The 72,089-nt window shown below is 37.1% G+C and overlaps 4 protein-coding genes and 1 non-coding gene across 8 annotated transcripts; all 5 read left to right on the top strand.

The window, feature by feature from the left end:
• Nucleotides 1-11,714: 11,714 nt before the first annotated feature.
• LOC131645310 (small nucleolar RNA R71) lies at nt 11,715-11,821 on the top strand. The gene has a single exon (XR_009296940.1). It is a non-coding gene; the product is annotated as a small nucleolar RNA R71 (small nucleolar RNA).
• A 25,784-nt stretch (nt 11,822-37,605) lies between these two features.
• LOC131605414 (F-box/kelch-repeat protein At3g06240-like) lies at nt 37,606-40,014 on the top strand. 3 transcript variants are annotated; one of them, XR_009284675.1, is made up of 3 exons: nt 37,606-38,881; nt 38,964-39,015; nt 39,612-40,014. XR_009284675.1 is itself a non-coding variant. In XM_058877774.1 (2 exons), the coding sequence occupies exon 1, from the start codon at nt 37,805-37,807 to the stop codon at nt 38,861-38,863; it is 1,059 nt and encodes a 352-aa protein (XP_058733757.1). In that variant the 5' UTR covers nt 37,608-37,804; the 3' UTR covers nt 38,864-38,881; nt 39,612-40,014. The 3 variants fall into 3 exon arrangements, 1 of the variants encoding a protein (XP_058733757.1); XR_009284676.1 differs by lacking the exon at nt 39,612-40,014 and adding an exon at nt 39,106-39,587; XM_058877774.1 differs by lacking the exon at nt 38,964-39,015 and having other exon boundaries at nt 37,608-38,881.
• Nucleotides 40,015-42,331: 2,317 nt separating this feature from the next.
• On the top strand, nt 42,332-54,381 carry LOC131627062 (uncharacterized). Its single transcript, XM_058897917.1, has 4 exons — nt 42,332-42,354; nt 42,511-43,059; nt 52,327-53,191; nt 53,287-54,381. Exons 1-4 carry the CDS (start codon nt 42,332-42,334, stop codon nt 54,379-54,381), a joined length of 2,532 nt encoding a protein of 843 aa, XP_058753900.1.
• A 3,214-nt stretch (nt 54,382-57,595) lies between these two features.
• LOC131605404 (F-box/kelch-repeat protein At3g06240-like) lies at nt 57,596-59,989 on the top strand. 2 transcript variants are annotated; one of them, XR_009284674.1, is made up of 2 exons: nt 57,596-58,929; nt 59,574-59,989. XR_009284674.1 is itself a non-coding variant. In XM_058877764.1 (2 exons), the coding sequence occupies exon 1, from the start codon at nt 57,714-57,716 to the stop codon at nt 58,785-58,787; it is 1,074 nt and encodes a 357-aa protein (XP_058733747.1). In that variant the 5' UTR covers nt 57,597-57,713; the 3' UTR covers nt 58,788-58,809; nt 59,574-59,989. The 2 variants fall into 2 exon arrangements, 1 of the variants encoding a protein (XP_058733747.1); XM_058877764.1 differs by having other exon boundaries at nt 57,597-58,809.
• Nucleotides 59,990-63,084: 3,095 nt separating this feature from the next.
• Nucleotides 63,085-70,263, top strand: LOC131626897 (F-box/kelch-repeat protein At3g06240-like). Its single transcript, XM_058897763.1, has 2 exons — nt 63,085-63,187; nt 69,398-70,263. Exons 1-2 carry the CDS (start codon nt 63,085-63,087, stop codon nt 70,261-70,263), a joined length of 969 nt encoding a protein of 322 aa, XP_058753746.1.
• Nucleotides 70,264-72,089: the final 1,826 nt, after the last annotated feature.

Below are 72,089 nucleotides of genomic sequence, written 5' to 3'. Positions count from 1 at the left end.
CCTCCTTGTGAACGAGTATTTGGCATACAATCGTTCAAAAAGAAAGGGAAGAATTGTCCTAGTCTCTACGGTGTAACAGTGAGTTACGATATCGACTTAAATACTCCCCGGCAACGGCGCCAAAAACTTGATCGCGACTTTACGTGTCTATAAATCTGATAACTGCAAGTGCACAGTCGTGTCGTGTAGTTTTAAAAGATATCGAATCCACAGGGACTATGAATCGATCTACCGTTATCTAAGGTTACTATGTAAAGCTAGGAGTACTAAAATTTCGATCGTTCCTAAGGGAAAGTGATTGTGAGAAAATAAAGAATAATAATAAAAGACAGGTATCAGTATGTATTTCGTTTAACTACAGGAAATCCGAAGGTCCATTGGCTTTTGCATAATTAAATTAAAAATCTTTACTAATTCAATTGGTTAAAAATCCTCGTCTCAAACTTTCGCTCTGTTGAGTCAGACTACCATCCTAAATCCTAATCCTAATGTACGCTTTCGCCATCCCATTAGATTTTAGAAGAGCTTTTTGGAAACAACGTAATTAATAAAATGCCTATTTTATGAGGTTGTTATCTATTTAAATCTCCTAATCTCAAACTTTCGCTCTGTTGACTCGGAGCAAGCTAATATCCCTAACGTACGCTTTCGCTGTCCCGCTCGAGTGTAAAAACAATTTTTGAAAATAAATAAGTCCCAATTAGTTTTAATACGCTTTCGCCATCCTTAAAACTAATGTCCTATGTCTACTATCCAGTTAAAGATCTCAAACTTTCGCTCTATTGATCTTAACCTTTGACCGTCCTAACCCCTCAAACTTTCGCTCTATTGGTTTTAAGACTTACTTATTAAATTAGACATATAAACCAAAAACAAGTGATAATTAATAAAACATAATCAAGCCAATTTATTTCGGATCCCTACGATTAACTTACTCTACATACCGACACCTTTAGTATTTTAGCCAGACATATTAATACGGTTAAACATGCATAAATCAGTTTTGTTCATCATAATAAGCATATTAAATGGCATATAATATATCATGCAATAGTAATATAAATAAAGGCGGTAAATAAAAACCTGAATTAAATAAATGGCAAATAAATCTTCAAGTAGCGAACCTCCACCACAGCTTGGCTGGATCGTTCTTCGGAATTTAAATGGCAGAAAATAAAAACAAGGAATTAAAACGATAAATCTAACGTAAGGCTAGATCTACGAAAAGTTCACAACAATTTCCAGTGTAGAAATCGTTGTGAGAAAATAAACGGTTTAATGAAAACAGAATAATGAAAAGCGGTTCGCGGTACAATTTCGGCAGCACTTCGTTGGCAGGAAATCGGACCCTTTGGACTGAAGTGACTGCCTCTATTTATAGGTGAGGCTTTGCAGTTGCTTTGCGTGAAAAACGGAACTTTTTTTTTGCAGACCGGGACTTGGAGACGTGCGTCTCCGATTCTTCAGGGAGACTGGGTGCGTGACTTGAGACGTGCGTCTCAAGTGGAGAATCTTCAGGGAAGTGGAGACGTGCGTCTCCCTTTTGCTGAGGTGGCAGAGACGTGCGTCTCTGCTTACTAGTGTGGCCTGGGCTGCTTTCCTTCGTGGGCTGGATTGCTCTTTTGGGCCTTTTGGGTCCTAATTGCACCCCTCTTTCGTTTCAGCACCCCTTTTCGTCTTTTAAGCATAAATATTGGTCATTTAAGCTCGATTTTCTTTCCTTTTCGCAAATAGTCGTAATTGAAGTGTAAAACCTGAAACAAAGCAAATACACGCGTAATATCATAATAAATTAACATAATGAACGGAAAATGCTATAAATATCTATGGATTTTTAAGCTAAATATACGATATAAATTTGTGTTATCAAATTCCCCCAGACTTGAACCTTTGCTTGTCCTCAAGCAAAATAAGATAAAGATAAATAAAACACACTCCCTCCACGTCGCTCGATCATACTCAGCCACATAGTGTTCTTATTTGAGAATAATGATAATGATCCTAGCAATAGACTTATAGTAGCGACACTAGACAACTCCCAGTATGCATACCAATCCGAATCATGCCATTATAGCTCGACCTTTGACTTGTCATCATGTTTTACCTTTTTCATTCGTGCGCAATCACATTAAGCCCATTATCTCGACACGCAACATAGCAGAGTAGTCGGTTAGTGACTATGATCCTTCTCATGGAGTTCTGGCACAATAAGTGGTATACTCCTTAGCGCTCATTTGAGGATTGCGGGGAATAGGACAATAGTCCTTCCTACCAAGTTCAGTACCAGATGACTTCTGAACCAATCAACAATGAGTTTTTAAATTCTTTGCATTTGAGAATTGCGACCGTTAGGTTAAATGATCTTGTGAGGACCACCTTACTTAGTAGGCACATTTCTTATTATGGTTAAGCACATAATTTTTAATTATGAGGATCATACACTTATATTCATCGACTCTCTGCGTAGTTGGTGTCTAAGACGATGCCGACTGCTAGGATAAACTACTAAAGGTTACTTCAAAAATTAAAGTCGGTGGTTTTGGTATAAAGGGTATTCAAATCGGTTACGCATACTCGGGGGTTTTAAAGTGCAGGGACTATAAGGATATTGACTTGAATCAATTTCTATGCGTTTAGTGTTTGAGTAGCTTCGTATTTCACGAACGTGTGGGGTTTTGTGATTATCGTTTAGGAGCAAAAATTTTGTTATGGCTCAAGAAAATGGAAGAAAGGGTAATAACTACGGAATTATACATATAAGACTTAAATTCCATAAATATTCTTTTATTGAATTAGAAAAAACATTACAAGGAAGGGAAATAAACAAGGAAGGGAAATAAACTAAAGAAAGTAATGCGACTCCCCCAGACTTAAATGATGCAGTGTCCTCAATGCATGAGAACTACTCCTCAATGTTGTGTTGGCGAGAACTGCTTGCGCCTCTTGTACGAACACGACGACGTCTATCAGTAGGGGAGCCAGTCACACGAACGTTAAGATCGTGCAATTGTGTAGCGATTTTAGTGTATTGGCTTTCGTTCCTACTAGCATAGTCACGGTGTTCTTGTTGCATCTCTTGAATGAGCCTCAGTGTTTCATTTTGGTTTGTCTGCATGGCTTGAAAGAGTTGGTCTTGTCGTTGAATTGCAGCATACATGGCATCAAGAGTGATAGGCGGAGGGTTGTTTTGAGGAGGTTGGTTGTCATCAGCTTGGCCTTGGTTGAGTTCTTCATCATTTGCATCCACAGGTTCATTAGGGTGATCAGGTTGGTTATCTTGAGGATTGTCTTCAATAAGCCTCCAACGCTGAACATAACGGATGTTGATTCTTTCAGGGCATGGAAGGATGACATAAGGAATCAGAACTTTGTTGACGACCAAGGTGTATCGGCCATCATGGCGTGGTGAAACCAAGTGGGAGTCACGGCAATAGGTGAGGTCAAGTGATTGAGCAGGCAGCATGAGATGAGATAGTGAAAGGAGCTCATCACCAAGACCTAAAGCACAGGCCAAGGAAGTAATAATTCCGCCAAACAAAAAAGGGTTTGTAGCGGGGGCGTTGACACAGCCTTGGATGTGTTGGAGCATGAACGGTGCGGCATTGATACGGAGATTGTTTAGCGCACAGTAAAGGAAGAATAGTTCATGTTGATTTACCTTGTGGTTGTTGGATCTCGCAAAAATAGTATGCCCCAAAACACGTTGAAAATAACGTATAGCGGGGTTTTGAATGTGAGAAGCATGTAGGGCCCTCCAACCAGTTTGAACTTCGCCAGTGAGGTTAAACCATAGGTCGAAGGCGTGTTGTTCCCATGAACGACCATTGAGTTCTTGAAAGATAGTACGGAGAGCATTCGGTGATGTATTGAAATTCAGGTACGTGGCCACGACGTCTTGATCCAAAGTATATTCACGGTTGAACATCCGAAATTGGATGCTACTGGTTAAGAGTGGTTGATCAGAAGGAGTGTCGTAACTGAAAGAACTCAAGAATTCTAAGACGAGCGGCTCGTAGGTGGGTACGAGTTCGGTACAGAGATGGTGGAGGCTAGATTTAGTGAGCAAACGGGTGACACCATCAATGAGGCCTAGAGTTTCTAGACATTCGGTGTTCACAAATTTTGTGGGAACAACCGAACGTTCATAGAAAGCGAGGTATTTGGTTCTTTGAGCATCATTGTCGTCTTCTCGGAATATAATATTGTCAAGGTTAGGGGGTGGTCTCTCAGGACGCACACTACGGATGATTGAACGTGGAGGCATGATGAGTTATGAAAATGGAAAATAGATATGATAGTAGAATGGTAGAAAAGAAATGGTATGAAGGTTGTGAAGAATAAGAGTGGTGGTGGTGTGGTTTTATAGTGGGGTTTGAGAATGGTGTGGTAAATGGAGAATTAAAATGGATTAATGGTGGTGTTTGAAGTTTGAATAGAATAGAGAAATGGGGAATGAATGGAGTTTAAGAGGTGAATGATGGAGGATGAATGAGGTTTATGGGGATTAAATGGAATAAATAGGGGAAGAATGAAGAAGAGTGAATTTTGAAATTCAAATTCAAAATTCAAGAGGGAGAGGGAAATGGTATGCGTGGTCAAATGCAGACTGCTAGCCTTGGGAGACGTGCGTCTCAGGCAGTCAGTCTGCTGGGGCAGAGCATGGAGACGTGCGTCTCCTGTCCCTTGCATGGCATCTGCTGGTCCCACATAGATGGAGACGGGCGTCTCTTGTTGCAGACAGGTGGGTCACGCATGCCACTGACCAGCCAGTGCTGACAGATACCATAAAGTGTCTGTCAGTTCAGAACAGTGTCGAATTTGAATACTATTAACAGTAAAGAGTGATAGCCAGGCAAATATATAAAGCAGTTAATAGCAGTGTATTATAACACAACAGCAGAATAGTGTAACACAGCAGCAGTAGTGAATAAAATATTGCATTTAAAATTAAACCAGTACTGAGTGTTAACATAAGCAGAATGTAAAAGTGCAGAAAAATGAAAATCTAATCTAGGAAAAGAAATTACTAAAACTAGAAATAAAAATCTAATAATCTAAATGGTAACATCTAGCCACGTCTATTGTTGTTCACATTAGAATAAATGTGTTTGAAAACTTCGTCGAACTGAGCATTGACGGTGTCGATGAAATCGAAGAAATGCATTTGCAAAGTGTGAAGCTCGTCGCGTACATGTTGTACATCTTGTTGCAGTGCAGTGATTGCTTGCTCGTGCGTGTTCAGATTAGGCATCCTTTGATTTACTGATGCGGTGGACGCAGCGGGTTGTTGTGGCTCAAGTACGACATCAGTCATGTCAACAGTGTATTCATCAGCAGAATCTTCAGAAGGTGTCTCAGGCTCGTACTCGGGTATAGGTTCGTCTTCTGATAGAGGTTCATACTCAGGAATCGGTTCGTCTTCTGATAGTGGTTCATAGTCAGGAATCGGTTCATCTTCAGGTAAAGGTTCATAGTATCCAGGCGGTGTTTCAGGTTCAGATTCTGATGCAGGCATTTCCTCATCAAAATGTTCATAAGCTTGAGGAGTTTCAGGTGAGGGTTCTCTCTCAGGAATCTGACCATAGTAAAGCTAGTTGGCAGGGTTGTGCACACTAGTTCTAGGATTTGGTAAGGTGAACTGATACCAAACTTTGTTATCAATGAGCAATTCAAACCGATGAGGTCCAAGATTACCGATGATACCTCGATTAAAGCAGTAATTAATGTCCATAGAGGTATGGGTACCATAAGGTGTCAATCTAAGCAAGGGCACTCTCATTCCTATGGCATTAGCAATCATAGTGACAAATCCGCCGATCCTAATAGGTGAAACTTCGTCTTGCGTGATGCGCTCGAAGTTTGTTAGCATGAATGCAATGGCGTTGACCGGGCGATTCTGAGAGGAGCAGAACATGATGAATAACTCTTCTCTAGTAACTTCAGTGACATTATCAGGCTTTCCAAAAATGTAGTGAGCAAGGATCTTGTGAAAGTAGCGGAAAGCAGGATTGTGGATATTCTCAGAGTGAAATTCATTCTCTTCAGGGTTATCATTTCCAGTGATTTTCCCCCAGCATTTTTCCAATTCCCAGTAAGGAAGATTTTCTTCAGCTACTTTGGCATATGCTTCGGCTCCATGAGGTAATTCTAACATTTTAGCAAAGTCTTCCATGCAAAAATTGAATTCCATTCCAAAGAGTCGGAAAAGGATGACTCCTTTCCTCAGTCCTTGTCCACTGTTTGGAAGATAAGTCAGTGAGCTCAAAAATTCCAAAGTGAGTTTCCGGTAGGTACTAAACTTGCGGAACAAGTGGTAACCGGTCCAACCGATTTGGTTTAGCAGGTGCAAAACACTTTCTTGGATGCCAAGTTGTATCATAGTTGGATGGTCAGGGTAGCAAGTCAAATCTATTTGTCTTTCAGCTAGCTTGTTGAATCTTGCTTCTTGTCCTCTACCACGGAACACAACTTCCATATTATCAACTCCTTCCATCGTAGTTAGTAGTTAATTGAAAAACCTAGAAGTTGAAAATATTAGGATAAGTTAGAATTAGGCTAGTGTTTATTTAAAATAAATTAAAAATTAAAAATAACTAAGGTAACAAGTTATAATAATAGATATAATTATAACGGAAATATTTTCTCAAATCAAGATAGTAATTATAATTATAATAATTATTATAAGATGTAAGAAAAAGTAAAAATGATTAAAATTAAAATTAAAAATAGAATAAAGTTTTTAAAATGAAAATAAAAATAAAAGAGTAGAAAAATTAAAGTTAAAAAAAATTAAAAATAGAAGGATAAATAAATGTGGGTTGTCTCCCACCAAGCGCTTTGTTTTATGTCGTAAGCTCGACGATTTTAAAACAGAAAATCATTTTGAAAGAGCGGGCAGCTCGTCAAGTTTAAAAACTTCGATGTTTTCATCGTGTTCGAGATGATGATAATACTTAAGACGTTGCCCATTTACGACAAAAGGTCTTACGGTTTCTCCTTTGATTTCTATCGCTCCACTCGGATATATGTTAGTTATTTCGAAAGGGCCAGACCATCTGGATCGTAACTTACCAGGAAATAATTTTAGTCTAGAATTAAATAAGAGTACTTTATCGCCTATGCTAAAATTTTTCCTAGATATACGCTTGTCGTGCCATTTTTTCGTTCGTTCTTTATAGATCTTGGCGTTTTCGTAAGCGTCTTGTCTAAGTTCCTCTAATTCGTTTATGTCAAGAAGTCGTTTCTCACCAGCGGCAGTGTAGTTTAGGTTTAAGTTCTTAATGGCCCAATAGGCTTTATGTTCTAACTCTACTGGTAGGTGGCATGATTTTCCATAAACGAGTTTGAAAGGGGTAGTTCCTATTGGAGTTTTGAAAGCTGTTCTATAAGCCCATAAAGCTTCGTTTAGCTTGGTTGACCAATCTTTTCTAGATATAGCAACAGTTTTCTCCAATATCTGTTTTATTTCGCGGTTAGATACTTCTACTTGTCCGCTTGTTTGTGGATGGTAAGGTGTAGCGATTCGATGATTTACTCCATATTTTCGAAGGAGTTTATCGAGTATTCTTGAAATGAAATGAGAACCACCATCACTAATTACCAATCTCGGCACACCGAACCTAGGAAAGATGACGTTTTTAAAGAGTTTAGTGACTACTCGTGTATCGTTTGTAGGAGAGGCGATAGCTTCTATCCATTTTGAAACATAGTCGACGGCTACGAGTATATATTGATTTCCAAACGACGATGGAAATGGACCCATAAAGTCTATCCCCCAGACGTCAAATATTTCTACTTCAAGAATGCCTTTTTGAGGCATTTCATCACGTCTCGAAATATTTCCGGTTCGTTGGCATCTATCACAGTTTATTACAGCAAAGTGAACATCTTTCCACAGGTTAGGCCAGAAAAGTCCAGATTGAAGGATTTTGGCGCAGGTTCTAGATGTGCTATGGTGTCCTCCACATGGTGCAGAATGGCAGTGTGTGATTATGCTTCCTATTTCTTCTTCGGGTACACAACGTCTAAAGATTCCATCGGGGCCTCTTTTGAACAATAGTGGGTCGTCCCAATAATAATGTTTTAGGTCGTGGAAGAATTTCTTCTTCTGTTGATAACTTAAATCAGGAGGAAGCACACCAGCAGCTAGGTAGTTTATGAAATCTGCATACCAAGGTGTGTTAGATCGGGTTACAGCTATTTCAGCTAATATGTTGGTTTCGGTGTTTGGATGGTATGGTTCAAATTCATTTGCTTCAAATTGAGCGATGAGTCTTTCATAAGGGAAGTCGTCGTCAATTGGTACGTCTTCGGGTTTTAGATTTTCCAATCGAGAGAGGTGATCTGCTACGACGTTTTCAGTGCCCTTTTTGTCTTTAATTTCCAGGTCGAACTCTTGTAGTAACAAGATCCATCTCAAAAGTCTTGGTTTGGCGTCCTTTTTGGTTAGGAGGTACCTAATGGCGGCGTGATCGGTGTATATGATTATTTTGGCTCCTACCAGGTAAGAACGGAATTTGTCTAATGCGAATACGATAGCTAATAATTCTTTTTCTGTCGTGGCATAATTCATTTGAGCTTCGTCTAGGGTTCTACTTGCATAGTAAATGACATGTAGTTTCTTATCTTTCCTTTGCCCTAGAACGGCTCCTACAGCATAATCACTCGCGTCGCACATGATTTCGAAAGGTTCATTCCAATCGGGAGGTTGCATAATTGGCGCAGAGATTAATGCTCGTTTAAGTGTATGAAATGCTTCAGTGCATTTATCGGTAAAGATGAATTCGGCGTCTTTCATTAATAGCTCGGTTAACGGTTTTGTAATTTTAGAGAAATCCTTAATGAAACGTCGGTAAAAACCAGCGTGTCCTAGAAAACTTCTTATCTCTCTAACGGTTTTGGGAGGTTGAAGGTTTTCGATAATTTCAATTTTTGCTTTATCAACTTCGATCCCTTTATCAGATACGATGTGTCCTAATACAATTCCTTGTCGAACCATGAAATGGCATTTTTCCCAATTAAGGACTAGGTTTACGCTTATGCATCGTTTAAGTACCAGCTCAAGGTTCGCTAAACATGCTTCAAAACTTCCTCCACAGACAGAGAAGTCATCCATAAAGACCTCCATTATTCCATCTAGGAAGTCGGCAAATATCGCCATCATGCATCTTTGGAAGGTTGTGGGTGCATTGCAAAGCCCAAAAGGCATTCGTCTATAGGCGAATGTACCATAAGGACAGGTAAATGTGGTCTTCTCTTGGTCGTCAGGGTGGATAGGAATTTGGAAAAATCCGGAGTATCCATCCAGATAACAGAAATGCGAGTGTTTAGCTAGGCGTTCGAGCATTTGATCTATGAAAGGTAAAGGGAAATGATCTTTTCGAGTAGCTTTGTTTAACTTCCTATAGTCAATGCACATTCTCCATCCAGTTTGGGTACGTTGTGCTACAGATTCGCCTTTAGCGTTAGTGATTACAGTTACTCCTCCTTTCTTTGGTACGACGTGAACAGGGCTAACCCATTTACTATCGGATATAGGATATATTATTCCGGCCTCTAGTAGTTTATGGATTTCCTTCTTAACCACATCACTCATAATAGGATTTATCCGCCTTTGATGTTCTCTAGATGTTTTACAGTCGTCTTCGAGCATTATGCGGTGCATACAGAGGGAAGGACTTATTCCTTTCAAATCTGATATGTTATATCCTAAAGCGGTTGGGTATTTTCTTAGGACAGTAAGTAGTTTCACAGTTTCGGTTTGTCCTAAGTTGGCGTTCACTATGACGGGTCGGTTTTGTTCTTCGTCAAGGAATTCGTATCTAAGATCGATAGGCAGTGTTTTTAGTTCTATAGCAGGCTTCTTCGGTCCAGGTATAGGATCGGGAGTAAGTGCCAAGCATTCACTCAAGTGGTTATCTTGATATTCCCCTCGCCAGTTGTCATCTTCAAGGATTGGCGGCATAGGAATTTTTATGATCTCGGTTTCCTTATTTGGCTCGGATTGTATTTCATGAACACACTCGTCGATTATGTCAGCAGAGCAGCATGTGTCAATTATAGAAGGTGCTTTTAGGAATTGGGAAAGGATAAGTTCTATTTTCTCTTCTCCTACTTCGAAAGTAAGCTTTCCTCGCTTTACGTCTATAATTGCACCAGCGGTTGCTAAGAATGGTCTTCCTAATATAATCGGGATGTTAGAATCTTCTTGGATATCCATAATGATGAAATCGGTCGGGATGTAGAATTGACCTACACGAACAGGGATATTCTCTAACATTCCTACAGGATATTTTACTGAACGGTCTGCTAGTTGAAGAGACATTCTCGTTGCTTTAAGCTCACCTAGATTTAGTTTCTTACAGGTTGAAAGAGGCATTAAACTAACACTAGCTCCTAAATCGCACAAGGCTTTCTCTATAATGGTTTTACCTATTACGCAGGGTATAGAGAAACTACCAGGGTCTTTCAGTTTTGGAGGCATATTGTTTTGGATGATAGCACTACATTCAGCGGTAAGCGTCACAGTTTCGTTATCCTCTAGTTTCTTTTTGTTCGATAAGATTTCTTTTAGGAATTTAGCGTACGAAGGAATTTCAGTTATGGCTTCTGTGAATGGTATGGTTATGTTTAATTGCTTCAGAAGTTCTACAAATCTCTTAAATTGCGCTTCGGTTTTTGATTTAGCTAATCTTTGAGGATAAGGAATTGGCGGCTTATAAGGTGGTGGTGGAACATAAGGTTTTTCCTTTTCAGATTCCACTTCGTTATGGTTCCCTTTAGTCTTAGTAGTTTGATCATCATTTGATGTCTTTTGGGTTTCCTTTGGCTCTTGTTGTGACATGGGTACGTTTTGAGTTCGAGGATCAACGGGTCCATCGTAATTCGTTCCACTTCGTAGTGTTATTGCGTTCGCATGTCCTTTAGGATTAGGTTGTGGTTGAGCAGGAAACGTGCCAGCAGGGGCAGCGGTAGGTGCTTGTTGTTGAGCTACTTGTGAGATTTGAGTTTCAAGCATTTTGTTATGCGTAGCTAAAGCATCTACTTTGTTCGATAGTTGTTTTAGTTGCTCGCTATTGTGAATATTTTGATTCAGGAAGTCTTTGTTGGTTTGTTGTTGGGAAGCTATAAAGTTTTCCATCATGATTTCTAGATTTGACTTCCTAGGAGTGTTTTGAGCAGCTACAGGCGCTTTTTGGTAGCCAGGCGGTACAGCAGGTGCTTGTCCAGGTGCGTATAACGCATTGTTGTTTTTATAGGAAAAGTTCGGATGGTTCTTCCATCCAGGGTTGTACGTGTTAGAATAAGGGTTTCCTTGAGCATAATTTACTTGATCAGACGGGGTTCCAGTCAAGAGTTGACATTCGGCAACTACATGTCCAGTCAATCCACAGATCTCGCAGTTAGGTATTACAGCAGCAGCGGTGGCTGATGGAGTGACGGTTAGGTTCTCGATCTTTTGAGTTAAAGCGTCTACTTTCGCGTTAACGCGGTCTATACCACTTATTTCGTACATTCCTCCTTTGGTTTGGGTTTTCTCTAGAGCAGCTCGTTCTCCACCCCATTGGTAATGGTTTTGTGCCATGTTCTCTATGAGGTTATATGCTTCATCATGTTGCTTGTCCATCAATGCTCCGCCAGCAGCGGCATCTATAGTCATTTTAGTGTTATACAAGAGACCACCATAGAAAGTATGGATGATCAGCCATGGTTCGAGTCCATGATGAGGGCATAGTCTGAGCATGTCCTTATAACGTTCCCAAGCTTCGAAGAGTGATTCGTTATCTTTCTGGGTAAATCCGTTGATTTGACCTCTGAGCATAGCAGTTTTGCTAGGCGGGAAATATCTCGCCAAGAACACTCTCTTCAATTCGTCCCATGTGGTTATGGAGTTCGAAGGCAGGGATTGAAGCCACGCTCTAGCTCTATCTCTCAAGGAGAAAGGAAAAAGACGTAATCGAATAGCTTCGGAACTAACGTTGTTAGCTTTGACAGTGTCGGCATATTGCACGAACACAGATAAATGGAGGTTAGGGTCGTCTACAGGGCTTCCAGAGAATTGATTCTGTTGAACAGCTTGGACCAGTGAAGGTTTCAGTTCGAAATTGTTCGCCTCAATCGCAGGTGGTGCGATGCTTGAGTGCGGTTCAGCGCGCGAAGGAGCGGCATATTCTCTAAGAGGACGAAGAGCAGCCATCTCTAACTTTGGGGTGAATTGATTTGTTGGATCAGTAAAAATCAATTCCTGATTAATCGGAATTGGGTCTACTTCGGGAAGATTGCGAGCTCGACGTTTGACGTTAATGAAACGTTCGATCTCGTTAATTCGTTGTATTAAATCTCCTCCTTGTGAACGAGTATTTGGCATACAATCGTTCAAAAAGAAAGGGAAGAATTGTCCTAGTCTCTACGGTGTAACAGTGAGTTACGATATCGACTTAAATACTCCCCGGCAACGGCGCCAAAAACTTGATCGCGACTTTACGTGTCTATAAATCTGATAACTGCAAGTGCACAGTCGTGTCGTGTAGTTTTAAAAGATATCGAATCCACAGGGACTATGAATCGATCTACCGTTATCTAAGGTTACTATGTAAAGCTAGGAGTACTAAAATTTCGATCGTTCCTAAGGGAAAGTGATTGTGAGAAAATAAAGAATAATAATAAAAGACAGGTATCAGTATGTATTTCGTTTAACTACAGGAAATCCGAAGGTCCATTGGCTTTTGCATAATTAAATTAAAAATCTTTACTAATTCAATTGGTTAAAAATCCTCGTCTCAAACTTTCGCTCTGTTGAGTCAGACTACCATCCTAAATCCTAATCCTAATGTACGCTTTCGCCATCCCATTAGATTTTAGAAGAGCTTTTTGGAAACAACGTAATTAATAAAATGCCTATTTTATGAGGTTGTTATCTATTTAAATCTCCTAATCTCAAACTTTCGCTCTGTTGACTCGGAGCAAGCTAATATCCCTAACGTACGCTTTCGCTGTCCCGCTCGAGTGTAAAAACAATTTTTGAAAATAAATAAGTCCCAATTAGTTTTAATACGCTTTCGCCATCCTTAAAACTAATGTCCTATGTCTACTATCCAGTTAAAGATCTCAAACTTTCGCTCTATTGATCTTAACCTTTGACCGTCCTAACCCCTCAAACTTTCGCTCTATTGGTTTTAAGACTTACTTATTAAATTAGACATATAAACCAAAAACAAGTGATAATTAATAAAACATAATCAAGCCAATTTATTTCGGATCCCTACGATTAACTTACTCTACATACCGACACCTTTAGTATTTTAGCCAGACATATTAATACGGTTAAACATGCATAAATCAGTTTTGTTCATCATAATAAGCATATTAAATGGCATATAATATATCATGCAATAGTAATATAAATAAAGGCGGTAAATAAAAACCTGAATTAAATAAATGGCAAATAAATCTTCAAGTAGCGAACCTCCACCACAGCTTGGCTGGATCGTTCTTCGGAATTTAAATGGCAGAAAATAAAAACAAGGAATTAAAACGATAAATCTAACGTAAGGCTAGATCTACGAAAAGTTCACAACAATTTCCAGTGTAGAAATCGTTGTGAGAAAATAAACGGTTTAATGAAAACAGAATAATGAAAAGCGGTTCGCGGTACAATTTCGGCAGCACTTCGTTGGCAGGAAATCGGACCCTTTGGACTGAAGTGACTGCCTCTATTTATAGGTGAGGCTTTGCAGTTGCTTTGCGTGAAAAACGGAACTTTTTTTTTGCAGACCGGGACTTGGAGACGTGCGTCTCCGATTCTTCAGGGAGACTGGGTGCGTGACTTGAGACGTGCGTCTCAAGTGGAGAATCTTCAGGGAAGTGGAGACGTGCGTCTCCCTTTTGCTGAGGTGGCAGAGACGTGCGTCTCTGCTTACTAGTGTGGCCTGGGCTGCTTTCCTTCGTGGGCTGGATTGCTCTTTTGGGCCTTTTGGGTCCTAATTGCACCCCTCTTTCGTTTCAGCACCCCTTTTCGTCTTTTAAGCATAAATATTGGTCATTTAAGCTCGATTTTCTTTCCTTTTCGCAAATAGTCGTAATTGAAGTGTAAAACCTGAAACAAAGCAAATACACGCGTAATATCATAATAAATTAACATAATGAACGGAAAATGCTATAAATATCTATGGATTTTTAAGCTAAATATACGATATAAATTCGTGTTATCAACTAACAAAAAACACACTAATCCTAACACACCATAAAACCCTTGTCATGTACATATGCTCCCAAAATTTGAAACAGGAATCAAAGAAGAAGAGTGGGAAGAGATTCAAAGTCGAATCGGCATCGGATCCGGTCAGTCACAACACTCTCGACGTCGCCGCAAAACCATCAACATCCACATTATATTAAACACCATAAATCTGTAAACAGTTTCTATCAAAATAATTTCCAAATACATTCATCACTATTATCATATTGTTGTTGTTTGCTCTTGTTGGTTCTTTTTTTTTTGCAGAAAGAAGGAGAACATAATTGGGACAAATCTGATGCTTACGAACCTCCACGCTCCGACCAAACCGCCCCTAACTCCGACGCCGTGATTCGCACAACAACGACAACAACCGTACTTAGCATCTCCTTCGATGAGCATCCACCCGTACCCTCGCCGGAAACGCGACTCCATCCACCGCGCGGACGCCGCCCTCCCGATCACGCCGCACTCATCGTCGGCAATCTCCTTGTACAATTTTGGTACCGGTAATTTTTTTTCCCACCATTATTACTATGAAATTTCCTTTAAACATGGTGTTTATATGTGAGAATTTGTTTGTGTTGCTTTAATTTTATATTTGTCTGTGAAGAAAAATTCAGATCCGCGAAAGAGATAAAGTGAGATTGTTTGGTTTCTCTGGTTTACTGGATATAAGGGTGATATATTGGTTTTGTTTTTAATTAAATGATAGCCACATGTCTATCTATAAAAGGGGTATTTGTGTTTGAATGAGTCAAAACTTTTTTCTCTCTTTTCTTTTAAAACAAATATTAAGTAAATAATAAACAAATTTTAAGAAAATTGTGGGATAGATGTTGTCACGTTCATGGTTCTCTTTTAGTTATTTATTTATTTATTTATTTGATTTATTTGTTTTTCTAGATAAGCCATTGTAATCTATTTAATCTAGTTAGTTTAATTTGTTAAAAAAAGTAATAATGATAAAATAATAACACAAAAATATTTCGTTTAGTTTTTTATATTAAAAATTCAAAAAATATATTTTAATTAAATGATGATTTTTTTTTTATTTTAGAATTTAATTTAGTCTTTATCTATATTTTCTTTAATTAAATTTTTAATCAATAATTATTCATATCTCTCCCATTGTTCATACATCATTTTAAATATTTGTACTAACATTTTTTTGTTTATTGCGAGGTACATTCGAGCTACTGAACTATTCTTGCGAATATTCGCAAATTCATACTCAATCTCCTACCATCCAGATCTAACGCACACAAAGCTGAAGGTTTACCATGCACCCTCAAAGGCTGTCACAATGAACCAAAACTAACTTTTCAGGGTTATCAACATGGTTCCTTCCGACAACGCGCCCGATCAAGACTCAAAGCTAAGTACCCTATTTATTAAAATTAAAAGTCTATTTTGTTTCCTTTTAAAATCAGGGTTTGTCTTGCCTTCATACTTTTTGCCTTTGCCTTTTTCAGGGGTACCTTCGAGACTTCCCGCCAACCATATCAGATCAAATTCGAAGCTAAGTGCCCATTTGCTTTATTTATTTTAAATTTCTTTATTCTTTATTTTTAGGGTTAATTCTGTTTGCCTCCGAATTGATTATACACTCACCCTATTTTGTTTGCCTTTTCCAGGGTTTGTCAAATTGCCAAAGCTACGAGTATCGGTAACCCTAAACCCTAACCCTGATATTTTCCGTTTTTAACTATTACTTATGCCAAACCCTATTAGGGATCCGCTGGTTTCATTGTCCCCTTCCCCATATTGCTATTGTTGTTGCTTTATATTAAACTGTGTGGTTAGTAATTTAGGGAGTGCAACCTTGAATTGAATTAGCCTCACTAATTATAAGATAATTTAATCGAATTAATCACGTGATTGATGCATCCACGCACACTTTTGGGGTAACCTCTCTGTTGCTTTGTTGCCTGTTCCCTGTTGCCTGTTGCCTTGTGTTATTTTGCAGAATAGCCAGTCCCTCGAATACGAGGATACCTTAGCCAGTTGCCTCGATTAAGATCATGGTCCCTAATGATGCTGCCTTCGATATGCATGATCTCGACCCTCGGAAGTTGCCTACGAAAAAGGCTAAGGTATCCTCTGGCTGCCTACGAAAAAGGCTATTCTGGTCCTTCCCTCAAACTACCTGCCTCTCTATGGCATGGGTCAGTCTTGTGGCGAACGACACTACGACGACCCTTTAACCTCCAAATAAAAGGCTTCCTGCCCTCTTATGGCAAGGATAGACCCTTTCACCCTGAAAGGCTAAAAGAACAGATTCTCAAAATTATAAGGTAAATTGCCCTTAATTGCTTTGCCTTGCTCTAAAATATTTTCAATATTCTTTCTCATAATTCTTCAATATGGCTACGCTCATTTACGAGCTAAAGTCCGTATTTACTTCTTCTACATTTCTGAAACAAAAAGAGCAAAGCAAATTTAGAGCCCATGGAAAACCATGGATGCAAAGGGTGCCTTACACCTTCCCTTTGCATAAATTACCCCCCGAATTCAGTTTTCTTTTAAAAAGGTTTTTCCTGTTCTTTTAGCCTTTTTATTAATTTGGATAAAATAAAAGTCGGTGGCGACTCTTGCTTAACCGGGACATTTCTTTAAAAGTCAGTTCACCGTATTACACACTTAGCGATCGTAGGGGTCGAAATTCTGATCATGGTAAACACCTATTGATCCTAGGAACAAATCTCCTTTGTAGATCCATCGACCTTATTTTACTCCTTAGTTCATGGATTTGTAGTAGTAAGGGTAACCTCGAATTTTCCTTGGGCACGTCAAACTGGTAGGGAATAAGTTGTTAGCGGTGGGTTTTCGTCGTATCGGAACTTCATGAGTTTCCTTTGACTGAACCTCTTTTGCTTTTCCCAAGGATAATATCGCGCCATTTGCAACCTCCAGATTTTGTAGATTGATAAAGGAAATCTATGACCCCTTTTGCCCTTGATGTGGAGTCCACATATGTCGCCTTCTCTCCATCGTAGTTATGCATCTTTGTTTAGGATTTTGCCCCAGTTGGACTAATCCTTGCCCCCAGGTAATCATAGAGCGTCCTTGAAAGTTTGATATGTTCTAAAATGAACCCCTTTATGACTAGATACATCTTGAGTGTATCTATGAGGGAACTCTTTGTTGAACTAATCCTTGCACCATTTAGAAAACCTTTATTGTATGGACGCGAGCGAAGATGCAAATGTAAATGTATGATTGCATGAAAATGCAAATGCATGCGTATGTGAAAGACTCCTTGTATTATAACTCCGTGTATGCAATGCAGACGTGTAACATATGATCCTAGGGATAGCCTTAGAGGCGATGTTAGACCTTCGTGGAATCTTTGCAGGATAAATGTTATGACACGCTAAGGGAAATCCCTTAGATGAGGGAGTGTGCATAAGGTAGTGGCTGGTGACCGTTCAAGACAGTCACCAAGTCTCATGGCCATCGAGAGGCCAATCAACGTGTACCAATGAAGTTGTCCCTCGTAGGAAGGTTCTCTATGCGGAACACAACCTATATAAGGACGATATCGGATGAAAAGAAATCCCTACAGGCTAGGGATGAAAGACGTAAAGATGGGGACTCAAACCCTACAAGTTAAAGGGTGCGCGGAAACAAGCATGGAGTGGCCGTTCATGACAGTCACTAGATCTCATAGCCATCGAGAGGCCAATCAAACGCATGCTAATGAAGTTGTCCTTCGTATGAAGGATGCGATTTTAGAAATATAATCCCTACAGGCTAGGGAACAGGTAGATGTAAGCACATGGTGACAGTTCAAAGTAGTCACTGGATCGCATGGCCATCGAGAGGCCAATCGACGTGCGTTAATAAAGATGTCCTTCGTGGGAAGGACACATAGTTGTAAAATACAAAGATATCAAAGGGAACTCCCCACAGGTTAGGGAGTGCATAGGCGCGGAGTGGCCGTTCATGACAGTCACTAAGTCTCATGGCCATCGTGAGGCCAATCAACGTGCGTAAATGGAGGTGTCCTTCGTGGGAAGGACATGGTTTTAGAAATAGGGTCCCTGCAGGCCAGGGAACGCGTAGATGTACCTGCAAAAATTAGAATGCAAGGCATTCACAGTATATAAATTGCACATATTTAATAAGCACGTAAGCACATAAACCCTAGGTTCATAGGTTCGATGTAACGGCTTAGGGCGCTACCCTTCCCATTGGTATGTTCTAGAAGGTCTCATGGGATCGTTCGCAACCGCCGAGACTTTTTGTCTCTTTGGATTTTAGAACAACTCATTTATCCATGAGGTTCGAGTTTTAGGGGTAGGTTCCCAGAGAGATCAGTCAAATACCAAGTCCAGCCCTCAACAAGGTCGAGCCTCGTATCAGACCTTTCCGGATATTCAACCCACTCTGAGTGGAATTATAATAAGACTCGTAGGCGATGTAATTCCCCTCTGGTCATTATTATAATTCCCACGCTTAGGCTTAACGCAATTTATAATCAACCCAAGAAATGCAGTAAAATAACAAATATTCAGATAAGCAAAATATTTAATTAAATTACTGTAAATAAACGAAATTGCGAATAAATAAATAAATAAAAATTTAAATATTTATAAAAAAACATAAACCCTAAAATGGCGGATAAGCCAAACCTTAAAAATTTCGCCAAAACCTAAACCATTAACCCCAAACCTAAACCCTCTCAAGCCTTAGGAGCATAATAATTCACCTATAGTGTATTCCCCAACAGAGTCGCCAGCTGTAGCAACCTGCCCTAAAAATTAAGATTTAGAGTCGCCACCTATTCTGAAGGGCGAATAGGAAACCCTACACAGTATAAAGATCTGGGTAAGTTATTATAATCAGGTTGAGGGAAGGTGTTAGGCACCCTCAACCCTTTCCTATGGCTTTGAATCTAAGGCAATAGTTTATGGCTAAAATATTTAGGTTTTATAGCTAAGGAAGTGAATAGGGGATGAATAAACCTCAATAGTCATAACCGTAGTCATATTTTCATCACTTAAATTTAAATCCTAAATAAAAACCATAATAGAAACCCTAAATTCAATTCTAAAACTAAAATAGAAAATATAAAACAAATTTATAAAACTAATGAAAAAACCTGGACAATAATCCTGTGTGGCATCCTTTGAGAGTGCAGGGTAAACCTTCGTCTCTGTGTGCATTAGATCTGGAATCTTGTGGCTGATACGTGAGAGTGTATCGCGCTCCTAATGAATCTGCGTGCATGGGATCTGCATATAGAAATGAATTGAAAAAGATGCAAGGGCCAGGGATTGAACCCTGGACCCCTGGGTTACCAAATGCACACAACACCACTTCAACCAGAATCGTTAGCTGTAAACAGAACGCCTTGAATAAAATAACTATGATGCAAGTGGCAGAAGTCAAACCAAATAGGGGTGGGCCCCATTTGTTTCACGTAAGGCCAATCAAATAGAAAGGGAGGGGTTTCGTTGTAGCTGTGTGTTTCATTGTCCCTCAAAATTCCCCTGGGCCTATCAATTTATGACGCTTGGCACAGAGAAACAAATAACAAAACAACACAATCCTAATCCAATGTATATGTGATATCTGCAAAAAGAACATACTGGAAGATCCCATCTCTTTCTCCTCCAATTGATAAATTTCTCCTTCCTCTGCGGGAAAGGGAACGCAGCCGATTTGCTGCTGCTCTGAGCCTGGCAATATGATGACTCGCGGAGCTTCACCCGGTGGTGGTCGCTCGCGGCTGTGCGGAAAGTGACTAGCGGTGAGTTGCGACCGGAGGTATGCACATGGGTCTGGAAAAGGAAAAGGCTTGGTAGACTGGAGATCTGTTGCGCGTTAAAGGAGGCGGCCGTGAATGGATTGGTTTGGGATCGGTGGATCTCGGCGTCGGTGTTGTTGCAACGGCGGTTGTGCAGTGTCTAGCGGTTAATGGCGCGATTCCGGGGATGTGCGGTTTGATTTGCTCGTCACAACCCCAAGCCTTATCGTGCTTCTGTGTGCGGATTCTTGAACACGTTGAAACTGAAGGTTATGCGTCGAAAATTTGCAGGTGTATTTGGATCCAGAACTGATGCATTGCTATCTTGGATCATTGCTGTTATTTGATTAGTGATGTTGCAAGTTGCTTGATCGATTCAGCGTGTTTTCAGTTTTGTATGGTAAAAGGTTATTGCACGGAGACTGTTGTTGGAGATCCAATCCGTGATGCTGATGATGAGTCCTAAAGCATAGGTGAAAGTGTAATACGAGATGGATATTGATGGTGGTTAGTGGTGATAAATTATGAAGGCGAATTTTTGGTGACAAGGCTGGAGATTTGTCGGATATGTGTTTGATCGAAAAAAACAAATTCAACTTTGACTGTATTTTATGTATTGAACAGAAGAAGAAAAAAGGTTATTTGTGTTAGAGAAGTGGAAAATTTATATGGGAAAAATTTTGGTACATGATTCAAAACCATTAGAATTTTTAATGGGGAAATTGGTGTAAAGAACGGTGTATTAGTAAGTAGGTGGAGTTTGGTTTTTGCTTCTGCGTGAGAAAGAATAGGTTTTTTTTCGATGAATGTTAGGAAATATTTACAGGTTATATGATTTTTGTACATGAATAGGATAGGTTGTGAATGGAGTTGGCCTCCCCTAATGTGTACAAAAATGTTCCATTTATATTAGTCAAATTAGGGTTTTCTAATCTAATGGGCCTATTGCCCAACTAATTAATTTAATAAAAATAATAAAAGGATAAAAATCCTAATAATACTAATATTAAAATTAATAGTAATGATTCTAATTATATTAATATTAAATAATAATATTAGTTAGTTAATAGAATTGCAATGGATAATAACAGTTAATAAAATTACCATAATAACCAAAAAACAAAAAGATGTTAGTTAAAGCAATTATATTCAAAAACAATAGAACCCTTGTGGTAATTGAGCCCAATTGTTTAGATCCCAAAACACCTGTTAATTACGCCCTTGTTTTAACTCAACCTGATTTATAAGAGAGCGAGTTTGACAATAGAAATGTCAAACCCTATGGCTCTTAATTCTGAACCTTGATGGGTTAACGGACGTAGATTCGATCGGGCAAATTTTGGGGTATGACAGCTGCCCCTGTTCAATCTTCTTAAACCTGAAGAGTTAGATAGGCACGTCTCCCTATCGTGATCTAAATGGTGGAAGATGATTGAACACTAATATGCCGTGATAAACCCAATTGAGAAACTTTTGTAAACCCCTTTGTTGTAAAATCCTTTGTAAAACCCTGTTTGCTTGGAAAAGCTCCTAGAAGGAATGGAATACGTCTTAAAGAAGACTGCCATTTAGGATTATTTGCTATGCTTATAGCAACTTCACCTGCACCATTTAGGATAATTTGCTATGCTTATAGCAACTTCACCTGCACCATTTAGGATTATTTGCTATGCTTATAGCAACTTCACCTGCACCATTTAGGATTATTTGCTATGCTTATAGCAACTTCACCTGCACCATTTAGGATTATTTGCTATGCTAATAGCAACCTCACCTGCCCCATTTAGGATAATTTGCTATGCTTATAGCAACTTCACATGCACCATTTAGGATAATTTGCTATGCTTATAGCAACTTCACCTGATTTAGGATTATTTGCTATGCTTATAGCAACGTCACCTGCACCATTTAGGATAATTTGCTATGCTTATAGCAACTTCACCTGCACCATCTAGGATTATTTGCCCTGGTTCGGACAAATTTCACCTACACCATTAGGATTACTTGTCATAGCTCTGACAAGCTCACCTGCACCAATAGGATCACTTGCGAGGGTTTTCGCAAACTCACCTGCACCAATGGGATTATTGGGTTTTGCTGTAACAGTCAGACGGAAACTGGCTGCCAAACGAGAATTGGATTTAATTGTACCAGTCGGACGGGAACTGACTACAACACGAGAATTGGATTTTTATGCACCAATCAGACGGGAACTGACTACCAAACGAGAATTGGATTTTTATGCACCAGTCAGACGGGAACTGACTACCAAACGAGAATTGGATTTTCAAATGATTTGGATTGCTAATGAAAATTGGACCTCTGTGATATGTAATGTGTGAATGCCCCAGATGATATGCATATGATAATGTGTATGTATGTATGCTGATGCTGATGTCAATCCTAAGATTTTATCTCCTTATTGAGCTTGTTTAGACCATATTTGCACCTAAACCATGGCTATGCTTATGTCTGCTTGGTAATGTGGATAATGCTTATGCACATGCGTATGCATAGATTGTTTATGGGTGAATGAACAACAAGGTTCCTATCATCGGTAAGGTTACCGGGATACATCAATCAGGTGATCGGGTGAATATCTCCGTGAGGTTGCTATCATCAGTAAGGTTACTGGCATCGGTAAGGTCACCAGAAGCATCAATCAGGTGATTGGAAATAAACCAACAGTAAGGTTATGTCATCGGTAAGGTTACCGGAAAACTCCAAGTTGTACGGTTTAGGGAATGAACAATCAGTGAGATTACTGACAACGGTAAGGTTACCGGGAAGTAGGTCGATGGTATGGTTTAGTACCAGAGCGATGACCTGGATGTTTTGATGTACGGGATAATGCTTATGCTCATGCATATGTTGAGTGGAACGAAGTAATGTCTTCTATAAGACTACCTGGAAAGGTTTCTGGCATGGATATGAACATTGGTCTTGAAGAAGACTACCTGTAAAGGCTTTTATCAAGGATGAGGAATGTCTTAAAGAAAACTACTTGAAAAGATTGAACAATGTCTTAACAGACTACCAAAAAAAGGTTCTTAGAAAGTATAGAAATTTTGTCTTAAAGAAGACCATCTGGAAAGGCTGAAAGATGTCTTAAAAAGGACTACCTAAAAAGGAATGTCTTGAAGAAGACTACCTAAAAAGGTTCCTGGAAAGGACAATGAATGTCTTAGAAAAGACCACCTAGAAGGGTTCGTAGAATGTCTTAAAGAAGACTACCTGAAGAGGTTCCTGAAAAGGATGACAATTTGTCTTAAAGAAGACTACCTAAAAAGGTTCTTGGAAATGATGGTGATCGTCTTAAAGAAGACTACTTGAAAAGGTTGAAAGATGTCTTAAAAGACTACCTAAAGAGGTTTGGTGCAATGCATTAACCAATGTATGTGATGCATGATTTGTATGTATTTTCATGATGCTCCAAATGATAGGTTGTTGATAACCAAAGCGTATATAGTTTGCTGGAGTTGTGGGTTTGTTTGATGGGGTGTGATGCTAGCGCGATTCCCCGATACCTGTTTTTGAAGATCGTAGTTAGGAGAAAGATTTGTAAAGTGTGGGAACACCTTTTTTCTTTTTTTGTGCGCCTTGCCCCAGTTTGATTTTGTGAAATACTCTGCGCCTTAAACCTTTGGAGGTTCTCCACACCTTTAACCTTTGGAGATTCTCCACACCTTATGGGTTTGATACCCAATGCCCCAATGTTTAGTGGAGAAAGGATCCCCATGATCTCCAAGCCATGAAAGGAGTGCCCCGAGGAATAACCTTGTCGTACCAATGTACTCCAGCGTTTAGGTTGAAGGATATGCCCCTGATCCCCAGGATATGGAGGACTATCCATAGTGTTCTATCCTTTTGAATTTGAATTCTTCCTATGTTTGAGATGCCCCTGTTTGTTATTGCTTCGAGATGTGACACATGTCGATTGGTCTTTAGGAAGAATGCCCCTGGTGAACAGGATGTTTGATTGCATGCCCCTGTGATCCATGAATTTTTGCCCGTGTTTAGGGGAACCCCCTAGATGTGATTCCCCTCATTCCAGAGTCTTTATTAGAAAGGATCCCCTTTGATTAACCCATTTCGAGATCTCCTCGATGCTAAGTGTATACTCGCAGATGACGTTGTACCATTTGAGAAGTAACTCCAATGCAATGTGTATGCAAGTTTTGAAATCGAAGTCCGTTATGAATTAGGACGGGATGAATGCTTGAAGAAGCGTAGTGGTTAGAAATAGTTTTAACAAACTTTAGGAGTCAGTATAACAGATCCTGCTTAATATGCTTTCGTAGTTAACCTTGCCTCAATTAGGACTTTTGAATGTTGTATCTTGGCCTGGTTCACGTTTTAAGAAACAATGGATATAAGGCTCAAAATTTTATTTATCCCACCCATTTCTCCTTGATGTTCTCCAGATCCTAAAATTCGCCTAATTCAATGAATGCGCTTTGTTTGTAAGAGAATCAGTTTTGATATTGAACAGAAGCCTTAGTAGAGCTGCAAGCACCGATGAAAATTGTAGAGATTCAAGCATTGACGAGAAGCTTCAATGAGTTAGCAGTCACAAGGTTATCCTTTGCATTTCGCCGTTGTGTTTTTTTTCTATCCCTTATTTTTGCATGAACCAACTCCTTTAAGTTTTATCCATCGGGATGCCTAAGTCATTTTTGTTTTCTTTTATGAGTTTTTCTGTTTTGACTTAGTGGGCGTTTTTCTCCTTTTTCTTTTTTTAATACTCCTTTGAATGTTGTGACTGCCATGTTGACTTTGATTTGTAAGCTTCGACTTTGATACGTCCTCGATCTTGAATGATGTATTGAGGAAAAAGATGCTGTAAATGTTATCTCCATTGCTTCCTCAATCTTGGATGAATGCGAGGAAGAAGATATGCTTGAACCTTTGCTGGATCCTTATGCTTGAACCTTTGCTTCATTGATTGATTCTCTTGACAACCAAAATATACCATTGAATTAATTGAAATCTACCCTTCCCCTGGTTGAAATCAAGGTTTATTTTAAAAGTAGAAACAAAACTCCAACTCCTGGCTCGAGGGGGTGACGACGGATTAACATCCTTATATCTCCACTGTTTGGGAATTGAAGCAATGCTTGTACATCCTCGGCTCGGTCTTACCTCGAAAGCATATGTTTAGCTGAACTTAGTTATTTGTATTCATCATTCTCCCTTAAGTTTGTTAATAATCCTAAAAATAGAAGTGTGCGACTGGAAAGTCGTAGTAGTGAGCGAATGAACTGACTCCAAAACCTGCATAGTCATCCCATTAGAATTGCTAATCCGAAGGTACAACTTTTTGAGTAACACTTAGCGATCGTAGGGGTCGAAATTCTGATCATGGTAAACACCTATTGATCCTAGGGACAAATCTCCTTTGTAGATCCATCGACCTTATTTTACTCCTTAGTTCATGGATTTGTAGTAGTAAGGGTAACCTCGAATTTTCCTTGGGCACGTCAAACTGGTAGGGAATAAGTTGTTAGCGGTGGGTTTTCGTCGTATCAGAACTTCATGAGTTTCCTTTGACTGAACCTCTTTTGCTTTTCCCAAGGATAATATCGCGCCATTTGCAACCTCCAGATTTTGTAGATTGATAAAGGAAATCTATGACCCCTTTTGCCCCTTGATGTGGAGTCCACATATGTCGCCTTCTCTCCATCGTAGTTATGCATCTTTGTTTAGGATTTTGCCCCAGTTGGACTAATCCTTGCCCCCAGGTTATCGTAGAGCGTCCTTGAAAGTTTGATATGTTCTAAGATGAACCCCTTTATGACTAGATACATCTTGAGTGTATCTATGAGGGAACTCTTTGTTGAACTAATCCTTGCTCGATGAAAACCTTTATTGTATTTATAATCCTGTTATGACAAGGCATGGACATGCGGATGGCACGGTGGAAGACGTCCCTTTTTTCTTAGTAAGGCTTATTCCTACTTTCTCCATAGTTTATGATCCTCTTTGGTCTTCTTCGGGAATTTCGGGAAACCGGCTAGCACGGTAAGTATGGACGCGAGCGAAGATGCAAATGTAAATGTATGATTGCATGAAAATGCAAATGCATGCGTATGTGAAAGACTCCTTGTATTATAACTCCGTGTATGCAATGCAGACGTGTAACATATGATCCTAGGGATAGCCTTAGAGGCGATGTTAGACCTTCGTGGAATCTTTGCAGGATAAATGTTATGACACGCTAAGGGAAATCCCTTAGATGAGGGAGTGTGCATAAGGTAGTGACTGGTGACCGTTCAAGACAGTTACCAAGTCTCATGGCCATCGAGAGGCCAATCAACGTGTACCAATGAAGTTGTCCCTCGTAGGAAGGTTCTCTATGCGGAACACAACCTATATAAGGACGATATCGGATGAAAAGAAATCCCTACAGGCTAGGGATGAAAGACGTAAAGATGGGGACTCAAACCCTACAAGTTAAAGGGTGCGCGGAAACAAGCATGGAGTGGCCGTTCATGACAGTCACTAGATCTCATAGCCATCGAGAGGCCAATCAAACGCATGCTAATGAAGTTGTCCTTCGTATGAAGGATGCGATTTTAGAAATATAATCCCTACAGGCTAGGGAACAGGTAGATGTAAGCACATGGTGACAGTTCAAAGTAGTCACTGGATCGCATGGCCATCGAGAGGCCAATCGACGTGCGTTAATAAAGATGTCCTTCGTGGGAAGGACACGTAGTTGTAAAATACAAAGATATCAAAGGGAACTCCCCACAGGTTAGGGAGTGCATAGGCGCGGAGTGACTGTTCATGACAGTCACTAAGTCTCATGGCCATCGTGAGGCCAATCAACGTGCGTAAATGGAGGTGTCCTTCGTGGGAAGGACATGGTTTTAGAAATAGGGTCCCTGCAGGCCAGGGAACGCGTAGATGTACCTGCAAAAATTAGAATGCAAGGCATTCGCAGTATATAAATTGCACATATATAATAAGCACGTAAGCACATAAACCCTAGGTTCATAGGTTCGATGTAACGGCTTAGGGCGCTACCCTTCCCATTGGTATGTTCTAGAAGGTCTCATGGGATCGTTCGCAACCGCCGAGACTTTTTGTCTCTTTGGATTTTAGAACAACTCATTTATCCATGAGGTTCGAGTTTTAGGGGTAGGTTCCCAGAGAGATCAGCCAAATACCAAGTCCAGCCCTCAACAAGGTCGAGCCTCGTATCAGACCTTTCCGGATATTCAACCCACTCTGAGTGGAATTATAATAAGACTCGTAGGCGATGTAATTCCCCTCTAGTCATTATTATAATTCCCACGCTTAGGCTTAACGCAATTTATAATCAACCCAAGAAATGCAGTAAAATAACAAATATTCAGATAAGCAAAATATTTAATTAAATTACTGTAAATAAACGAAATTGCGAATAAATAAATAAATAAATAAAAATTTAAATTTTTATAAAAAAACATAAACCCTAAAATGGCGGATAAGCCAAACCCTAAAAATTTCGCCAAAACCTAAACCATTAACCCCAAACCTAAACTCTCTCAAGCCTTAGGAGCATAATAATACACCTATAGTGTATTCCCCAACAGAGTCGCCAGCTGTAGCAACCTGCCCTAAAAATTAAGATTTAGAGTCGCCACCTATTCTGAAGGGCGAATAGGAAACCCTACACAATATAAAGATCTGGGTAAATTATTATAATCAGGTTGAGGGAAGGTGTTAGGCACCCTCAACCCTTTCCTATGGCTTTGAATCTAAGGCAATAGTTTATGGCTAAAATATTTAGGTTTTATAGCTAAGGAAGTGAATAGGGGAAGAATTGAGATTTTAGGGAAGGGGACTCGCCTTGGTTATCCAAGTGCCTACGTATCTCCTTAGAGAGAATCAGAGTCAACGTAGTTCGGGCACATGATTGTATGCCTTTGAATTAGTGTGAGGTTGTTTGAAGGCTTTTTGAATGGCCTATCGTAGTTTTAGAAGTTGTGATTTGAAAATCGCAATTGAAGGGATGAAAATTCGTAGTATCGTGGTTTAGTGTGTTTTAGAGGTTTGGCATACAACCCTGATTTGATATGGCACCGTTAGATGCGGTGACCAATAGATTTGGTCAGTATAACTAACGGATTAAGGGGCATTGCTGGTTACTCAGATCGATGGATTGTCGTCGCGGGCAGCAAATTAAATGTGTTTTAAATTTTATGTATTTTTTTATCTCTCGTCTAATGCGACTAATAGCTTTAGTCGGGTCGAGAAGAGAATTAAATCATAATTAATTAAATTTATATTAACAAATAAATTGAATTGATCAAAATTATTTCTCGCCTAATGCGACTAATAGGTATAGTCGGTTCGAGGAGAAAATTTAAAATTAATCAAGAATCAATTGAAATTTTTGCCCAAATGGGCAATGGGATTGGGAGGACCCTAATGGACGAATAAACCTCAATAGTCATAACCGTAGTCATATTTCCATCACTTAAATTTAAATCCTAAATAAAAACCATAATAGAAACCCTAAATTCAATTCTAAAACTAAAATAGAAAATATAAAACAAATTTATAAAACTAATAAAAAAACCTGGACAATAATCCTGTGTGGCAGCCTTTGAGAGTGCAGGGTAAACCTTCGTCTCTGTGTGCGTTAGATCTGGAATCTTGTGGCTGATACGTGAGAGTGTATCGCGCTCCTAATGAACCTGCGTGCATGGGATCTGCATATAGAAATGAATTGAAAAAGATGCAAGGGCCAGGGATTGAACCCTGGACCCCTGGGTTACCAAATGCACACAACACCACTTCAACCAGAATCGTTAGCTGTAAACAGAACGCCTTGAATAAAATAACTATGATGCAAGTGGCAGAAGTCAAACCAAATGGGGGTGGGCCCATTTGTTTCACGTAAGGCCAATCAAATAGAAAGGGAGGGGTTTCGTTGTAGCTGTGTGTTTCATTGTCCCTCAAAATTCCCCTGGGCCTATCAATTTATGACGCTTGGCACAGAGAAACAAATAACAAAACAACACAATCCTAATCCAATGTATATGTGATATCTGCAAAAAGAACATACAGGAAGATCCCATCTCTTTCTCCTCCAATTGATAAATTTCTCCTTCCTCTGCAGGAAAGGGAACGCAGCCGATTTGTTGCTGCTCTGAGCCTGGTAATATGATGACTCGCGGAGCTTCACCCGGTGGTGGTCGCTCGCGGCTGTGCGGAAAGTGACTAGCGGTGAGTTGCGACGGGATTGCGACCGGACGTATGCGTATGGGTCTGGAAAAGGAAAAGGCTTGGTAGACTGGAGATCTGTTGCGCGTTAAAGGAGGCGGCCGTGAATGGATTGGTTTGGGATCGGTGGATTTCGGCGTCGGTGCTGTTGCAACGGCGGTTGTGCAGTGTCTAGCGGTTAATGGCGCGATTCCGGGGATGTGCGGTTTGATTTGCTCGTCACAGCCCCAAGCCTTATCGTGCTTCTGTGTGCGGATTCTTGAACACGTTGAAACTGAAGGTTATGCGTCGAAAATTTGCAGGTGTATTTGGATCCAGAACTGATGCATTGCTATCTTGGATCATTGCTGAGTTATTTGATTAGTGATGTTGCAAGTTGCTTGATCGATTCAGCGTGTTTTCGGTTTTGTGTGGTCAAAGGTTATTGCACGGAGACTGTTGTTGGAGCTCCAATCCGTGATGCTGATGATGAGTCCTAAAGCATAGGTGAAAGTGTAATACGAGATGGATATTGATGGTGGTTAGGGGTGATAAATTATGAAGGCGAATTTTTGGTGACAAGGCTGGAGATTTGTCGGATATGTGTTTGATCGAAAAAAACAAATTCAACTTTGACTGTATTTTATGTATTGAACAGAAGAAGAAAAAAGGTTATTTGTGTTAGAGAAGTGGAAAATTTATATGGGAAAAATTTTGGTACATGATTCAAAACTGTTAGAATTTTTAATGGGGAAATTGGTGTAAAGAACAGTGTATTAGTAAGTAGGTGGAGTTTGGTTTTTGCTTCTGCGTGAGAAAGAATAGGTTTTTTTCGATGAATGTTAGGAAATATTTACAGGTTATATGATTTTTGTACATGAATAGGATAGGTTGTGAATGGAGTTGGCCTCCCCTAATGTGTACAAAAATGTTCCATTTATATTAGTCAAATTAGGGTTTTCTAATCTAATGGGCCTATTGCCCAACTAATTAATTTAATAAAAATAATAAAAGGATAAAAATCCTAATAATACTAATATTAAAATTAATAGTAATGATTCCAATTATATTAATATTAAATAATAATATTAGTTAGTAATAGAATTGCAATGGATAATAACAGTTAATAAAATTACCATAATAACCAAAAAACAAAAAGATGTTAGTAAAAACAATTATATTCAAAAACAATAGAACCATTGTGGTAATTGGGCCCAATTGTTTAGATCCCAAAACACCTGTTAATTACGCCCTTGTTTTAACTCAACCTGATTTATAAGAGAGCGAGTTTGACAATAGAAATGTCAAACCCTATGGCTCTTAATTCTGAACCTTGATGGGTTAACGGACGTAGATTCGATCGGGCAAATTTTGGGGTATGACAACAGCCTCATCGAACCCTTCTTCTTCTTTACTAGTAACACAGGCGCATCCCACGGAGAAACACTAGGACGAATGAATTTCATCTCAAGCAATTCTTCTAACTGCTTCTTCAGTTCAGCCAACTCAGACGACGACATACGATACGGTGCCATCGACACTGGACTAGTTCATGGAACCAAATCAATAGCAAATTCTAATTCTCTTTCTGGTGGTAATTCATTCACCTCTTCCGGAAAAACTTCTGGAAATTCACATACCACTGGTAGTTCTCTACTCGCCACTTTCTCTTTCAAATCCATCAATGCAAACAACATAAATACAGTTGCACCGTCTCCAATAGCATCATTCACTTGTCTAGCTGTCATGTTCAGATCATCGGCACTGACAGCTTCAGGAAAAATTACGGTCTTCGCAAAACAGTTAATATGAACACGATTGAATTCCAACCAGTTCATTCCCAGGATTACATCTAGTTGTTTCAACGGAAGGCACACTAAGTCCATCCTAAATTCTCTACCAAAAATGTCAACCAGACAATTCAAACAGGCAGACGAAGTAGTTACTGAACCCGACGCAAGAGTGTCAATAACCATACTTCCATTTATGTCAGATATCTCTAGATTCAACCTCTTAGCACAATCCAAATAAATAATAGAATGAGTTGCTCTAGTATCAATAATCGCAACTAAAGGTGTGTCATGAATGAAACACGTACCTTTAATCAATCTATCCTCTAGAGTAGTCTCTGACCCGGTCAAAGCAAAAAACTTTCCTCCCAATTGGTTCTTCTTTGGCTTAGTACAATTCGGACTAATGTGACCCTCTTCGCCACAGTTGTAACAAGTCACAACCTTCTTCTTACAGTCAGCAGCAATATGGCCCACTTGGTCACACTTGTAACACTTCTTTTAATCAAGCTTACACTCGTTCCTACGATGTCCCATCTCACCACAATTATAACATCTGATACGAGCACTGGAATTTCCCCCACTGGGTTTCTTCTAATCAGCAGACTTACCTCTTCCATATGGCTTACCTCTATCCATAGGCTTCTTACCCTTCCTGTCAACCAACTCGCGAGAGTGAGATGACTTCAGTTTGATGTTATCCTCTTCAAAAATTCTACTACAGTCCACTAAGTCAACAAACCTTTGAATCCTCTGATATCTAATGTCTTGCTTGATCTCATCACAAAGGCCATTCTCAAATTTGACACATTTTGAGAACTCGCTAGCTTCATCATTGTTGTAGTGAACATAGTACTTTGCCAACTCAACAAACTTCGCAATATACTCGCGTACCGTCATATTACCTTGAACCAGCTTCAGAAATTCAATTTCCTTTCTTCCCCTAACATCCTCAGAAAAGTACCTTCTCAAAAATTCTCTTTTGAATATAGCCCAAGTGACTTCTATACCATTAGCATCCAATTCAGCTTTAGTTGCCATCCACCAGTCATCAGCTTCTTCCGACAGCATAAGTGTGCCATACCTCACCTTGAGATTCTCAGCACAATCGATGACTCTGAAAATCCTCTCAATCTCTTTAAGCCATATCTGAGTACCCTCGGGATCATGCGTACCCTTGAACTATGGAGGATTGTTCCTCTGAAAATTCCCCAGTTGTCTATCAGCACCAATCCCTCCTCCTCCGGCATTACCTCCCAGCACACCAGCAATCATGCCCAAAGCCTCTGCGACAGCATCGTCGTTTCTTCCTCCTCTTCCAGCCATTGTTCTGCTTAATCACAAACAATTCAGTCAGAATAAAAGTATCGACAAATAACTCGTATTAGTCGCATACACAGGAAAGACCGACACTAAGACTGTGGTTACAACGACTGACTATGCTCTGATACCACTATTGTAACACCCCTCTAATATCCTACGGCAATTAACCAAAAATAAATCATAGTAACATGCAACAAGGGTGTCACAATTCATAAATAAGAAAGCCACATTCTTCTTATGTCATGCATTCACCAAGAACACCTAAACATAACTCATAATTCAAATTATCATGTTTTACACAGCGGAAATAATCATTAAATCAACATCACATCATTAATGTATAATACTTCAAAAACAAATTAAACAAAACAAAGTTATCATCTAGAACTCAAAACATTGCGTTCCCAATGTTACATCTACCAGAGCATGACACCTGACACGACTACTAAACCGACTTATAAGCTAATCCTCACCAAATCAAGCCGTTATCCTCAATCTGAAAAATGACAACAAGTAAGGGTGAGTCTCTTCACAGTTAACCAATATTATTGCATCATAAACAACAATATATCATAGTTATATCATTCACCCAATCGTTTCATATTCAGACATCTCGCCATACACATCTTCATAAATTATCAAGTCATAACACAAAATACATAATTCATGTTATAATAGTTATGCATATGTATGAAACAGACACTATGCATGTGGTACCAAACATCATCAATGAGAATCACCCACCGACCGATCTATCATCATCCAGATACGACCCTGCTAGCACAGATTCCACACAATGGAAATCTTGCCCTTCACTGAATCCTCTCATCATTAGGATTCAAACCTCATCAAATGATTATGAATGCATGCAAACATATATAAAACATACTTTTATCATCATCATTTAATGAGTAGCATCATCTTTACTCATTTCATCATCATCATTCATCATCATCATAAGCATGTTCACACACACACACACACACACACACACATATATATATATATATATATATATATATATATATATATATATATATTAACATCATTCAATAAAATCATATATTAATTAATCATACAGATTATTTCATTCAGCACATCATAACCCAAACATCATTCCAAACAAATCAGCAGTTTAAAAGTTACTTCGCATTAAACTTCTAAAATTCACAATCAGTAAAATCTGCATTTCACGTTCGCCATACGCGTACCAACAGGGCCACAAATTCACAACACATACACCATACGCATATCATACGCGTATGAGCAGAACAAGTTTTCCACACAAAACACACACATACGCGTACCAGCAATCCGTACGCGTACCAGCCAGTCACGATACGCGTATCATATGCGTATCAGCAGAATGTGCATTCTGTTGCACAATTGGGGAGTGTACCACCCACCCCATATGCGTATCATACGCGTACCATACGTGAATGGGCAAAAGTTTCCAAAACCTGCAACTTACCCATTCGTCTTCCTCGCGAATCCATCTGTTACAGCCTGCGATTTGGATCTAAAACCAGAAATTCCACACTCTAAACAGCCTAGGATTCATCCAACATCAATAGTATATGATCCTATATTCAATTTTACTCATCACAACCTAATTCTACTCAATTATTAGGGATTCACATTCATAGATTTCAAATCCAATGATGAACACAACAGTAAAATCAGAATACATAACCTATTGATCTAAACAATATTCCTAATTAACATCATCATTCACAACACGATAATAGAGATTAAATGGAGAGTCCCCCCTTACCTTAGCCAAGAGTTCTTGATCGGTCTCTCCCTCTTCAGTTCTCTTACAGTTCTTCGTGTTCCAAAAACCTTCAGCCTATCTTTTCACGTTCTCTTCTTTATTTCTTTCCCAATTCCAATTATTTTATGAAAAATAATAATAAAATTAGTAAAGACCTTACTTCACCACACCCCCTCTTTACTAATCTCACACATGGCCCAAATGCCATAAACCATCTTTTCCCATTATTTTCACAAAATCTTTAATAATTCTAATTATTAATTCAATATTCAAATTAAAAATTAAAATTATACGGGTGTTACACTGGACACTTGATAAAATGTGTGGAATTATTTAAAGGAACGATGGGAAGTAAGAGGGGAGGAGTTGTATGGTTAACAACATGTTGGTGTATTTAGAAGCATAGGAACGACATTATCTTTAATGATGCTGAATTGGATGTAGAGGAAGTTTTTCAATCGATTCTAAGAAGTTCATGGTGGTGGCTTACTATAGATTCAAAGGAAAGAATTTCTTGTAACTTCTATGAGTGGTTTCATAATCCCTCACTGTGTTCTTGAGTCTATATTCTCTAGCTTTGTTTAATCGTTTTCTTGTAAGGGTTGGAGTACCCCTAGTACTTATTTTCTTAATACAAGAATTGCCTATTGAAAAAAAAAAGTTTAAAAATCTCCATTCTTTCATAAATAAAGATTGCACTAAGTTATTTAAAAAAATATATGGGGAGGTAAAGCCATCATTTTAAAAAGATAAATTTAATTAATTATATTTTTGTGTCATACAATTAACTCATTTGAAATAATTTTTGTCACAATTAGTTTTTTTAAAATAATTTGTATATAATTAATTAAAGTTTATAATGAGATTTTAAATTTCATTTTATTTTCGACGGTTATTTACAATAACTCTTATAATTTTATTTTAATATAAATTTTAAACTATTTATATATTATAATTAAATATTTAAAAAAGGATAATACTAACATATGTCCTTAGGGCACATGTTAAAAAATGTCTATTTAGAAAGTTTGTCTTAAATAAAATAAAAAATAAAATTAATTATGTATTTTTAATTAATTCAATACACAATTTCCAAGATAAATTTTTTTTATTTGGTTCTTAACATGTGCCCTAAGGGCACATGTTAGCATTACCCTTTAAAAAATTGTCATACAACTAACTTATTTATTAATGAAATCAAATTCGTTATCACTTGTGCTTTAATTTATTATTTTTTTATTAAAAAATAAACTTCTTATCAATCAAATAAATCTGTGTATTAGGGTCAAGACATGTTTTACACCTGCTCCTACATTTTCTAACTATATGCTTAGCTTTCCGTAATTAAAGTAAGAGAAAACACCACTTTCATTTCTTTGAGCCGGTGGATTTTGTCTAGAAATTGGAGCAATTGTGGCACTTAAAAGATTTTCATTCTTAATTTAGTTAATGATGTGATTTTAAATTCTTTAAGATTTTTAGAGTTATCTGCATTGAAATTCTTTTCATTGTTAGAAACAACCAAGACTTTATATTTTTGATTTTGTCTATAAAATTCTTCTTTATTTTGGAGGCAAATGAAACGTTAATTTTTTGTTTGGGGTCCATTTATTTGTTTGCCCCGGATCTCTAAAAAGTCGGAACCGGCCTTGATAAACATACAGACGAGGTTCGTGGTGGCAGCTGTGACACATGAGCAGGGCAGGAATAGGCAAAAACTAGCTAGAGTAACAATGATCTACAGATAGCAGCTGTTATAATTGTCTATCATGGAACATCAACTACCATAATTGCATTGCATTTATCAACACAGGAACATGGGCGCATCCAGCCTAAGACATAGTGTGGCTTTAGCCACACCAAATTTTTTAATGTTTTTCTTCATATATATATATATATATATATATATATATATATATATATATATATATATATATATATATATATATATATAAATTTTTTATTTTTTTCTCTTAATCTTTAAAAATCGGATCATTCATCAAATAGATGAGGGTGAATCATTGTTTTATTAGTCGAACTATATGACTAAACCGAACTAAATTGAATAATTTAATTGAATAAATTGTATATTTTAATTAAATAAATTGAAAAGGGAAACCTCCATTCGCCATCTTTTGAGGACCTTGAAGCTCTGGTACCACTTTGTTGGAATTAAGGTTGTTTTTGTGTGTAGGGCAAGTGTTTAGAAATATTGGAGGCTTGAATAGAAACTTGATAGGTAGGAGAATTTTTTATGGAAGAGAGAACTTTGTATTTTTTCTTGATACAAATGTGTAGGATTACATCTCTATTTATACTACTCTAAGCAGAACTATAGACAAATAATTCTAGAGAGCTCCCAACTCTAGAGATTCAAAGAGTATTCTAGAAAATTTTACAACCATAAGAAATATAAAAACACTCCAAACACTACAAGAATTTTCTAGAAAAATGACCCGTAATTATTTAAGCCCAAAATAACTAAGCCCAAGGAACCAAATAATTAATCTAGGCCCAAATCAAGTTTATATTTCAACACTGTATTCTAAGATTCATCTCCACCAACATCACCAGAACCGGTCTCATCATCGTATTCACCTTCATCAAATTCACGATTTTCATCTACGTCTTCATCATCGTATTCACCTCCTTCAAACTCAGAATCTTCATCACTAACAATATTCAATTCACCGTCAACGTTAACACGACCATTCTTATGTATAATCTCATCGAGTGCTTCCTAAAAAATTATAAATAACTAAATCAATAAATCAACAACAAATAGATTACAACCACAAAGTAAGACTATTCGAAAAATTCACTTACATAGTTAGCTTGCATTACTTCATGCCCATCAACATTACCACCATTCATCTTTGATTCAATATCCATGAAATTACCATCAAATATAACTCATTCATCTTTGATTCAATATCCATGAAATTACCATCAAATATAACTCATTTCAATAGATTTTAACTCAAACTACAATAATTACAAGAGAAATGTTAGGAACATTTTCTTTTCAACACTCTCTTAAACTAAAAAGAGAGTGTTAGTAACCCACCTCATAATTACAATTACTACCCAGAAGAATATGATTGTCAGGTTCATTTTTAATTCAAACTAAAAAGTTTTTTAATTCACTAAAAAGAGTTTCAAATCCAACTAAAAGAAGATGATTGCCAGGCTACCGTGCGGAATAAGTAAAGGTGTTTTTTTAGTCTTATTATATAAAATTTGGGGACAACTTCTCTACCCACCTCAAAAAGTTAGGTAGTGTACATTCCACCAATCACATTGCATCATTTAATTTTATCTTATTTAATTAATTATTAAATAGTTTTTTTTTTGTTGTTTCCAAGACATTTTACATTGAAGGTAATTTTACCCAACTTTTTGAGTTGGGTACATAAGAACTCACCATAAAAATTTTGGAAAAGATGTTTTCTTTTTCTTTCTTCAATTATTCCTTCTTGTTTCTACAAAACCAAACCTAAGTAAAAAGTGAACTAGAAAAAAGTCCAAACGCTACACCACCGTTAGGGAAATTATGATGAATTGCTTTCAAATAGAAATTTTTTTTTTTTTTATAAGCAAAGGATGTATTAATAAAGATGCACAAGGGGGTGCAAACCCATTACAACCAAAACAGAACCATACACAGTGAGCAATTATAACACTGAGCGTGTAAATTGGAATCTTGTAAAATTAGGGTTCCTGGAAGCAGCATGGAGAAGAAGACGACGTATCTACCTCATGAATTGATCATTCTCATCCTGTTGAAGCTGCCGGTGAATTCTATTATACGTTTCAAATTGATTTGTAAGTTATGGTTTTCTCTTATCTCTGATTCCCAATTTGCATCTTCACATTTTGAACATGCGGGCTCACACTCTCGTAAAATTGCATGGATGGAACGATCTTGTAAAATTATATCTATAGATTTTGAAGGATCAATTGGTAATGTTTCACCGACTATTGCTCCATTTCTTTGGCCTGAAATTAAAGGTTCATGTAGAGGGTTTATATATGTGCACACTCGGCGTACAATTTATATATGGAATCCAACCACTGGATCTAACGTAGAAATACCTAGATCTCCTTTTGAATCCAACAATAAATCAAGTACTTCAGATAATCTTTACGGTTTTGGTTATGACCGGTCGAGAGATGATTACTTGGTGGTTGCATGTTGTTATGATCCAGATTTATATAATATTTCATCGCGTTTACAGTTTTTTTCATTTAGAGATCATAAGTGGAAAGAAGTTGAGGGTCCTCATTGCTCTTTTAGGATTGAATCTGAAAATGCGGGGTCGCTCTGTAATGGGGCTATTCATTGGACGGCTTATCGCGATTACGACGAGTTAAAAGTTATTGTTGCTTTTGATTTAATGGAAAGGAAAATGTTAGAGATACCTTTTTCAGATGAATGTGAGCTGGGTTTAATCAGTGATGTGTGGGTATTTGGAGAATTTCTCAGTGTGTGGACTAAAAATAATGACACATTTGAAATTTTTGTGATGAAAGAATACAAAGTGCATTCCTCTTGGACTAAGACTCTTGTTTTTCCTATTATTAATGATGATCTTCTCTGGTTTAAGCCTGTATGCCATACAAAAAGTGGTGATATTATTGGAACAGCTTATCGTAAAATTGTGAAGTTAAATGTTGAAGGAGATGTGTTAGAGATTACCTCTAACGGCGACAGCTTGGACGGACTCCAAACTGTCGTCTATACGGAGTCTCTGCTTTCACTTCCTGGTAGTGACATTCAGCAAGTTTAAGATGACACAAACAAGAAGGTGAAATATTTTCCTTCACTGTTTTCTTGATAGTTATAATTATATTGTATTATTTTGAATTCTTGGGCTGCTGCATTTTCAGGGTAATATGTGTTTGACTGCATGTGTAACATGAGCTAATAGGCCCACATGAGGTGACCCAATATATCATGAAATGTTAATTCGTTAACTATTTTATGGAAATATTGACAGCATTTTTTTTGGTGTGATTAACGGTTTTTTAGATGGATGCTGTTGGAAGCTGTCACTGTTTGACATTGTTTTTCTAGGAGTTTATGAATGCCGATGAGAAAAAGAAGATTTTGTTCTTTAGGTTCAGCTGTCTCTATTGCCATTTCTCAGTTTCAAACCAGAAAAAAAAACTAATTTAAAGTTAATGAGCTACAAATGATTGTATAGGATTTTAGATCAGGAAAAACATCAAAAATATGTTGCCATATTGAAAATAGTGCTACAATTATAATATAAAATGTAACACTTTATTCAATATAAATTGTAACACATCTATATGTCATTTTCTCTACTTATTTTTGCAGAGCTGTATATGAGTAAGAAGTATAGTGTATACATTTATTTTTTCAATTCCTAACTTGTATACATTTATGTTGTGTACTCACCTTAGTTCAATCATTACAGATTCACTATCATCTATTACCTTCTTGCCGCTTACAATAGATCACTAACAATTTTCGCACACCATTATTGATCAGTTTCATTTATAAACATACAGATGAGGTTCGTGGTGGCAGCTGTGACACATGAGCAGGGCAGGAATAGGCAGAAACTAGCTAGAGCAACAATGATCTGCAAATAGCAGTTGTTATAACTGTCTATCATGGAACATCAACTACCATAATTGCATTGCATTTATCCACACAGGAATGAATCATCATCTTTTGACTAGAAGGACTCCCTCAAATAAGTTGGTGAATTTTGTTTAATGCAGTGTTTATTTTGGTTTTTAACTATGATTAGTGCAAAACTGTTGACATATGCCGTAGGAGTTTTTGGGTCCTCATTAAAGTACTGTTGCCATGTATTTTAGAATGGGAAAAGAAAGTTACAACACAAATTTGCAAGATCAAGAAAGGATGGATGATAATGGAACAAGATCTTTCTTTTTAGAACAGAAATTCATCTCCCTTATTTATAATGTTATAATGAGTCCCTTTGTTTATTGTTTCGATAAATGAACCTGAAATTATGCATTCATTTTAGTCAATTATTATTATTTTATTTTTTTACGGATTTTTGTCAATTCTTATCACTAAAATTTATATGCAATAATTATTAATAAATTAGTCAAATAAAAAATTAGCTATTATATTAAATTTTCATTTTTTTTGATTAAAATTGTTATTGAGACACAGATTTTATTTGTTAAAATTCTAGTTTAAATTATTGAATACAACACGAATACATGTTTTTTTTTATAAACACTATGAATATACATGTTCAATTGTGATAAGAGACGGACCAGGAACAAAAGAAAATCAGAAGAGAATTTCTCTGGGCATGCATATAGGGTGATAAATATTTCTGAAAAATTTAAAATAGTCTTCGGATATGTATATCCGAACGCATCATTTTCACATTTTTAAGATATTTCGGATATGTAAATCCGCAAAAACCCTTCTTCAAACGTTTTTTTATTTAAATGTTGGATTTAAAAATTCAGAGGTTTTTTCGGATATGCTTATCCGAAAAAACCCTTCCTATACATTTTTTCCACCTTCACGATTTCATTCATTTTCTTTCACTAAAAAAATCAAAACCCTCTCCAAAACCTCAATCATTTCCAATCCATTTTTCGTCTCCAAACCAAGTTTCAAGTGGTTGATCATAGCAAAGAGAACACAGAAAACTACAATTTTAGATAAAATTTCCTCATTTCATCTCTTATTTGTCTACATTGGTGCTGATTTGTTGGAGAAGAAACATGTGAGGCTGTCACTTCGGATATGCACTTCCGAAATCCACCAAACTTATTTCGGATGTGCATATCCGAAAACATGTCTGTAATAACAAAAAACACTTTTGATAGAATGTATGTTTTACGCACATGTTAGGTATGGTGCACCCCGACAACATTGTCAGAGATGCTGTAGAAGTTCTAGATGTGGTCAACGAAGATGCTAAGCCAAAAGAGGTGAATGACAATGTTAAAACGATTGTCGTAGCAATAGATGTCCGGCAACAATTTACAAATGAAATGACTTTCACTTCTCGTCAATATTTTCTTGAGTGGATCCGAATTGAAGTTAGTAAACTTGGATTTGACGTTGTGATAGCAAGGTCCGACAATGGTACTAGTAGAAGACAAGCATTTGTTGTGATGAAATGCGAGAGGGGTGGGAAATATGTTCCAAAAATTCTGAAGTTAAAATATGATGACACGGGATCGAGAAAATGTGTGTCGGATTGATGTTGATTAAGTCGGATTTAATTGTTTTATATGTTATTAAGTCGGATTGATGTTGATTATGTTTTCATGTTGATTCTGTTTATGCATAATTCAGAAGTTCATATTCGAAATTTTAAAGCATCAAGGCTTATTTCGGAAGTGCATATATGAAATATGCACTGATAGCAAGATAAGATTTCTTGGGTCCATATTACTCCAAAAAGTCTGTAAATATGATCTCTATAGATTTTCATCAACATCTCAAGCCACAATCAGAAATGACTCAAACCTACCCTCACCTTGCTTTTGTCTACTTCAATCGTGGTTACCTGATGCTGCTTCAATTTAGGTTCTCGTACGACACACCGTTCGTCGAGCTGATTCTGGCTCTGAATTCTCTCTTGCAATATCCAGAAAATCATAAGGTAATCAAGCTTCAGTATCGTTCACATTTACTTGACACCGAAGGAAAAGTAAAGTTCATCCCATTTGAGCTCAAGAACGACGACGATTTAGAGGTTATGTGGACAACTTTTCAACAATATTCTTCGAAGGGTCTGATCGAGTTGGATGCGAAACTTCAAACATCATGAGAAGATGTTATCGAAATGTTGCGGCATCCTCAACTATCCATTTATAACAATATGTAACGTTAAATTTATGTTGAACTATTTATGTAATTTCGATTATTTATGACAAAACCAAAAGATGTTACATCTATTTTTTTTCTTTCAAAAACACGTGTAAAATCATAATTTATTTTTAAATATTTATCATTTTATATATTTCTTTAAAAAATAGGTGTAAAATTATAATTTTTAAAATTGAATTGTTTTTAGTTTAGCCATATTTTATAAATTAGAACGGGACCTCCGGATTAATTGGACCGACCCTACATGGATACAATGAAATTGATGATGATGAAGAAATTCATCTTCTCACTTGGATTCAAAGCAATAATTAGTTATGTGCAATTAATTTTTGTAATAGGTTGAAAAGAGAATAGATAAATTATACAGCGATAAATGTGATGATTGTATGACACAATGGCGAGTAATCCTCTGCTAGGGTTTGTCTCCACAAACCAAAAAAATCCAACAGATGAAGAAGATCAATTGGAAAGGAGCACTAAGAAAGTTAAAGAAGGGAATCATACTAAGGTGGTTGTCGGAGATCTTATAGGTAATACTGTAACCTATAAGGATATGGTGACTTGAGTGAACAGTGAGACGGGAAAAGCGGAAGATGATACTGAAGCCGATATGCTGGATCAAATCATTGAAGATATTGACGGGATGACAGTGGAAGAAAGTCTTATGGGAGGGTATGAGTGTCCAAATTTTGTGCTTTCAGATAGAGAAGAGAAACGGATCTACCGGCCATGGAAGAGAGGTGCTATTGTCAAGCTGTTAGGGCGGAAAATAGGCTATAAAGCCTTGGAGAATAGACTGAGACAAATGTGGGTTAAAAAAGGAGTCATTAGTATAATAGATCTAAGTAATGATTATTATTTAGTGGCATTCTCTCATGAAGATGATAAAAGAGTAGCAATGGGGGAAGGACCATGGTTTATCTATGATCACTACCTGACTGTAAAAGATTGGGGCCCAAACTTCCATCCGGAGAAGGACGCTATTGAAGAAGTTGCAGTTTGGATAAGGAATGCCGGACTCCCTATTGAATATTATGACACTAGTGTCTTGACTTTCATTGGAAATAGGTTGGGCAAGGCAGTGAAGGTAGACAAAAATACAGTGAAGCAAGAAAGGGGCAAGTATGCTAGAATGTGTGTGGAAGTGAACCTGACAAAACCATTACTTGTTATGTTTTCCATAAATGGTAGAAGATACAAGATTGAGTATGAAGGTCTTCATTTGCTATGTCTCCATTGTGGGAGATATGGTCACTATAAAGAAGGATGCCCCTTGATAGTGAAAGGAAAAATGGTGGAGAGCAATCGCAATGTGGAGATAGGGGAGAGTTCTACATCGGAGCTGCTTGAAGGATAGAAAAACACTTAGAAAAGGGGGGGGGGTTTGAATAAGTGTAGCTTTAAAAAACTTGACAGATAAAAATAAATTGCACGGTTATTTTTATCCTGGTTCGTTGTTAACTAAACTACTCCAGTCCACCCCCGCAGAGATGATTTACCTCAACTGAGGATTTAATCCACTAATCGCACGGATTACAATGGTTTTCCACTTAGTCAACAACTAAGTCTTCCAGAGTCTTCTGATCACACACTGATCACTCCAGGAACAACTGCTTAGATACCCTCTAAGACTTTTCTAGAGTATACTGATCCACACGATCACTCTAGTTACAACCTGCTTAGATAACCTCTAAGACTTCCTAGAGTATTCTGATCCACACGATCACTCTAGTTCCTTACAACTTAATGTAATCAATTCTAAGAGTATTACAAATGCTTCTTGAAAGCTATAATCACAAACTGTGATATTTCTCTTAATCGTTTAAGCTTAATCTCACTAATATATTACAACAGCAATGTAGTGAGCTTTGATGAAGATGAAGATTCTGAGCTTTGAGTTTGAACAGCGTTTCAGCAAGTTTAATATGAGTTGTTTTGGTGCAGAATCGTTAACCTTGCTTCTCATCAGAACTTCATATTTATAGGCGTTGGAGAAGATGACCGTTGAGTGCATTTAATGCTTTGCGTGTTCCGTACAGCATCGCATTTAATGTTATACGCTTTTGTCAACTACCTCGAGCCTTGTTCACGCTGTGTCTACTGACGTAGCCTTTAGTAGCTTTTAACGTTCCTTTTGTCAGTCAGCGTAGCTTGCCACTTGTACTTCCTTCTGATCTGATGTTTGTGAATACAACGTTTGAATATCATCAGAGTCAAACAGCTTGGTGCAAAGCATCTTCTGATCTTCTGACCTTGAAGTGCTTCTGAGCGTGATACCATCAGAACTTCAGTGCTTCTGTTCTCTTGTTCTTCTGATGCTTCCATAGACCCATGTTCTGATTCTGCTTCGACCATCTTCTGATGTCTTGCCAGACCATGTTCTGATGTTGCATGCTGAACCCTTTGAGACAAAGCTTCTGAGCGCTGAATTATGCGTACTCTTTATATATTTCCTGAAAAGGAAATTGCATTGGATTAGAGTACCATATAATCTTAAGCAAAATTCATATTATTGTTATCATCAAAACTAAGATAATTGATCAGAACAAATCTTGTTCTAACAATCTCCCCCTTTTTGATGATGACAAAAACATATATAAATGATATGAATTTGCGATCAGAAAGAACAGACGGCAAAAGACAAATTACACAGCTATAGCATAAGCATATGAATATGTCTCCCCCGGAGATTAACAATCTCCCCCTGAGATAAATAATCTCCCCCTGAAATAAATACTCGAAGAACTTTAATAAAAGACTTCCCTGATTATTTCGGTAGAGACGATCATATAAGCTTTTGTCTTCAGAGAATTCATAGCTTCTGACTTCTGCTTCCATAGGACAGCTTCAGAACTAGAATTTCTTTAGATCCCTAGAACACTCACAGCTTCTGATTCCTGCTTCCATCTAGGACAGCTTCAGAACTTGAATTTCTTTGATCTTCTGAACATTCACAGCTTCTGATTTCTGCTTCCATTCAGGACAGCTTCAGAACTTGAATTTCTTTGATCTTCAGAACATTCACAGCTTCTGATTTCTGCTTCCATCTAGGACAGCTTCAGAACTTGAGTTTTCTGGATCTTTAGGACATTCGCAGCTTCTGATTTCTGCTTCCCTCGGATAGCTTCAGAGCTTTGAATTTCTACCAACATCACTTCATGCTAGATTTGTATCAGAACATTGTTGAATGTACCAGAGCATCATCAGAGCATCTCTACATCCTGAAATGTTACAGAACAAAAACTAAACGACAAAAGTCAGCATGAACGAGTCAGAACATAAAATGTATATTCGAACACATGATATGTATCAGAGCCATATAGGCTAAAATAATGTATCAGAGCAAATAGAATTTTGTCATAGCAAATAGACAAATATGGATCAAATTCTATTATCAGTGCTTCTGATTCATTCTTCTTTCTTGCTTCTGATCTCTGAAGCTTGACAGCACTCGGCTTGCTTCAGTTTCCATGGTTTTGCTTCTTGTGTTTGCTTTGAAGATTCTCTTCACTGCTTTATACCTGCAAAACACTTAAACCATATAGAACTTGCAGTTCTTGTTAGAGAATGTGTGGGAGCTTTACCCAGCAACTGATAGATTAATCAAATCATTTATCATTTATCTTCTCCCCCTTTTTGTCATAACATCAAAAAGCAAAAAAGATTCAGAGACAAACAAAACGAAACACACGGAGGAAGAAGATGATTGCATTTAAGTTCAAACAGCAGGTACAGAAGTACATGAAGATAAGAAAGATCAGATGCACACAGACAGATGCAACGAAAAGAAAGAAACAACACAAACTCAATCTAAGATGGCCCTAGTCTTGACAAGATCTTGGTCAGCATCTCTTGAACCATATTGTTGTGTCCTTCTTGCCTCACCATGAAAGCACTATACTCAGCATTGAGTGAGCTTTGCTCATCCTGTCTCTTCTGAATTTCTTCTAGAGTCCTTGCAAGACGAGAAGATTCATCAGAAGAAGCTTCACCGCTTTCAACCACAGGAATAGCAACTTGATCTGTAGCTTCCATGGATAGATCATTTGTAGGGATTTCCTCAACAGGATCTGATTCAGCAACATGATCTTCAGCATCTGCTTCTTGCATAGAAGCATCTCCATATTCTGCAGCAGGAATTTCCGAGTCTCCATTCTCAAGTGCCTGAAGAATGGCAGCTAGATTCCTGGGAGCAGAAGGACCTTCAACTACTGGTGGGTCAACAACTTCTGGAATGACCAAGCTTGGGTCTTTCTCAGACGGGTTTTCCCTCAGATAGTCAAAGAGAGTCTTGAAGTCTCCTAGCAGAACAGGATAATCAGGAATAAAGATAACAATATCCCTGCATGGATTTGCTTCCATTTCAGCAGCCAATCTTAATTGTTCCATCTCATCCAAGAAGGGTTTCTCTTCCAACAGATGTCTTCCTTTGAGACTAGCAAACCAGAAGTCTTCATAATTCCTCAGAATTCCACGAGGCCGTGGGGCAGCAGCTACACAGGCTTCCTGAAGTTCTAAAAACAGAGCATCTGATTCTCTGCGAAAGATCCTCCAGAAGTTCCGCATAGCAACATCATTCAATCCAGAACTTTCAGCAATTCTGAGAGTATCAAAGGTACTTCTGAGATTCCTCTTTATGTTTTCAAAAACTACACCAATAGGATATACAGGGCGGAATTTTATTTGGGTTTTTGAAAAGGCAGGGTTGGAAGTGAAGTACGGATGAGGTTCTCTATCCAACCTATAAGAAGATTCTGCTTCAGTGTCAGAATCTAACACTACCACTTCAGCTTCAGGACGAGGCTTGGGAGTGTAGTTGCAATCACGGAGCAGCTGCTCATGTGATGCAGAGGTTGGAAGAGGAGAATCACAAAGATTGTTTTGAGAGGTGGAGGGAGTATGTTCAAGAGTGGCATTGAGAGAAGGTTGAGATGGAAAGAGAGTTTGAAGAGGTGGTATATCCAGAACAGGATTTATGGTAGGTGGAGAGGAAGGAATGGTTAAAGGAGAAGATGGAGGTGTAAGAACATGGACAAAAACAGGTGATTCTGATGTGGCTTTTTCTGGTTCAGGTGTAGGGACAACCTCTATTGGTGCAGCTTCTGAACAAACAGCAGGAACAGAATTAGGTTCAGAAATGCATATACCTTTGGAACCTCTCAGAAAAGCTTTGGCCACATCCTCAGTCTTCTTCTGCTTCTTACTCTTCGGCTCTTCAATAATCTTTGTTTTGCCGCTAGCGATTTCTTTCCTTCTGACATATGCCAGAACTTCTGGTTGATTCTCAGCCTCTTGAGAGATATTTTCTTCATCAGATTCTTGAATAATCATCTTTCTTTTTCTGATTTTCTTCTTCTCAACAACTTCAACAATCTCAGCATCGTTATTTGACTTCTTCTTCTTTTTCTCAGCTTCCTTCTTTTTCTTCTCAAAATCAGCAGAGACAGCCTTAGCAACCTTAGCAATGACTTCTTCTGGGACCACTTCTTTATTGGTGGTAGCAGCAGGATGATCAAACTTTCTTTTGGTCCTTTCTTCCTTCTTATGATTCACTTTAATAGGAGCACCTTTGTCTTGATCTTTAAGACTCTTATCCTCTTTTTGTGACTTCAGATACTTAGTTCTGACTTCAGGTACCTCACTATTGAAGAAGGTTTCAAAGTCAGCTAGTACTGGTTTTCTTCTGATTCTTGTTCCAGCTAGAGGTTGAGGGACTTTGAGGATAGTGTCAATTATTTTCATTTTCTTTAAAGAAAAAGCATTCAGACAGGCTCCAGAGGTGACAGCAAGGTCTTTGATGATACCTTCAGACTCCAGACTCTCAACAATCTTGGAATGCACCAGAAGGTTTGTAATAATTCTACCAAAAGGAATGATTGTTCCACCATTTTCTTTCCTGAAAGCGTTTCTGGAATCCTTTACTGCTTTCCACATATGGTTGAAGATAATGTAAATCGCATCAACCTTCTTCTGAGTGGCAATGCAATAAAGAATATACCTTTGATCATTACTGATGAAATCCGAGGCATGTGTTGCTTTCCTATGGTAGAAACACCCAAGAAGGATCTTTGTCCAGATTCTGTAGACATCTCTCAATTCCTTGACGTATTTTGTTTTCTTGACATTTGGATAAAGAGTGGATAGAACATCTCCCATATCTGCCCTTTGATCAAACTCAAAAACCCCTTCAGGGTTTTTCAGATCAAACATCATTCTTAGGATGTTTTCAGTAATAACGACAAACTTTCCATGAACGAAAGAAAGTATAGATTTTGGAGCAACCACAGCATGTACCCAGAACTCCTTGACAAGATCCGGATAAACTGGACCAACGAACTCAGCGAACAACGAGGTCCATCCTTGAAAGATGATGTCTTCTTTAAGGTGAAATTGGTTTTCTTCAATGTTGTCAAAGTCAACCATGAGTTCACACAGAACTTCCAATTCATCTTTAGGAATGGAGCATGCAACAACAGGGGTGAGTTGCAAAGTTTCTTCTTGGAGATGATGAGGAACATATGACTCAGCATTTTGGGATGAGAAGGCAGCCATAGATGCAGAAAGAACAAAAACGAACAAGAAAAGCGAACTGGGTTTTCGATTAGGGTTTTTAGAAAACGGCTAAGAACTTTTCAAACGAGAGAATGCAAGAAGAGAGAGAGAGAGACAAGGGAGCGAAAAAGATGTAAGATATGATTTGAAAAGGATATATAGAGACGGATTTGAAAAAGAAAATAATAAAGAATATAAACTGAACAGTTCCAGAATCAAAAGAAATCAATTTTATTAAATAATGAGTGACGTAAGGAGAGAGAACGTGGTAAATGAAATGATTTATAACAGTTACCTAGGTCGGCGTCTTTTCAACTGCACGCTTTGTACAAACCGTACAGACACGTGTTCACCATCAGATAATAGATGACAGCTGTAAATTTCAGAATAGACTTTACGCCTTCAGATTCAGATCACTGCTTCTGATCTGATCAAGTTTCTCTTCTGGAAACATTCCTTCTGAAGTGTGCTGATATAAATCTGAATGATCTTCTGATCCATTACTTCTGATATACACAGCTTCTGGAGGTTCACTTCTTTGTTCTGCAGCTTCTGATAAGACAAAACTGTATCAACATAGTTTCTTCAACAGATTTAAGAACCAGAACTTGGAAGACAATCTTTCTTCCCTTCAAGTGTTGAGACCAACTTGAGTCCAGGAGACATGTCATGTTGACTTTTATCTTCTTTGTCGCCAAGAGAATCTGCAAAAGAAATAGTCTTTTTCTTTGGTACCCACATTTTCTTGGGTCCTTTCTTGTTAGATTTTCTCAAGTTCTGATTGAACTTGGGTTTAACATTGTAAGCAATAGGAGGAACAGCATGATAATTTTTAATATGAGTTTCATGATATTTCCTAGGTTGTGTCACATGCTTTTTGGTGTGTGTTATGTGAAAACTTTGAGCATGTGAAGTGTGCCTAATATCATGGGAGTGGCCATACTTGAACTGATCATACAATGGCTTGTATGTGAGTTTCATTTCATCAACAGGTTCAAGTTTGTATGGGGTTTCACCCTCAAAACCAATGCCGACTCTTTTGTTTCCAGACACAGCATATATCATAGAAGCTAGCTGACTTCTGCCAATACTTCTAGATAAGAACTTCCTGAAACTTAAATCATATTCTTTCAGAATATGGTTTAGACTAGGAGTGGATTTTTCTGAATCAGAAGGAGATCCAACATTATTGGATAATTTTAAAAGTTTTTCTTTTAATTCAGAATTCTCCAACTCAAGCTTCTTTGTTTCAAATTCAAATAGCTTTTTCAGCTTTTTGTATTTGAGACTAATCTGAGACTTGAGTTCCAGAAGTTCAGTTATACCGGAAACTAACTCATCTCTAGTAAGTTCAAAAAATACCTCTTCAGAATCTGATTCTGATGTAGATTCTGATCCGTCATCTTTTGTCGCCATCAGCGCACAGTTGGCCTGCTCATCTTCAGAGTCTGAATCATCTTCTGACTCATCCCAGGTTGCCATAAGACCTTTCTTCTTATGAAACTTCTTCTTGGGATTTTCCTTCTGAAGATTTGGACATTCATTCTTGAAGTGTCCAGGCTCATTGCATTCATAGCACATGACCTTCTTCTTGTCAAATCTTCTGTCATCAGAAGATTCTCCACGTTCAAATTTCTTTGAACTTCTGAAGCCTCTGAACTTCCTTTGCTTGGTCTTCCAGAGTTGATTTAGCCTTCTGGAGATCAAGGACAGTTCATCTTCTTCTTCAGATTCTGATTCTTCAGGATCTTCTTCTCTAGCCTGAAAAGCGTTAGTGCATTTCTTGATATTTGATTTTAATGCAATAGACTTACCTTTCTTTTGAGGCTCATTTGCGTCCAGCTCTATTTCATGACTTCTCAAGGCACTGATAAGCTCTTCCAGAGAAACTTCATTCAGATTCTTTGCAATCTTGAATGCAGTCACCATAGGACCCCATCTTCTGGGTAAGCTTCTGATGATCTTCTTTACGTGATCAGCCTTGGTGTATCCCTTGTCAAGAACTCTCAATCCAGCAGTAAGAGTTTGAAATCTTGAAAACATCTTTTCAATGTCTTCATCATCCTCCATCTTGAAGGCTTCATACTTCTGGATTAAAGCTAGAGCTTTAGTCTCCTTGACTTGAGCATTTCCTTCATGAGTCATTTTCAAGGACTCATATATGTCATAGGCCGTTTCCCTGTTAGATATCTTCTCATACTCAGCATGAGAGATAGCATTCAGCAAAACAGTTCTGCATTTATGATGATTCCTGAAAAGCTTTTTCTGATCATCATTCATTTCTTGCCTTGTCAGCTTTACGCCTCTGGCATTCACTGGATGTTTGTAACCATCCATCAGAAGATCCCATAGATCACCATCTAGACCAAGAAAGTAACTTTCCAGTTTATCTTTCCAGTATTCAAAGTTTTCACCATCAAATACCGGCGGTCTAGTATAACCATTGTTACCGTTGTATTGCTCAGCAGAGCCAGATGTAGATGCAGGTGTAGACTTTTCACTTTCATCAACCAACTTTTACTGAAGCGTTTTTCTCTTCCTGAATCTTTTCTAAACACGGTTAAGTGCTTGCACCTTAGAACCGGCGCTCTGATGCCAATTGAAGGATAGAAAAACACTTAGAAAGGGGGGGGGGTTTGAATAAGTGTAGCTTTAAAAAACTTGACAGATAAAAATAAATTGCACGGTTATTTTTATCCTGGTTCGTTGTTAACTAAACTACTCTAGTCCACCCCCGCAGAGATGATTTACCTCAACTGAGGATTTAATCCACTAATCGCACGGATTACAATGGTTTTCCACTTAGTCAGCAACTAAGTCTTCCAGAGTCTTCTGATCACACACTGATCACTCCAGGAACAACTGCTTAGATACCCTCTAAGACTTTTCTAGAGTATACTGATCCACACGATCACTCTAGTTACAACCTGCTTAGATAACCTCTAAGACTTCCTAGAGTATTCTGATCCACACGATCACTCTAGTTCCTTACAACTTAATGTAATCAATTCTAAGAGTATTACAAATGCTTCTTGAAAGCTATAATCACAAACTGTGATATTTCTCTTAATCGTTTAAGCTTAATCTCACTAATATATTACAACAGCAATGTAGTGAGCTTTGATGAAGATGAAGATTCTGAGCTTTGAGTTTGAACAGCGTTTCAGCAAGTTTAATATGAGTTGTTTTGGTGCAGAATCGTTAACCTTGCTTCTCATCAGAACTTCATATTTATAGGCGTTGGAGAAGATGACCGTTGAGTGCATTTAATGCTTTGCGTGTTCCGTACAGCATCGCATTTAATGTTATACGCTTTTGTCAACTACCTCGAGCCTTGTTCACGCTGTGTCTACTGACGTAGCCTTTAGTAGCTTTTAACGTTCCTTTTGTCAGTCAGCGTAGCTTGCCACTTGTACTTCCTTCTGATCTGATGTTTGTGAATACAACGTTTGAATATCATCAGAGTCAAACAGCTTGGTGCAAAGCATCTTCTGATCTTCTGACCTTGAAGTGCTTCTGAGCGTGATACCATCAGAACTTCAGTGCTTCTGTTCTCTTGTTCTTCTGATGCTTCCATAGACCCATGTTCTGATTCTGCTTCGACCATCTTCTGATGTCTTGCCAGACCATGTTCTGATGTTGCATGCTGAACCCTTTGAGACAAAGCTTCTGAGCGCTGAATTATGCGTACTCTTTATATATTTCCTGAAAAGGAAATTGCATTGGATTAGAGTACCATATAATCTTAAGCAAAATTCATATTATTGTTATCATCAAAACTAAGATAATTGATCAGAACAAATCTTGTTCTAACACTGCTTACTTTGAAAGAATCAGATGCTGTGGATGGCCCGTGGACGGTTGTGCAGAAGCAACGGCGAGGAAACAGGTTGCCGGAAAAAAAAACAGTGGTCCGGCGAAAATTAATGCTGGTAATAAGTTGAATGGATCTCGATTCATTTCCTTGTCTGGAAAGGATCAGGAGATTAATGATAGTCTAAAGAGCATTGATGGTGGAATGATTGAGATTGATGGGGCAATGATTGGTGGTATACCCAAAAAGGCAAGTGTGGAATATGAGAAGAATAAAAAAAAGAAAGAAGTTGTGGCTGACATAAATAAGGAGAGAGAGGAGGAAATATTAAATAAGGAAGTGATGGATTCGTTGCATGGCATGGGAATTAATGAGGCAATCATTGGTGGAGAAAAGGAAACTAGACACGTGGGGAGACAAGAAAATAATAGACAGAAAACCAAGAGCATTAATGCTAAAAAGGTGATGAAATTAAAACTGGCAACACGTGTTACAGCAGCTTTCAAAGGAAAAGGAGTGAGTGGGACCAAGCATGCAGTAGAAGGAGGATTAGGAGAGAATCAGCAAAAAGTGGTGGGCCCATATCATTTTAAAAATAATGTGCATAAAGGGAAGGAAAACATGAAGAGAGACGCGGGTGTAAACAAGTTTCACATGGTGGATAAGGGAGAATCTTTTTGTATCAAGTATCCTGATATCAACACACCACAAAATATGATTAGTTCTTGTCTTGATATTGCTACTCATACAAGGCCATCTGACATGGATATCCAAGTAATGAGCAGTCCACCAGACATGATAAGGGAAGAGGCTCATAATGAGACCGAGGAAAAAGGTTTTGAAGAGAATAGTAGTGAAGGTAAGAGGCAACATGAAGATATGGAAGTGGTTTCGGAAACTCAAGAAGATTAACTGATTGAGGGCCTGTTCGTTCTTTCTTTATTGTGTTAATGATGAATGACCAAAATAAATTGATTGTATAGAATTGTAGAGGAGCAGCTGGTAAAGCATTCTATCGATATAGTAAGCATTATATAGATTTGTATAGGCCTACTATGTTTGTAGTTATGGAAACGAGGTGTGATCCCGCGAAATTGACTAAGAAATTTAAGATTATGGGATTTGATGAAATGATTTACATGGAGAATCAAGGTTATGAAGGGGGCATTATTGCAGGCTGGAAGAAGCAATATCTATCAGTCAAACTTGAAAAGAAGGATCTGCAATACCTCCATTTAAAAATTGAGAGTCATCAGGCTAAGCATTGGTACTTTACTGCCGTGTACGCTAGCCCTAATGAAGTTCATAGACAAGCATTATGGGAGGAGCTAAAGATTACTGCGCGAGGAATGAAGGTACCTTGGCTTGTAGCTGGTGATTTCAATGAAATAGCTAGCATCGGTGATAAGAAAGGTGGTGTTCCTGCGTCAGCCAGAAAATTCCATAACTTCAGAGATCGTATTAATCAATGCAAGTTAATGGATCTTGGAGCTAGTGGACCGAGATTTACGTGGAGAGGTCCATTGTATCATGGAGGCCAAAGAATATATGAGAAACTTGATAGAGCTATGTGTAATGATATGTGGAGATTGGAGTTTCCGAATGCCTATGTCAAAGTTTTAGCAAGGGTTGAGTTTTCTGACCACCATCCCCTTATGATTACTTTGGATCATTCTCTTAATAGGAAAGAAGATAAAAAATTCAGGTTTGAGAGTGCTTGGCTGTTAAATGACTCTTATCACGATATGCTCAAAAAGGCATGGCAAGAAGATAAAGAAATATATTTGAATTTGAAGCATGTACAAGATAATATCAAAGAGTGGAAAGAGGATACTATGGAACAAGCCAGTCGTAGAAAGAGAAGAATTATGGCTAGGCTTGGTGGTATTCAAACAAGTTTGCAAAGAAATAGTTATAACCCTGGATTGGAAAAGCTTGAGCAAACTTTGCAGGCGGAAATGACGAATATTCTTAAGAAGGAAGAAGTGATGTGGTTTCAACGGTCTAGGGCTGAATGGCTTATCAATGGGGATCGGAATACCAAATACTACCACATGAAAGCTGTTACGAGGAGGTGAAAGAATAAGATTCTTATGCTGCAAGATTCGAGTGGACAGTGGATTGAAGATGTTGAAGAGATTCAACATATGATTAATAAATACTACAAAGATCTCTTTTCCTTGGGTCATAGTTGGAATAGCTGGCATCAATCTCCAATAACTTTCCCAAAGTTGGACGGGACTGATAAGCAAAGGATGGAGTCTTGTGTGAATGATGAAGAGATTAAGAGTGTTGTTTTCGCCATGCATCCTTGGAAAGCGCCAGGACCGGATGGATATCCAGCAGGTTTCTATCAAAAATCTTGGACTATTGTTGGTAACCAGGTTTGTGACTTTGTGAAGAAGGTTTGGATGAATCCGAGAGAAATTGCTGAAGTGAATCAAACGGATATTTGCTTAATTCCTAAAGTGGATAATCCGGTGAATGTGGCTCAGTTTAGACCTATATCTCTTTGCAATACCATCTATAAAGTAGTGAGTAAAATAATTGTGGAGAGGATTAAGAAGTGCATGCAGAAGATAGTTTCGCCCTATCAAACTGGCTTTGTTCCAGGGAGAGCAATCCACGAAAACATTATTATAGCCAAAGAGGTAATGCACATGATGAATAAGAAGAGAGGGAAGAAAGGCTTCTTTGCTATTAAAGTTGACTTGTCCAAAGCTTATGACAAGTTGAATTGGGAATACATTTGGAATATTTTACGTGAAATTGATTTGCCTGAAGTTATTGTTAATATTGTTATGCATGCAATCACAAGTGTGGACACGAATGTTAACTGGAATGGAAGTCGAAATGAGTATTTTCGGCCTCAGCGGGGTATTCGTCAAGGGGATCCAATCTCTCCATATCTGTTTGTGTTAGGAATGGATAAATTGTCTCACTTGATTGAGTATGAGGTTCAAAATAAGAATTGGAGAATGTTCAGAATGGGAAAGCAAGGCCCTCTAATTAGCCACCTTATGTTTGCTGACGATCTACTTTTGTTTGGTGAAGCTACAGAACACCAAATGAAATGTGTTATGAGCACGTTGAGGACATTTTGCCATATGTCTGGGCAGGAATTAAGCAAAGAGAAAACTAGTATCCTCTTTTCCAATAATGTTAGAAGAGGAATGAAGCAAAAGTTGCTTCACATATCAGGTTTCAAGGAAACACATAGTTTCGGGAAATATTTAGGGGTTCCACTTAAAGGAAACAAGTTGAAGAGCATTGATTATCAGTATTTGATAGAGCAATTATCAACAAAGTTGGCAAGCTGGAAAACCAATCATCTCTCTCTAGCTAGCAGGGTTACTCTTTGCAAAAGTGTGTTACAAGCGGTTCCTATTTATCCTATGATGTCTGATATGCTTCCTAAGAAGTGTGTGGAGGACATTCATAGGTTGCAGCGAAATTTTATCTGGGGAGAAACCAATGACATCAGGAAGATTCATGCAGTTAATTGGGACATCATCACTAAGCCAAAAACGTACGGTGGGCTAGGGCTTAGAAAGCTAGATGTGATGAATAAAGCGTGTATTGCTAAGCTTAGCTGGAAAATCATTTGTAATTCAGATGAATTATGGTGTAGGGTGTTGAGGAGCAAACACCATGTTGAAGATTCTGTTGTAAACCTCGATTTTAAAGCGTCTGACTCAAGCCTTTGGAAGGAGATCGTCAAAAACATTCCGGTGGTGTTGAGTGCTGGCATTTGGAACATCGGGAATGGGAGAAATACTCATGCTTGGGAGGACAATTGGCTCGAAACTAGTAGAAATTTGCTGGACTATCAGATCAGTGTGCCAAGAGCATTAGAAGATGCTAGAGTAAGTGACTTGCTGGATTCTAGTGGAAATTGGAATTGGAACTTATTGCAGCCTTGGATGCCTAGAGAAATCTTGCAAAGGATGATGACTATTGTGCCTCCTAATGATGAAGAAGATGGAGATGAGTTTGCTATTGAAACTAAGATGGATGGTTCCTTGGCAGTCAAATATATATACTTGCATATGGGTGATGAGGATGCAGGGCCAGATGATGAGGATTGGAAACGAGTTTGGAACCTGAATGCTCCTGAAAGAGTTAAAAGTTTCATGTGGCTGCTCAAACATGATAGACTTTTAACTAATGCTAGCAAAAGTAGGAAGGGATTAGGCTCGACTATGTGTAATCTTTGCGGGAGAACCATGGAAACAACAATGCATGCCATGCGGGATTGTGACAGTGCCAGGCAAATGTGGAGTTCACTTATCCCTCATGGAAAACGTGGTGTGTTCTTTAGGACTGATCTACAAAGTTGGTTTAAGAATATTAGAAACCGGCATTGGAGTAGCATATGGGCTATAGGGTGTCATGCACTGTGGACATGGAGAAATATGGAAGATCATGATAAAGACTTTGTGAGACCTTCCAATACAAGCGTGTGGATTATGCGGAAGTTTAAAGACTATCAAGACGCTAAAGGTATGGAGAAGAGGGTTCAAGCTAGAGACTCCGTGACAAAGTTGATTCGATGGATTCCTCCCGATGTCCATGAGGTCAAATTGAATGTTGATGGCTCTTGTAATCTCACAACTGCTGGATGTGGAGGTCTGATCCGGAACTCGAGTGGTGATTGGATTCGTGGTTTTTCGAAGTCGTTAGGGTGCTGCAGCGTGATTGTGGCGGAGTTGTGGGGAGTGTTTGAAGGGCTGAAGATGACTAGTGGGCTTGGTTTGATGAATGTGGTTCTAAATGTTGATTCTATGGAGGTTGTGCAAGCCATAAAGAAAGGCCAAACAACTAATGGTGAAGGTGGATCTCTCATTAGACGAATCAGGAACGCTATGGATTTGCATCATATGGTTAAGTTGGAGCATACGTTTAGGGAAGCTAATCGGTGTGCGGATGCGTTAGCTAAGTTTGGTTGTACCCTCAATTCTGAGTCAATCGTCTTCGATATGGCTCCTAGTTTCCTTACTCTCACTTTGGAGAGTGACGCCAATGGCGTAACCACTTCTAGAGTGGTCTTTGTTGAGCTTTTCTTCTTGGGCTTTTAGCCCTCCCTTGTACCAAAAAAAAAAAGCAATAATTAGTTATGGGGAGTGAAATTAATTAATCAATTAATCGCCTAGCTATTAGGTGGTTGTGTTTGTGTGTGACTGAGAGTGCAGTGGAAACATACCATATTCAACGGTTGATATTCATTTGCGGAAAAAAAAAAAAGGACATGTCTTTTTAGTTTTTTTTTTTATATAAAAAATTTGGAAACGATGTTTTCTTTTTCTTTCTTCAATTATTCCTTCTTGTTTCTACAGAACCAAATATAAGTAAAAAGTGAACCAGAAAAAAATCCAAACGCTACACCTTCGTTAGGGTTACTGGAAGCAGCATGGAGAAGAAGACGCTATATCTACCTCATGAGTTGATCATTCTGATCCTGCTGAAGTTGCCGGTGAATTCTGTTATTCGTTTCAAATTGGTTTGTAAATTATGGTTTTCTCTCATCTCTGATCCCCACTTTGCATCCTCACATTTCGAACATGCCGCCTCACACTCTCGTAAAATTGTATGGATGGAACGATTTTGTAATATTAGATCTATAGATTTTGAAGGATCAATGAGTAATGTTTCCCCGAATATTAATTTTAGTACTCCTCCATTTCTTTTTCCTACAATTAAAGGTTCATGTAGAGGGTTTATATATGTGCACACTCGGCGTACAATTTATATATGGAATCCAACCACGGGATCTCACATAGAAATACCTATATCTCCTTTTGAATCCAACAATAAATCAAATACTTTAGATAATCTTTATGGTTTTGGTTATGACCGGTCGAGAGATGATTACTTGGTTGTTGCATGTTGTTATGATCCAGATTTATATAATATTTCATCGCTTTTACAGTTTTTTTCATTTAGAGATCATAAGTGGAGAGAAGTTGAGGGTCCTCACGGCTCTTATAGGATTGAATCTGAAAAAGAAGGATCGCTCTGTAACGGGGCTATTCATTGGACGGCTTATCGCCATTACGACGATTTAAAAGTTATTGTTGCTTTTGATTTAATGGAAAGGAACTTGTTAGAGATACCTTTTTCAGATGAATTTGAGCTGGGTTTAAGCAGTGATGTGTGGGTATTTGGAGAATTTCTCAGTGTGTGGACTCAAAATAATGACACAGTTGAAATTTTTGTGATGAAAGAATACAAAGTGCATTCCTCTTGGACTAAGACTCTTGTTTTTCCTATTATTAATAATGACCTTTCTTATTTTATCCCTGTATGCCATACAAAAAGTGGTGATATTCTTGGAACAGCTGATGGTAAATTTGTAAAGTTAAATGTTGAAGGACAGGTGTTAGAGATTACCTCTAACGGCGACAGCTATGGATGTGGATTCCAAGCTGTAGTCTATACGGAGTCTCTGCTTTCACTTCCTGGTGGTGACATTCAGCAATTTTAAGATGACACAAACAAACAAGAAGGTGAAAGGTTTTCCTTCACCATTTTCTTGATATTATTATGAACTCTTGGGTGGCTGCATTGGCAGGGTAATATGTGTTTGACTGCATTTGTAACATGAGCTAATAATAAGCCCACATAAGGTGATTCAATATGTCATGAAATGTTTATTGGTTAACTATTTCATATGTTATTCGAAATATTGACCGCTTTTTTGTGTGATTAACGGTTATTTAGATGGATGTTGTTGGAAGTTGTCACTATTTGACATTGTTTTCGTACGAGTTTATGAATGCCAATGAAAAATAGAAGATTTTGTTCTATAGGTTCAGCTGTCTCTATTTAACTCCGGCTATTGCCATTTTCTCAATTTCAAACCAGAAAAAAATAAGTTAATGAGCTACACATGAATGTATAGGACTTTAGATCAGAAAAAACATCAAAAATATGTCGCCCTATTATTGAAAATAGTGATACAATTATAATATAAAATGTACCACTTTATTCAATATAAATTGTAACACATCTATAAGTCATTTTCTCTACTTATTTTTGCAGAGCTGCATATGAGTAAGAAGTAACAGTACGTGATTCGTGTACCTATGCTTGGGTTATTTTTTTATATATTTTTTTTTATTCCTAACTTGTATACATTTATGTTGTGCTCTCACCTTGGTTCAATCACTACAGATTCACTATCATCTATTACCTTCTTGCAGCTTACAATAGATCACTAACAATTTTCTCACACCGCCGTTAACTGATTAGTTTCATTTATAACATACAGATGAGGTTCGTGGTGTCAGCTGTGAGCGCGGCAGAAATAGGCAGAAACTAGTTAGAGCAACAAGACTGATGCATCATGGAAAACATCAACTACCATAATTGCATTGCATTTATCAACACGGGAATTAAGTGTTTACCTTTTGACTAGAAGGACTCCCTCAAATAAGTTGATGAGATTTGATTAATGCAGTGTTTTGTTTACTTTGGTTTTTAACTATATATGATTAGTGCAAAACTGTTGACATATGCAGTAGGAGTTTTTGGGTCCTCATTAAAAAGTACTGTATGCAAAATACATAATTTGGAGTTTTATTGTATTATTGTTTTATTAGAGTTACTACAACATGAAAATAATAATGCCAATGGCTTCAGCAGTGTCATGTCTTTTAGAATGGGAAAATAAAGTTACAGCACAAATTTGCAAGACCAAGAGAGGATGGATGATAATGGAACAAGATTTTTCTTTTTAGAACAGAAATTCTTCTCCCTTATTTATAATGAGTCCCTTTGTTTATTGTTTCGATAAATGAACCTGAATTTATTCATTCAACCTGAATTTATTCATTCATTTTAGTCAAGTCTTTTTTGGGTAATGCTAACTTGTGCCCCTGGGGCACAAGTTAAGAAACCTATTTTTAGAAAATTTATTTTGAAAAATACAACAAATAAATTAATTTTATATTTTCATTAAAACCAGTGCAGAAGTTCCAAAATATTCTTTCTTCAATTAGTTATAAACTTATGCCCTTGAGGCACAAGTTAGCATTACCCTTCTTTTTTTTTACGGATTTTAGTCTGTTCTTATCACTGAATTTTATATGCAATAATTATTAATAAATTAGTCAAATAAAAAAATTAGCTATTATATTAATTTTCATTTTTTGATTAAAATTGTCATTGAGACACAATATGAATACATGTTTTTTTTATAAGCAATATGAATACATGTTCAATTGTGATAAGAGACCGACTAGTAACAAAAGAAAATCGGAATTTTATATTTCGACCAGTCGATGTCGAGCAAATATCCGAAACAAGCTCACATTACATTTCGATCAATGTGACCCATCAACGGGCACCTATGGCGAGCGTCGCTCAAATACTTAGTGAAATTTAAACATACATTGTCATCGACAGACGGGCATACAAATCTTTATTAAATCATACAATCAAGCAATTTCATAAGAAAAGGCACAAACAAAATATGCGACCACCAAGGTCGGACTAATCAATAAGAAAAGCAGACACAAGGATCATTGTGCATAGTTACATAAAATGGGGTCGGAGCCCCACCATAACAGAAATTAAAAGTGGCCACGAGGACCACATTATACGAACATTACAGTAAAACAGGCATAGCCCGAAGAACTAAAAATATTACAATCATACGGCGCGCAGGCCGGAATAACACAAAACCGACCAAACAGGCGGTTGAGACTCCTCGACGACGTGTTAAGGCGTTGTCAAAACTCCCATGAGCATTGACCAAACTGTCGTCTATAACAACCTGATAATGGGCAACAAGCTCAGTCTGAGTAGTCAGCCCCCTAAGCTCTTCAGGTTCATCCTCGATGGGAGCAACAACGGCCTTCAGGGCAGCGACCAGGTCCTCAAGAGCCTTCTTTTCGAAGTCTCGGGTCCCCATATCTTCCTTGGCCTTGGCCAGGTCTTCCTTCGCCTTTGTGAAATCCTTGAGGCCAGAGTCAGCCTTCCTCAACTTCCCCTCGACATCCGCAAGGGCTGCCCGAACCCTCCGCAACTCGATTTCTTGGGCGGTTCTCTCATTAGCAAACACTGAAGCCATCCCGAGGATCCTCAGCACAACAACAGCATCTTGGGTCAGCAAAAGTCTGCTCCATGGACGGTCCAACTCTTCTAGGTGTAGTGACTCCGCCCGCTCCATCTCTAGAGAAGAACCCTCAAATAACTTCAGCTCGTGGAACTTAAGAGGCCAGATGAACTTTCCCGTCCCCCGCTCGACAGTTAGGTCGACCAAATCCTCGGAACGGGGCCGCTTCGGCCTCGAAGATATTATGTGTTGAGGAGAAGGATGCTCGCCCTAAGGAGTAGAGTAGGATCCCTCCGAGACAGTCTGGGCGACAAATCCCCCCTCCATTATTCGAGCCCTGACACTCTTCTGCCCCTTCTTAGTCTTGGCCTCCATATTCTTTATCATACGATCTTGAGGCGTTGGTATCGCACTTGCAACAAAATGGGCACAAATTAGCAAACGGGGACAAAATACACATGTATACAAGAAAAATATAATTAAAACTAAGTGGCTACCCATATAATCCTCGAATTCCTTGGTCGTTCTACACTTAAGGAGCTCCTTAACAATTATCAAAACTGACTCAAACAGGGGCTCCCCGTTCAGATCAACAACAGAGTGGTCGCCCCTAGCCACCCACAACACTACACCCAAACCCTCAACATAAGCCACGAGCTTATTATAGCTGGCTTGGTCCTCGGCATTCAACGACCCCTCCTTCACTATGTAGGCGTTTGTGACTTGATCGTAATGTAGCGGGCTCCACTGGAAGGTAAACTTTAGGGCCATCTCATACCTCAGCTCTCCATTCCTGGGCGTCAACAGAGTTTCATCCGGTCAACGAAGGAGTTTTAAAGTAAAGACGTTGTCATTAGCCCTCTCCGACAGAGGCTTAACAAGGAATAACGTATGTTTTTAACCCCAAACGGACTCCGAAAACGCCTTAAACAACTTCCTCTGCTGCTTCAGCGAAACCCACGCAAACTTTATGTCGACGGCACCCCGTCGAAGGTGAAAACATTGGAAAAACAAGGGGAGCATGGCATCGATCCGAAGATACTCGCAGACGAGCTTTAACTCCCGCAAGTTATAGATAGTCGATCACGGCCACCTCGAGGTCTATAAAGAGCAGTCGGAGCCCCAGCTCTCGAAAACATATCTCGTACATAGGGAAGAGGTTGGCCTCATACCTCGAGCATATTCTTTCACCCTCCTCGGGGAAGACAACATTCCATTTCGCTTCAGCTCCGGGCAGATCCGTTTCTACCCCCACGACCGTGAAGGCTTCCTCGCGGTGCATTCAAAAGTACGATGGAGTGTTTCGGGGACCTTCAGCCACCCACTCGTCCTCGGCAACCATCGCCTCTTCCACCTGGACGAGGCTATACCGAACAAAGGTAGTTTCTTCAGAAAAGTTGTGGGTTGAGCTCTCGATTCCCGAGCGACTGGCCTTGCTCATTGTCTTGTCCTCGGATTTACGAGCCATCAAATACCTAAAAAGCAAAGGAGGAAAGTGAATTAGACTTCAAAAAATCAAATTCACCCTTCCACCACTAATCAAGTGAAAGGGCGTGCGCAAAGGCAAAGAGGACAACGTCCTCAGCCAAAGCCCTTAACTCAAAACAACAGCAAAAGATATCGGGGACCCCCTCTTGAAGTTAAACTCTAGGTTCCCCCGATACTGGGGACCCCCCTCAAGACGGCCATATGGAGGTGTGTCCTCCATAGAGGGGTAGTGGAGATGGGGCTCTTACTGTCCTTAGGTGATTGGGCCAAGGTTATTGAATCAATTCATATCTACCCTCAAGACGGTCCAATAACCTTGGCCCAATCACCTAAGGACAGTAAGAGCCCCATCTCCACTGCCCCTCTGTCGGGGACACACCTCCATATGGTCCGAGGACAGCGCATCATCGCCACACTCGACCTGGCTTCCCCTGCACCTACGGCAAGGCAGCCACTCTGCTCCTCGGCCGAGGACAAACGAACCCTGCTCGCTGGACATCTCTGTCGACCAGTGATACCCTACTGTCTGACCAACAGCTAGTTTTGGATAATCTCCCAGGATTCCTAAACATACTCCTACAATCCTGGCAGTCACACGTATTAGGCCTTGATCCACGATCCAGCCCAAAACGTGGACCAATGGCCAGCGTTGGGGGACAATATAAAAATCCCCTCATTTGAGAGGGTCAGGGATCACAATTTCAAACCCTTGAAACACTAAAACGTATATGTGCTCCTACTTATTTGCTCGTCGGAGTACTTTGCATGTAACCCCTTCCTCCTCATCATCAACACCGTGCAGACGTCTCTGACCCACTTCCTGGTTCTGATCACCCTCCAAATCAATATTTATATATAAAATAGGCATATTAAATATATTATTATTTTTTATTATATTAATTTTTACTATTAAGAAGAAAATATGTAATATAAAATCACATCATAGTGTTACTTTTATAGGTTTTTTATTGGTTTGTTCATAAAATATTACTTCAAACAATATTGCTTCAAATATCTATTCTCGTTGTGTAAAATAATATTGATTCAAATATATTTAAGATGAGTAGTGGAATGCACGAGTTTTTTTTAACTTTTAATAATTTTTTTACATATTTTTTACTTACTATTAATGACTCTTGTGTTTTTTTACCCACAATTTTACGAGAAAAACTTGCATGGATACGCACATAAATCATTAGTGCTAGAAACAACCAATAAAAAAAGAGAAAATTTTAAATTTATTTTAAATTTAACTTCTTTTTTAATTAGATTCATGGAGTGGTTGTGATTGAGTAGGAGAGAGAAAAAAATATTTTTGTTTTTTAATTAATAAAAACTAGTCAGAGACCCGTGCTTCCGCACGGGTGATTTTTTTCCTGGTGTAGTATTTTTGTAATGATATGAATAATATAAATAAAAGGAATTATAAGCAATATGCATAATTAAAAGGAATTGTTTTATTTGAATAAAGTTAGAGTTTTATTGATTGCTCTGTTATACTCCCAATTCTTTGAAAACCTAATATCCATAGGAATCGTTTTGAAATTTGAAAATAAATACTTTAGTTTTCAAATAAAAGTCATTATTGTTTAAAATAAAATAGACATTGTATTGAAATTGGCCCTTAAGATTAAACATTATTATCTTATTCATGTGCTAATTTTGTGTGTAATAAAGAACCATATAAAAAAGGACATGTGAGTTGGAGAAAAAATAAAATTTTAACAAATGCAAATGTAAAATTTTAAATATAAATGAAAAATATGAAATAATTTACTTAATTGTAAATTTAACAATAATTATATAGAAAACAATGATCCACAAAAAAATGTTTAAGATAGGTTTAGAACACAATAGCAAAATTGGGTCAGGTAATTTAATAATTGACGGTCCAACTAAATGAAAAATGATCATATAAATTCAATTATATTAAATAATCATATAAAAAATACTATAAGATGGAGATAATAAAAATGAAATATTAACATTTAAAAATAAAAATTATCTCTCAATTAATAGTAATTGTTGATTAAAATAAAATAGCTACTATGTTGATAATGACCCGTGAAATAAAAAAATAATTTGATGCGATATAAAATATATTTAAAAACAAATGTAAAATAAACAATAATCATGAAAATTTAATTGTATTAAATAATGATAAAAAATCGTGAGATGGAGAAAAAAATAAAAATAAAGATATTATCTCTCAAATAAAGACAATGATTGATTAAAATAAAATAGACATTATGTTGATAGTGACCCGTGAGATAATAAATAAATAAATAGAGAAAAAAATTAAAATGAAAGTAAGAAAGTGTGAAAAAATGTGAGAAATTTGAAATTTTAATTAAGATAGAGAAAATGTGTAATGATCGATTAAAAAAATTAAATATTGAGTTGATAATGGCCCGTGAAATAATTAAATATTTTTGGGAATAATAATTAAATGATCGATTATTAATATTTTTTGCGATAATAGATAAATGTTGAAAAATTAAAATGAAAGTATGGAAAAATGAAATGCGAAAGAAATTTGAAATTTTTAGTAAGATTAAAATTTAAAAATAGATTATTAATATTTTTTGTGATAATAAATAAATTAAGAAAAATTAAAATGAAAGTAAGAAAGTGTGGGAAAATGAAATGTAAAAGAAATTTAAATATGACTTACATCATTCATGGCTTACATGTGATGTCATCATTCATGGAATAAAGTTGTAGGGAAAATGTTATTTAATTCGGACCAATGAAAAGCTAACACTTGGGGCATCCATTCAATAAAGTTGAAAGAGTGAATACTTAATTTGTTAGTTACAAAAATGACCTTTTATTAGTGCAAATAAATTTTGGTGAAAGGATAATTTAGGCAATTTAGTCAATCTTCTATTAATGAATAGATAGTAGATTAGATTCATGGAGTGGTTGTGATTGAGTAGGAGAGAGAAAAAAAATATTTTTGTTTTTTAATTAATAAAAACTAGTCAGAGACCCGTGCTTCCGCACGGGTGATTTTTTTCCTGGTGTAGTATTTTTGTAATGATATGAATAATATAAATAAAAGGAATTATAAGCAATATGCATAATTAAAAGGAATTGTTTTATTTGAATAAAGTTAGAGTTTTATTGATTGCTCTGTTATACTCCCAATTCTTTGAAAACCTAATATCCATAGGGATCGTTTTGAAATTTGAAAATAAATACTTTAGTTTTCAAATAAAAGTCATTATTGTTTAAAATAAAATAGACATTGTATTGAAATTGGCCCTTAAGATTAAACATTATTATCTTATTCATGTGCTAATTTTGTGTGTAATAAAGAACCATATAAAAAAGGACATGTGAGTTGGAGAAAAAATAAAATTTTAACAAATGCAAATGTAAAATTTTAAATATAAATGAAAAATATGAAATAATTTACTTAATTGTAAATTTAACAATAATTATATAGAAAACAATGATCCACAAAAAAATGTTTAAGATAGGTTTAGAACACAATAGCAAAATTGGGTCAGGTAATTTAATAATTGACGGTCCAACTAAATGAAAAATGATCATATAAATTCAATTATATTAAATAATCATATAAAAAATACTATAAGATGGAGATAATAAAAATGAAATATTAACATTTAAAAATAAAAATTATCTCTCAATTAATAGTAATTGTTGATTAAAATAAAATAGCTACTATGTTGATAATGACCCGTGAAATAAAAAAATAATTTGATGCGATATAAAATATATTTAAAAACAAATGTAAAATAAACAATAATCATGAAAATTTAATTGTATTAAATAATGATAAAAAATCGTGAGATGGAGAAAAAAATAAAAATAAAGATATTATCTCTCAAATAAAGACAATGATTGATTAAAATAAAATAGACATTATGTTGATAGTGACCCGTGAGATAATAAATAAATAAATAGAGAAAAAAATTAAAATGAAAGTAAGAAAGTGTGAAAAAATGTGAGAAATTTGAAATTTTAATTAAGATAGAGAAAATGTGTAATGATCGATTAAAAAAATTAAATATTGAGTTGATAATGGCCCGTGAAATAATTAAATATTTTTGGGAATAATAATTAAATGATCGATTATTAATATTTTTTGCGATAATAGATAAATGTTGAAAAATTAAAATGAAAGTATGGAAAAATGAAATGCGAAAGAAATTTGAAATTTTTAGTAAGATTAAAATTTAAAAATAGATTATTAATATTTTTTGTGATAATAAATAAATTAAGAAAAATTAAAATGAAAGTAAGAAAGTGTGGGAAAATGAAATGTAAAAGAAATTTAAATATGACTTACATCATTCATGGCTTACATGTGATGTCATCATTCATGGAATAAAGTTGTAGGGAAAATGTTATTTAATTCGGACCAATGAAAAGCTAACACTTGGGGCATCCATTCAATAAAGTTGAAAGAGTGAATACTTAATTTGTTAGTTACAAAAATGACCTTTTATTAGTGCAAATAAATTTTGGTGAAAGGATAATTTAGGCAATTTAGTCAATCTTCTATTAATGAATAGATAGTAGATTAGATTCATGGAGTGGTTGTGATTGAGTAGGAGAGAGAAAAAAAATATTTTTGTTTTTTAATTAATAAAAACTAGTCAGAGACCCGTGCTTCCGCACGGGTGATTTTTTTCCTGGTGTAGTATTTTTGTAATGATATGAATAATATAAATAAAAGGAATTATAAGCAATATGCATAATTAAAAGGAATTGTTTTATTTGAATAAAGTTAGAGTTTTATTGATTGCTCTGTTATACTCCAAATTCTTTGAAAACCTAATATCCATAGGAATCGTTTTGAAATTTGAAAATAAATACTTTAGTTTTCAAATAAAAGTCATTATTGTTTAAAATAAAATAGACATTGTATTGAAATTGGCCCTTAAGATTAAACATTATTATCTTATTCATGTGCTAATTTTGTGTGTAATAAAGAACCATATAAAAAAGGACATGTGAGTTGGAGAAAAAATAAAATTTTAACAAATGCAAATGTAAAATTTTAAATATAAATGAAAAATATGAAATAATTTACTTAATTGTAAATTTAACAATAATTATATAGAAAACAATGATCCACAAAAAAATGTTTAAGATATGTTTAGAACACAATAGCAAAATTGGGTCAGGTAATTTAATAATTGACGGTCCAACTAAATGAAAAATGATCATATAAATTCAATTATATTAAATAATCATATAAAAAATACTATAAGATGGAGATAATAAAAATGAAATATTAACATTTAAAAATAAAAATTATCTCTCAATTAATAGTAATTGTTGATTAAAATAAAATAGCTACTATGTTGATAATGACCCGTGAAATAAAAAAATAATTTGATGCGATATAAAATATATTTAAAAAAAAATGTAAAATAAACAATAATCATGAAAATTTAATTGTATTAAATAATGATAAAAAATCGTGAGATGGAGAAAAAAATAAAAATAAAGATATTATCTCTCAAATAAAGACAATGATTGATTAAAATAAAATAGACATTATGTTGATAGTGACCCGTGAGATAATAAATAAATAAATAGAGAAAAAAATTAAAATGAAAGTAAGAAAGTGTGAAAAAATGTGAGAAATTTGAAATTTTAATTAAGATAGAGAAAATGTGTAATGATCGATTAAAAAAATTAAATATTGAGTTGATAATGGCCCGTGAAATAATTAAATATTTTTGGGAATAATAATTAAATGATCGATTATTAATATTTTTTGCGATAATAGATAAATGTTGAAAAATTAAAATGAAAGTATGGAAAAATGAAATGCGAAAGAAATTTGAAATTTTTAGTAAGATTAAAATTTAAAAATAGATTATTAATATTTTTTGTGATAATAAATAAATTAAGAAAAATTAAAATGAAAGTAAGAAAGTGTGGGAAAATGAAATGTAAAAGAAATTTAAATATGACTTACATCATTCATGGCTTACATGTGATGTCATCATTCATGGAATAAAGTTGTAGGGAAAATGTTATTTAATTCGGACCAATGAAAAGCTAACACTTGGGGCATCCATTCAATAAAGTTGAAAGAGTGAATACTTAATTTGTTAGTTACAAAAATGACCTTTTATTAGTGCAAATAAATTTTGGTGAAAGGATAATTTAGGCAATTTGGTCAATCTTCTATTAATGAATAGATAGTAGAGTAGATAGTAGATAGTAGATATGTGATTGGTTGTTTGTAAAACCACTTGTTATACTTGTTATGTTTGTGTTGATGCAATATTTTTCCAATTTTACAAACTTAACCTAGGCCTCACCTTGAATAACTCATATATCCCGCTGCGCCAGTAAATTTAGCTCCTCGTAAAATTAGGTTTATTGAAGCAGAGTCGAGAAAGTGCATGCAGAAAATGACGCAATATCTACCTCATGATTTGATCATTATCATCCCTACTTTGCATCTTCACACTTTGAACATGCCGCCCCACACACTCATAAAATTGTATGTATTCTTCCATATGGAATTCCTGAAGTTCGATCTATAAATTTTGAAGCGTCAGTTAGCGATGTTTCACCTCCACTTTACGTTGATTTTGCGCCTCCCCCATATGCTTTTACTCCTGAAATTAAAGGTTCATGTAGAGGGATTTTATTTTTGCACGGTCGTTTAAAATTCACCCTATGGAATCCATCCACTGGATTTCGCAAACAAATACCTGCATCTCCTTTTAATTCCGAAACATGTTCTTTAAGTAAGCTATATGGTTTTGGTTATGACCACTCAAGAGATGATTACTTGCTAGTTACATTTTCCTGTGAGCGAACCTTAGTTAATCCTTCGTCGCATTTAGAGTTATTCTCGTTTAGAAACAATAGATGGGAAGAAATTGATGGTAATTACGGACTTTATTATAATTGTACATCTATCGATCTCAAAGGAGGGTCTCTATGTAATGGGGCTATTCATTGGTTGACCTCCCGATCTTATGATTTTCTTGAATTTCCCGTGGATGTTATCCTTGCCTTTGATTTATTGGAGAGGCAACCGGTAGAGATGCCTCTTCCGGACCATAATCCTCGAACTCGGGATATATGGATATTTGGAGAATTTTTCAGTCTATGGACTATGTATAATGACACATTTAAAGTTTTTGTGATGAAAGAATACAAAGTGCATTCCTCTTGGACTCAAACTCTTGTCCTTCGTATTGATGGCGTACCTACTAAGAACTTTTACCCAGTGTGTTGTACAAAAAATGGTGATATTATTGCAACAGTTAATGATGGTACTGAACTGGTGAAGTTAAATGATGAAGGAATGCTGCTAGGGAATCACACCTACGGTGACCAACCATTTATGTTCCAAGTTGTCATGTATACAGAGTCTCTCCTTTCACTTCCTGATGGTGACGGTGAATAAGAAGAATGAGGTTGTGAAATATTCTCCTTCGCCATTTTCTATATATTTATGATTATATTGTTTTATATTATGAACTTTTAGATGGCTGCATTTGTTGGGTAATATGTGTTTGAGTGCATTTGTAACAATAACATGAGCTAGTAGGCCACATGAAATGTTTATTGGTTAAGTATTTTTAATATGCTTATTGGAAATATTTACAGCTTTGTTTGTGTGATTCACTATTCAGTTATACAGTGTTATGCAGTCACCTTAGTTCAATCACTACAGATTCACTATCATCTATTACCTTCTTCCAGCTTATAATAGAACAGTAACAATTTTCTCACGCCACCCCAGTTTCATTTGTAAACATACAGATGAAGTTAGACAGTGCAGAGGTAGGATCTGTGACTCATACACACCCTACCTGCATGCATGAAGGACTGTTTCTAGATAAGAATTAACAGAATAAGTAAGAATCAATTCGATTCTTTTGATTTTGATTTTATTTTTAATTTACTTTTAGTGATAGGGTTTTACTTGCTTGTGTCTAAATATAAGGTGGTATATTAAAAGTAGTCTTTGTGCACATTAGAAGAATCCGTTGTTGCAGTAAAAAGTTTCGGTTGTATATTAATTTTCTTTTACATAGGACTGTTCAAAAAATCTATATGAACTTAACCGAACGGCTAAACTCAATCGAACTGAAGTTAAAATAACCAAACCATTATATTTGGTTAGTGAACTGAACCGCTATTTTACTAACTCTTCCAGAACGGAACCAAATTAAAATTAACCAAACATAAATCAAAACTGAATCATTAATTCTAAAACATCAAAAGTGAACCAAAACATAAAAACTGAAGTATCATTGAAAATCAAAACATAAAAACTGAAGTATAAATGAAAACTGAAGTCTATTGTTGAAAACCAAATCGTTGATGAAGAACCTAAATTCCCAAATCGTTGAAGCTCCAAAGATGAAGAACCCTAAATTTCCAAATCGTTGAAGATCATCACCCAAAGTTATATTTCATTCGCGACATTCCTTTCCCTCTCTCAATCACATTTGCGTCTTCATTACCAAATCATAAGCTCCTCACCGCACCTCCATTCCGCTCCAGCTTAGCCTTTTCAGCCATCTCCTCTGTATTGTGTTCATTTTCATCCTTCAAAGATTCATAACCGAAGACCGTGAACTCAAAATCGAAGGTAATAAAAGGATTTCTTTCTTTTGTGCTTGGATTCTCTTTTATTGGGTGAAAATCTTAGTACCTTGAAACTTTAATCAATTTTTTTTTAAAATTGTCATATTATTTTCCACGAGTGAATAGTGTGTTAAGTGATGAGTTTGAATGACAAACTTTTCTAATTAAAAGCACATTTCTTCTTTAGGACTGATTGTGATTTGAATTTTTGTTGAATTACACCCTTCATTAAAAATTGAAACTTGTCCCAACAATCTGTGAGTTTTTCTGCTAGGGAATTACTAGATAAGTCAAAATAAATTAAGCTATGAGATAAGGATGTACAAAAAGAAGATAGAGACCCTATAAATATATTATTTGAAAGAAATAACTCAGTTCTGGAAAAGGAGGCAATGGACCATTTAAATTGTTGAAACTAAAATCTGACTCACCAATCTCATTGTTATTTAATTTGGTACTTGTAAGTGATTTTGGCAAGGGTCCATGAAGTTTGTTAGGTGAAACATTCAAGTATTCAAATGACGAAAATAGATTCCAAAACCATTTAGGAAATGAATCTGAAATACCAGTATTAGAGATATTTAGATAAGAAATTTCTCTTTGATGTTTTAGCCAAACTGGAAATTTAAGACCTAA

This window comes from Vicia villosa, linkage group LG1, assembly GCF_029867415.1.
Source record: "Vicia villosa cultivar HV-30 ecotype Madison, WI linkage group LG1, Vvil1.0, whole genome shotgun sequence".
Taxonomy (NCBI): Eukaryota; Viridiplantae; Streptophyta; class Magnoliopsida; order Fabales; family Fabaceae; genus Vicia; species Vicia villosa.
This window is presented reverse-complemented; position numbering and strand designations above follow the sequence as displayed.

Bases quoted from the DNA above. Each gene is read 5' to 3' on its own strand.
- LOC131605404 (XM_058877764.1), top strand. From the start codon at position 57,714: ATGGAGAAGAAGACGCTATATCTACCTCATGAGTTGATCATTCTGATC.
- LOC131626897 (XM_058897763.1), top strand. From the start codon at position 63,085: ATGGGGCTCTTACTGTCCTTAGGTGATTGGGCCAAGGTTATTGAATCA. The intron at 63,188-69,397 runs GTAAGAGCCCCA...TAAATTTTGAAG, and splicing joins GGCCCAATCACCTAAGGACA to CGTCAGTTAGCGATGTTTCA.
- LOC131627062 (XM_058897917.1), top strand. From the start codon at position 42,332: ATGGCGAGTAATCCTCTGCTAGG. The intron at 43,060-52,326 runs GTATGCTAGAAT...TGAAAGAATCAG, and splicing joins GTGAAGCAAGAAAGGGGCAA to ATGCTGTGGATGGCCCGTGG. The intron at 53,192-53,286 runs GTTTCGGAAACT...TTGATTGTATAG, and splicing joins AACATGAAGATATGGAAGTG to AATTGTAGAGGAGCAGCTGG.
- LOC131605414 (XM_058877774.1), top strand. From the start codon at position 37,805: ATGGAGAAGAAGACGACGTATCTACCTCATGAATTGATCATTCTCATC.